Consider the following 68,285-nt stretch of genomic DNA (forward strand, 5'->3'; position numbering starts at 1 on the left):
AACTTGGCACTTGTCAAGTCTGGTAGATCAGATTTGACGAGTTCGATGATAGAGTATTGACTCTGGAGGACGCAGGACTGTCACGGTGGAGGTGGAACAGCAGCATACTTGATGACACCCACAAAATGCATTTCGGGATGTCTGGTTGTACCAAGTCCACACAAGTTACCTGCCGATGCATCCTCGATTACTTGGACTGCGTACTTTGAATTAGGGCAGTACTCGGACAGTGATTAATGACGAGAACGCGTATTGATAAACGCCCCTCATCACACACTCAGAAACAAAGACATGCTTGCACAGTAACAGAATTAACAGAAAAGTCTCAGAACTCCTGGATTAAAACCTGATGCAAGATACCTGCCACTCGGGAGAGGATTTCTTTTCCCGACTTACAATGAGCGCACACAGGTCGGCAAAGCTTCTCCAGAACCTCTTAAAAGCAGTAATATTCATTTTAGCCGGAGTGGCAGAATCCCAGACCAGGTCTCAATCCAGTTTGTGGCCGAACTTGAAAAAGGCTGTTCACTTATGATTCCCATACATCCTCAAAGAGCACGAGCAGTTTGGTAAAGAGGAATGGAAAAAAAAAACAAAAAAAAAACAAAAAAAGGTAACCCAAAGGTGCATTTACTGAACTTGTCTACTACTTAGATGTCATTGGTAAAATCTGATTTACTTATTCAATTAAATATTTTTATTGATCCGTGTCACTCGTTGAAGCCTCATTGAATCTACTTTGATTCAGTATTGTAAACATGAACGCTGAGAGAACACTTTTTAGTAGCATTGAAATAGAGAACATTTACCTTGAGATAAAGGAGGGTGGATAAGCTCATACATAAAGTTTTTAATATAGTGCATAAAACATATGGCCGAAGTGCAAAAGAACCCCAATATTAAATCTATATTAAAAAATAAATTTAAAATCTGCTGTAAATGATCAGATATTTTAAAATGGGAATATGTGCGTTCTTCATTTCACGTTGGAAATCACATTAAACATTATTTTAGCAGCAAAAGTAGGCACAAACACAGATGAAGCATATACACTGCCAACTTAATATGTCGCCTCAAATCATCTTGCTGCCTAGTTGATGTGGATCATCCCCACAGGTTTTGACCTTCATCCCAGTCTCTATGAACTGGTGATTCAAACGTTGGCCTGATTTCAAAAGTTAAGTGAAAGAAGTTTCTCTGCAATTCTGGAAGACCTTCTTTACAGCTTTAGGGCAGTCGATATTACATATCATCACATGCCTTTTATACTAAAAACTTCTAAACTGAAAAAAAAAGGAAAAAAAAGTCTCCTCTGTACTTGCTTGTCTTTAATTGTTCCTACCGTCTACCGTAGCTCTGTTCCAGCCACTGGCGCACATCCTTTAGATTGTAAAAAAACGGCCCCTTACCACCCAGGTAGGCAATCTTTTTTTGTTGTACTATACACACTCGCTCATTGGACACACCATAAGCCACATTAGCATTGTTGTCCATACAGTCAGCCACCAGTTGACACTGCGGTGGCAGGGAAAAGTGCTCGATGAGTTTTTGCGCCGCTCCCAGCCTCTCCTCCAGATTCTGGTGTTTCCGGAAACTCAAAGTGCAAGGGCCCATTGGAGGGGCCACCCAGCCGTCGGACGGGTGAGCCTCATCAATGTACACTAACAAGAAATCAGCCACATCACTGAAGTCCTCCACTAACTTCCTGAAGGCTGGCAGGTGGCTGATGAAGGGGGGTCAGGTGGCTGAGCCAAAGTTGACCACCAGGGGACGATCTGACGATTCAAAATCCAGAAGGTTGCACTCGCCCCCATTTTGGATCCTTGCACCATGTGGGATATTAGTCATATTACTGATAGTGCTGCTCCAGAGAGTGCCATCAGGCACCTTCACCACTTTAGAGTTGGGCGCCTCGCAGCCAAGTTTCACCTAAGGAGTTAAAAATATGGATTAACATTTACTTGGGCAGTGAACACAGAGAGGAGCTGTAGACGAAGTAGAAGTGTCCTTAGCCTCTGTGTCTTAAAACTCCCTTTGTGCTTCTTTCTTAGAAACTGAACTGAATTGCACAGCTTTTGAGTTTGCGATAAAGGGTATATTCAGAGATGCCTGTACAGAATAATACTTACTGATCAGTGAATTCCAGTCAGTGGAATGTTTAGCCTATTTTTCCAATTGTACACATATTATTCAGCTAGCCTTGCTATTGCAAGAGAATAAAATATAGTTCCTTCTGCTTCCTACAAGAACCTCATGAGACACCCACTCAAACAAAAAGCTGCAAATATGTTGTAAAAACCTGCTTTTATATAAAAAAAAAAATATATACAATTATGTGAGACAGTTTCTGGACAATGACTGCATTTCCAAAGATTTTGGCAGTGAATAGTGGTTTAGAAATGGTCTGTAATTACTGTAGACAGAGAAGTCAAGGCCGGGTATTTTGATAAGAGATTATATACAGAGAGTCTTGAAATGTACAGGAGCACAGCCAGAGGACAGGAACTATTTTTAATAAATTATCCGAGCTGGACTGTACCATGTATAGTACTGGTATTTATGTTACTGTGAACTTGACTGCCTGCAAATATTTAAATATGGGTATTGGGAGAGACTCAAAGTTAATCCCCAGTGACATATTTCCCAGGATGAATGGTGCCAGTCTGGGTGCGATTTGTGAAGGGGGATGGGTGGGATTTCACTCCTTCTGGTCTATATATCCATGTTTCCTCTCTGCTATTTTTATCCTGAGTGTGGACAAAATATATCCATATATACCTCAAAGTGATTTAGACCATAGACCATAAAAAATATAGAAATGAATGTCAGCGAGCCAAATGGAAATAAATAAATAACAGGGATTCTGAGTTGAAGACGGTTGTGTTTTACAGGGTCAGCAGACGCTGTTATCAGGGAAAACTCCCAATGTGAATCAACATGTGTGACCTGAAGTATGAGCTAACGGCTTCTAAGACCACGGTTGGAAACTGCACTCAACTGATGATTTGTTAAATGGAGAAAGAGGCGAGAATAGTTCACTGACACCACAGAGGGGTCTGTTCAGTTTACACCTTGCTCTGGCATGAGTGGGTTTGGTCCATATAGCCAATTGAGTTTACTTTGTTCCATCACATTTTGTGATTATTTTCAATTACTGTAAATATGGAGTCTATAAACTAGCGTTTTGTCATGTCTGTTCGATGGTCGCTGTCCATGGTACTGAAACAATGATTTAATGCTGGCATTTTAAATTAGCATTTAACCTTGCATCTGCCAGGTAGGCGGATACTAGTAGCTGCATTCTTACATGGACAGCATGTTCTGTAACTGCATGGTGAGGATATTTTCCACTAAATAAGATATATAAAATAAATAAAAATATATAGTTAATGCTTTAATTGGTAAAGTTCAAGTTAAAATTAATCAGCACATATAATCTGCAAGAAATAGTCTAACAGACTTCATGCCCACTGTGACTGATTTGACTTTTGTCCCACAAATTGCATGCTGGTGCTAATGATAGGATAAACCTAACCCATTATCAATAGTGACACACTGACTGGATGTGGATTGTGGTAAAATATTAATCTAACACTGCACTGCAAGCCATTTACACTCTTTGTCCATGCTCTATTGCTGTAGAAATTGTAACTAATTATAATTCCAATCATACACCACACACCGACCAGATGACATATAAATGACCAATTCTTATGTATTATTTGCCTCACAAGAGTATCTTTAATGCTAGCTAGCTACACGGGCAAACTGACAATATTGTATTTGTGTTGGCAGTAGGCTATGCATTTACACAGTCACTGAGAGGCACTATGGCTTCATTCACACAAGGTTAACTTATTAAAAGTATAAAAAGTCAGTCTATTCCTGTTCTGTGGAAGGACAGCACTCAGATCATGATGTTTACATGAAAGAGCAAAGTCTATGAAAGGCATAAAAGCGCTGAGGTGTCAACTTTGAGTCAACTCCGAAAATACTGGTAATAATAAAAAAGTAACAGTAATCCTAGGGTTATAGAGCCCGTGAGTCAAGTGATTCAATAAACACTGATATGGAAATGTGCAGAAATGCTATTATAACTTCTCAAACAGATTGGTAAACCATGCTTGGATTCAACTTCATGGCCTCGGCTTTGTCTAACGCAAAGAGAGAAAAAAAAAAAAAAAAGGCGGAGCACATCATGGCAGAAACACAGAAACAATGTTGTGATGAAAAAAAATAAAGACTAGATCTGCAACCCAGCGCTGCAGTAATGGCTGACGGTCAGCAGAGTATTTGTAGAGCCTTCAGTTCCATGCTGGTTCAGCTGACTGACAGTCTGCCTGAAAACGGAACTGAGAACAGCCGCGTGTGTTCTGCACATAATGTACACATTGTGGATGACAACAGAGAGCAGGTGGGGCCTTGGACTCAAATCACGGGTCTAGGGATCCCATGTCCCATTGGCAGTACACACAAAGTCTTTTAAAGCTGGTGTAACACGCAAGACTTCTTTTTTTATTAGTTTTCATGTGCTAGTGTTCTATCTAATATGAATACCAGTCAATGAGAGTGAATGGGGATTTTGATTTTCTATGAGCTACTGTATATGTTTAGGCTGTTTGTATCCAACAGGTGAGTTAATGTGTGTGTGTGTGTGTGTGGGGGGGGGGGGTTAGGTGCTCCCACACCTAGTATGTCTATATAGCATGTGACATATAGTGTTACGCCACTGCGCACGCCTTCACTCGCTCTCCCTCACACACACTAGTAGCTGTAAACACTAGAGACTTTGTCTAAGGTGTGGCCCCTAACTACATCGCAGGCTAGACAGGTGGGAGCCAACTGTTTGAGCAGCTGAAGTCCAGTGGCTCCAGCTGCCATTAAATGAACACGTGTGTTAACGGCAGAAACTTTACCTGCTTGTATGCGTCAAGGAGGAAGCTATTCCAGATGGAGCGCAGCCCCGCGGAGGTCAACATGCGGCGCCACTCTCCGCAGCCGGCGGACCGCGAGCAGCTGAGCAGCGACACGACGCGCTTCACCAGCACCACGGAGTCGTACAGAGCCAGGAAAAGACAATTTGAGAAGAAACCGGGCAGTATCTGGAGTGTCACGAGCAGATCCTCACTGGCCGTCCTCATGTTTTCTTTGTGCGTCTGCACGACCACGGGCGAATTACTGAAGTCCATTCATTACGCTCAACGCTCTATCAAAGGTCTTATTTGCTCTCCTCATAGTGTTTGACCAGTTCCATGGACTGCTCCAGACTTTGTGCAGAAAATAAGTAAAGTGTATCAAGTGTATCTTGCAGCGCGGCTCCTTTATCTGCTTTGCTGCCCTTCAGCTCAGCATGCGCGCCGACGTGATTCCGCTGGAGCACTATCACTCTTTTTAAAAGGATGAACATTGTAGTTAATATTAAGCCCCACGGCTTATCTCTGCAGCAAGATTCTGACGTCAGATGCATACCCTCTGTCTCCTCCTCTCCTCTCCCTCTCCCTCTCCTCCCTCAGCTGTGCCTGAACAGCGTCTGAACTAAGTTGCAGCCTCCCCCCCTCTTTTCATTATTTTATTTTTTTTGTCTGTACTGAAAATCATCAGCTTAATATAAAACTATAAATTCGTTTTTTGTTTTTTTTGTTGTTTGTTTATTTTTTTTGGCTGAACCCAGTTGTGAAACTACGTGGGATTGATCCGTTTCTTTTTTTTTTCTTTCTTTCTTTTTTCTTGGCATGCTGCCTTTTGAAATGAGCTGTAGAGGCTGTAGACAAAATGTGGGGAAAGAGCAGGGAAATGACATGCACTAGGCTAAAGGTCCGGCCAGCCAGAAATCCAACTCGGTCATAATTTTCATAGGAATACCATTACACAAATGTTAAGGGAAACAAGGATATGACTGACTTCTGCAGCCAAACTTGCAATGTCATGCTTCTTTTGAAGTAGGAAGTTGGTTTCGCTTTGTACTGTTTGCCAAAACATAGAGCAGAATGTTTTGGGGTGCTTGGAATACTCAGAGTTATTCTAGGTGTGTGGACTACCCTAACCCATCTCACAAATTAACCAAGCAGAACCTAACACCAGGTTTAGCCTTGACTTTCAAGTCTGTGATCTCTAATCCTGATTAATGCATTGCAGAATACAGTGGATCAGAAACAGAGATGCAGAAAGACCACAACAGGGATAACACAGGGAAAGAAACAAAGAGCAAGGGAAAAAACACAGCAACTGGAGTGGGGACCGGATGAACTGAGTCACTGAAGAGTGCAGGGAGACGGCGGAGGCAGAGAACACACCCCAGTTAAGGTCCGTGGCCAGGGCCTGGAACTTGCCAAAATCAACTCTGCAGAGGCGAAAGAAGGGAGTTGTAAAATGCTATAATCATATTGCACAGAGAAAGTCTCACATTCCCCAACAAGACCCAGCTAGCAGAGCGGGTCACAGATCTGAGCAAGAGAACGGTCCTTACGAGAAAGCCAGAGTTCTGGCCACCCAATGCGCAGAATAAAAGGCTTTCCCATTAAAAAATAAATAAATCTAAAAAGACCCCACAGTTTTCAAAGGAGAAACCCATGCATCCACATGAGAAAGTCAAAAGCACCCTCCTCTGCCTGGGCAGCCTGCTTTAATGTTGTTTCTGTGAGAACTCACAGCAAATTTCCCAGGACACATCTGGAACTGCAATGGAACAGGCCTTCTGGAAAACGTGTCCATAAAAGTTCTGGATGAATTAGGATCCCCTTGGTGTAAAATCACTGCAAATGAGAGGGAAGAAACAACAAAAACACTGAGTCTCTGCAGGGAGTGTATGGTCTGCTTCCCATCATAGTCAAAAATACATGACTCTGGTCTGACTTTTGTTTTGGGGCACCAAACAGCATCCAGGTCAAAGTGCCTGCCAAAGAATGGATCAACTCTGATGTGCTTTCGGGCTGGAGGAAGCAGTTCATAGACCACCCGTGCACGTGTGCTGCTGTTTGATGGACACGGCAGCGGACTAAAATAATTCATGATGTGCGCTTGTGGTACCATAGGAATCAAGAGGGTGTGGTCTACACAAGATAGACAAGATGCCAAAAAACAAAAACATTATCTTCCCCCAACCTTGAAAACATTCTCCCTCCTTAACATTACTAACACAGCAGCCTAATCTTTCTCCTTCCACGTACGTTACTCCTGTTTGCGGGTGATCCTTCTGCTCGGGGTCCCTGCTCCTTCACTTCCTGTGGACAGGCTAACCTAGAGGGGAAAACTCATTTGCCTTCCTGCCAGATGCCCAGGAGACAGAGTCTAACAGATCTAACACCAGAGCGCAGGGGAATGACATGATGTACTACCAGCTGAATACAGAAGAGGGGACCTGCTGAACAGGGCATTTGTCCACATGTGGTGTGCTCACTAAAGCGGAGTTTATATCTCTGCGGGACACAGACGCTGTAGCCTACGCACGTAGCCTGCACCGGTGCAAGCCATTTATACTGGTGCGCTCGTCAGTCTGGCTCCCTCTGTAAAAACACCACCCAAACTCTAGTTGGTGCTGTGTCTTTTTTGGCAGTTGGGTTAATTTTGCTTCTACTTCCTGCTTCACTTTCCACTTTCTGCTTCACTTTCAACAATGGCGACTGAAACTTTTCACAGTCATACAAACGTTTGTATCTTTGTTAACCTTTCCTCGATGTATTCCATCTTTATTGATGCAAAACAGGAAATTGCGGAGAAGGAGGAGCAGCTGGAAATACTAAGGAAATATGCTACTACCGAGCGGACCAATCACAGCTCTTGCCGTAGTCTAAAGGTCTAAAACGCCTGTAACTCCTCAACAGTCAACAGTTACAAGAGCAAACCAAAGCAGCTGGAGTGCAGAGAGGTAGAGTTAATAGTGTTTCTAAAATCACGACATGATTTTCTTTTCTTGACTGAGTGACTTGACTGAGTGAAAAAGCTGAAAAAAACTCTTGAATGTTGTCAAATCTTGTAATAGCAAATCCAAAATAGATTGAGGTCATCATGAGAGAAGACTTTGGACAGTGGTGCATTGGCAGGGACAACAACTACTGAACTGTTGACTGGAAGACAGGTGAACGTCATGCCAAATATGGATGACTACAGTTTTCCTCAGTCTTAGTATTTTGTTTTTCAAGTTGAAGGAGTCAGTCCCCAAATATGCAAGCTTCATATTAGTTCTGTTGCTGCTTTCCACTGCCTCTATGGCTTTGTCACTGGTGCAGTTGATGGTTGCCACATCATGCGGTGCAGAGGCAACACATAAGAGGAAGAGACTACTGCAACAGAAAGGAATTCTGACTAGATGAGCAAGTATAGATTGCTAGGAGACAGTGGCAACCCTGGACTGGCCTTCCCATATTTTCACTTGTAATTGTTATAATAGGGCTTGAAGCAGAACAGCTGCAGAACTCCAAGATCAGCTGTGGTTGTTGAGCAAACCTTCAGAGGGATGAAGTGCAAGTGGAGGGCACTTAGAGATCTGGAGTGATGCTACAGAAAAAGATTAGACTTATATCACTATAGTGAAACATGAATTAATGTTATATTATACATTTAAGCCAATGCTTCAGGTTTGTGCTGTCTGTACACTTTGTGTGTACCAGTAGTCCAAACTTTTTCCTCAGTGAATGGTTACACTTTTTTTTTTTTCATAGCCTACAGAGAAACCTGTGCTCTAAACCTGTGTTCTAAGTGTTAAATGTGCAGATTAAGATTTCAGTTCATTTTTTATTTTTTTTTTCTGGTGGATGTCTGAAAAAATACATTTGCAGCTGGCCATGTTTGCATCTAGCATAAGCAAACTCCTCCTGATTTAACAGTTCTTTCATTGTTGTATAGTTACCTCGATTGCTCATTAGTGATATAAAGTCATGGATGGGTGCCATGGATAGCGTCCACCTTGAGTTCCACTGTTAAGAAGATTTCTATCTGGAAGTCAATGAAGCCGGCTCATATGATCATTTTCCCAGCGGGTCCTGTATTTAAATCAGCCGTACAGGCATTGTCACTATCCTGGTGACCGTTCAGTCCAACTGACATTAGTGGTGTAATGGAATTTTCCCATAATCTCTCTTCAAGATTCTTTGAGTGGTGTGTCTCTTCCCTACACCATCTCTGATTCAGATGGCTGGCCTACCTGCATGGATTGCAGCTGTGTCCATGGCCCTTGTGGATTGCCAGGTTGCGGCGACAGATGGTTGAAATCGTATGTCCTGGTAGATTGTGTGTAGATTCATCTGGCAACTTGGGCAACCATACGGAAGTCTGTTTAAAATGTTGTAGACATAAATCATGCTCACTTACCAGGTAATGCATCAAAGGTTTATTCACGTGAAGTTAAGTCACATATGTTCTATGTAATTTCATTTCAAGTTGTTCACAAGTTCAAATGTTGGCTGATGTCATTTAAGATTTAAGTTTGAATAAAATATAACAAAAACAAAATATATGACGATGGTTTATTTAGATGTTTTAATGGATAAATGGTAACTATTACCATATTAGGGTGTATCTTTAAGATTGTCACCAAAATACAACAAAATTCAAACTGACAAACTCAGCATATACAAATCATGGATTCATTAAAAACACATACATTTGAAGAAAGTCCATTTCCATGTTCAATGATTCGTTAAGTATAGCCTAATTCCAAATCTGGTTACAAGAATTGAGAATATTCATAATAAGTGGAGATTCATTTCAGGGAGAGATGAGCATCAGTTACCTACTGCCAGGCTCATTTTTTAATAAAAAAGCTAATTTTAAAAAGGATTACAGAAAAATTCACTCCAGTTCCACTGCCTGCAAAGCTTGCAGATAAAGTACTTGAGATAATTATTTCAAGGCAGGGGTTACCCATTTTGCATCCTCCGATTTGGCCCTTGTGTTCACAGATATGGCAACGCCTCTTCTATATGCTGAAAGCATGTGGATATTTTATGTGCCTGGGAAAGTGGAAGCACAAATGCCACAGATTCGTTTTCTATCCCAGGCTGTCTCCTACACACATATGTTACTGTCATTCAAAACCCCCTTTCACACTAAGAAAAAAGGCATTGTGCATGCAGGCTAATCATTGCAGGTGCCCATATTAGAGAGAGGCTTAGTTTTATCAGCCTAAAAGTTCATGTAGTAAAGGATTTCTGCTGGGTGATGACAGCCATACTGAGATGTCTAGACACTAGAACGCAGTATGACTGTCATTACCCATACCCTGGCTTTGAGCCAGAAAAAACGTCTCTTTACTCTAGAGACGATTTTTCTGGCTCAAAGCCATTCAACAGCAGTGGAGATGTGTATGAGTATGGTATAAAGAGCAAAATGTTCAGCTGGGAGAAAGTCTGTATTTGCATCACCTCTTTTTTATCTGATAGTTTTTCTTTTCAAGGTAAAGGGAAAAGGCAAAAACTATCAAGTGAATTACGTAATTTTCCTATAATATGAGAGGATTTGGGCTACAGCATCTGGACTTGCTCACATAGTTGTCAGTCACCTTATAAGTAGTTTTAGCCCCCTAGGGCAGAGTGGCATTTATTCATTCATTCATTCATTCATTCTGTAACTGCTTCTCCTGTTAAGGGTCGCAGGGGCTTGAGCCTATCCCAACTGCCATCGGGCGAGGGTGGGGTACACCCTGGACAGGTCCCAGTCCATCACAGATACAGACAACCATTCACACTCACACCTACGGCCAATTTAGAATCACCAGTGAACCTAATAAGCATGTCTTTGGATGGTGGGAGGAAGCTGGAGTACCCAGAGAGAACCCACACAGACACAGGGAGAACATGCAAACTCCACACAGAAAGGACCAGATGGAATCGGACCAAGAACCTTCTTGCTGTGAGGCATTTCAGTATATTTGATAAGTGAAATAGCTCTATAACAAAAAAGATTTAAAAAAAAAAAGGAGAGTACCCAATGCAGGACACAGTGAGGAGGAGGCAGGGCAAAGAACAAAAGGTCAGTTTAATAAAAACAATTAAACAAGCAATTTAAATCCAAATAGACTCCAACAAATGATAATCACGAGAATATACACTAGGTGTTATGATGTGGAGCAAGGCAAGGGGGTAGGACCTAAATGTAAGACACGTGCACAAAGAACAAGGACCAGATGAAGTAATAATTTTAGTTTAATGATGATTGATGGACGAGGTGGCAAAAAGAGCTGCAGTAGAGAGGCAGGGGAATCCAAAAAAAAAAAAAAATATCAAAGTACATGGAACCAGCAAAAATTATCTGGAACACTAAAAAAAAAAAGATAAGAAAGCTACTCATCAGACGTTACTCGACAAACTATTGGACGAAGCATACATCCTAAGGCAGGACTATATATAGACACACAGCTGAGGGCTAACAAGACCCAGGTGGAACTAACAAGGAGGAACCAATCAAACAATCACACAGGGAAGACACAGGAAGCAAAGCAAGAAACAAAATACCAATGGATGAAACTTTCTAAACACAAACAGGAAACGCAAACAAAACCAAACAAAAATACAGCTGAGGTAATAAAACACAATATCACTACCAAAGGAGAAAACCAGATTAATATAGAAGCGGTAAAACGGTAAAACCGAGGCACAGACGCGAGGAGGGGGGCAGGTAAACTGGTGGGTGAACATGAAGGGGAGCAGACAGAAGCAAAAGCAGAACGAAAGAAGGAACTTCATATACACAAAGCACGGCTGGGGCAGCTAGACACAGGAAATATTCATGAAGGGGAGCACACAGTAAACACACAAATCAGGAGAGGGTGGCAAGACACAATCAAATGATCACAATGGCAGGGAAAACAAAGACCAGAAAGTAAAATGATCTGTTATACAAGCAGGCCACAGATTCTAAAATAAAACAGGGGGGGAATAAAATACAAAAAAAAACACCACAACAGAATATGAAGTCGTGGCACGAATCATTTGACTTGCCGTGCTTGTTTGTTTGACCATGTCAGCATTCCCTTGAATCCCTCGTTAGCACTGTTCCAGCACTGCGGTCTTCTTCCGACTGACCCCAGTGCTCTCTCACACACAAACACACACTGGAGACGTAGAAGGACAGATATACATCATTCTTATAAGTGCACAATACTAGGTGATGGATACAAATATTTTATAAATAAGCCATAATGAATTCAAAGTATTCATTGTATAAAGTTTAGTGGGTATGCAGTTACTAGGAACAAGAGCTCAGGCATGAAACAAGATCAGTGACAATAGCAGTGTAATATATTAGGTTTGAAGCGGGCAGCACATGTAAGAAACCTTCAAATATTTTGCAACTGAAGGTATTTTACATGGAGGAGTAGCCAGGAACCAGCAGTTATTTCTGCTCATGGGAGGAATACTACTCTCTGAATCCAAGGCTGCACTGAGCTGGGTAAACTGAGTGATAACTAAACTAAACTGTGAAGTTCCCTTCCCTTGCTTCATGTAGATGCACTTTATCTGTGTTGTTTCCTTCTTCGTTCTACAGTCTCTGAAAAAAAAACCTGAGCTGGCTTCTGCTAAATGCCACCATTGCCTTAGTAGCCTGGCAGCCAGGCTCAATTCTTAGAAGAACATGTAAACAAATTCAACTCCATGGTGCTCAGAATATGTGTGACTACATCCTAATGGTGTGTCTCCAGACCAACTTTCCACCCCAAACGTTTTGTGGGCGGCGAACGTCAGACTATCGCCTTGATTATATTTTTCAATTCAGTTTTGTTTACATAGCGTCGATAACAATACAAATTGTCTCAAGATGCTTTACAAAACCCGGTCTGAAACCAGGCCTGAAACCCTCAGAACAACCATGAAGGCGACGGTGGTGAGGAAAAACCTTTTAACAGGAAGAAACCTAGAACCCAGATCATATGTAGGGACCCATCTGCCTAAGCCAGCCGATTAGAGACTGGAAAATAGAGAGAAGAGAGAGAAGTAGGAGGAATGAGATAACCATACATCTGTCACAGATATATACATCTGACTACGATTTAGTCAGATGTGCTTAGTGCTTGGTCCAGGCGTTTCAGCCTCTGGGTTCTGTAAAGTGTCTAGAAACTATTTGGATTGTTATTGGTGCTATATAAATAAAGTTGAATTGAACTAAAAATTTAGTTGAATTCAAATCCCCAACAACATTCCAGTAGAATTCAGGTCTGGGCTTTGACTTTGGCCCGTATGCTAAGGGTCATTATCTTGAAAGGTTGAATGATTTATTTCCAATTATTTGAAGGTCTTCTCAAATCTGTTCCCTATTTTCTTACTTTTTTTTTCCTGAAGCTCTGAGAGCCTTCAGAACTTGGCATGATGACCCAACATACTTCATTGGAATAGAAATTTAAATATTTGTTTTAAATAAGATAGATTCCACATTTCCACATCTTTGATTCTGATTTAATGTATTTCAAGTCGTGATACATTTGGAGATATATTTACTTTTCTCATGTGCGTGATCTGTGTTTCTGTTTTCATCATTTTTATCTATGTTGCCTTCAGAAATTGTGTATATTGAAACCAATTTTCTTGTCCTAAAACAAAAAACAAGTCTGACTAATCCGCTATCGAGATATCACAACAATTAACCAGCATTCCTCGGTTCTAGGGGGCCCCAGGCAAAGACATATGTCGCCTTTCAATTTGAAAGTCATATTTTACTCTTAGGAAATCCTGCTGGCAGCACGGCCCTCGATATTTCCCGCATCAAAGATGAAAATCCTTTCTGTGCCAGCCTTCCTTTCCAGGTATGGTGCGGCTTCCCAGTATGCCGTGGATTCTGTGAACGGATGAAGTGGAAAGTTCCACTGCACAAACCTCCACACCAAAGCCAGATGTGTACTCAGTAAACAGGTCATAGGCCGATATTAGTCTAAAAACAGACATTGACTTAGTGTGCTGATATGTCGGGCACTATCACCAAAACTCCTACGGTCGTGTGCCAACATGTTTGCTGGATTTTGCATGAAGCACCTCAAGGTCAGATATTGAGAAAAAGGTCCCGATTATGACAAAAAGTTTATGACAGTGAGTGAACCATTAATGTCAGTCTGTTGAAGTAAGAATAAAACTGTTAAACATTAAACTAAATTCAGCGTATAATAATTTTATTTCTTATCAGGCTGTTTTACTAAATACGGAATCTAGTATGTTTTGTTTGTTTCTATTGTTTTGTCTACTGCTTGTCTGGACACTATTTGTGAGGAAGACCAGACCATGAATCAATGAGACGTGCTTGGAAGAGACGGATCGATAAATGTGACACAGTGCATTGAACTCTATTACGAGCCACATCACTCCAGTCCTCAGCTGGGCAAATATGTAACAATGAGTAAGTCTGTGCAGGTGGCATAACCTTATATAATGTTACGAAAGACCTGTGGATTTAAAGAGTTCATTCACATAACGTTTGCAGCGTGTTTGGCTGTGTTTTGACCTTGTTGGTGGTTTGGATGTCAGAAATTTATAGCATTGTCTTTTAATAGCTTCCAGGAAGGCCTGGATATTGCAGTTGATTTAAAAAGGGTGCTTTTCTGGTTCCACTTTAACCCGCCTACGCTGCTTGACATTTTGATCGCTGTCTCTTTTTTCAACTATTGAGGCTGCATAAGAGAGATATGCGTGCAACCCAATAATGAAACTGCTGTGCATTCCTTTCTCTGTTTTACTTCCCTCTCCTTGATCTTGAACTGTGGCTTGGTATGTGCCTGATTTCTAGTGGTCCTCAAAACAATAGCAAAAATCGTTGTGTTGACACATTTGTTGACTGGATTAACCAACCTTTAACGAAATAGTGCTCATGGTTTTTGCGCTCAAGTGTGGTCTACAGAAGCGTTACATAAGGTACTCCATTCTATAGAGCCTACTTCAGATTTCAGCTCTATAATGGTGTGCTACTTACCGGGTTCAAACACTCTGTTAACATCGGAGTCTACCTTTTTGTTTGCGCTCCATGGGCATCATTGTGTCACACTAACAGATCTCCCAGCCCCTGCCGGGATCTAATTTGTCACACTTAGAGTATATCCACATAAAGGCAGTTAAGTAAAGGCCCTATTTTGTCTTGGTTCCAGAACTGCATCCAGAATGAAACCAACATCTCCCTTAAAAAAAAAAGGAAGATAGACAGAGCTATTATAGCTGCCTAATCAGGGTTGCAAGTGTAAAGTACTACAAATCACATTCAAAATGTGTTATATATATTTTTTTCCACAAAATCGAAGTTAAGACCTTATATTGAAAACTATTTCATTACCTTTCTCTGAGAAAAAGAATTATTATCTCTCTCTGGAGTATTGATTTGGTTTCCCTGGCTGTGGTTCATCAGATCCTGACAGTTTAGCTTACTTAAATAGCAAGAACATCTCCGTATGTGTATTCATCATTCATTTTTTTTTATATTTAGTGAAATTTAAAGGTGTGACAGACTGAACTGAGAGACAAATTGTTCAGATTTGTAATAACTGTGGGCGGCACAGTGGCGTGGCGGTTAGCACTGATGCTGAATCCATGGGCCGACTGGGCCTTTCTGTGTGGAGTTTGCATGTTCTCCCTGTGTCTGCGTGGGTTGTCTGTCTCTCTGTGTTACCCTGTGATAAACTGTCCAGGGTGTTCCCCGCCTCTTGCCCGATGACAGCCGCTACCCAAGCGGTTACAGAAGATGAATGAATGAGTGTAATAATTGCTCATGTGCAGGGACACATTTGGAAACCAGACGGTTTTTAAAATACCTCAAATTGGAAAATAATAGCAATTTAAAACACATGTAATGCAGTTCTGGCTCCATAAAATAAGACAGCTGAACAGAGCCATGTTTTAGGCATATCTACTAAAGAATTTCCTGGTTGCTGTTGCTGCTGTCATAATCTAATGCTGAATGGGGTTACAAAATTCTGACAGAGCCAGCTAGTATTTATATATTTTTATAATTTGATACTGGGTTCCTCTCACCCAGTGCCATCTGGGAAAGGCTTCATCTCCCCACGACACTGTACAGGAAAGGATAATGGTTCAAGAGATGGGTGAACTGGGTGTCTGTGGTGGCCCTAATCCTGTTTAACCGCGATTAATTGCATGATTTCCATAGTTAATGCAAATCCCTGGAAGAGATATATTTGAAGTTTGTATTATCTTATTAACATCTCAGCTCCCTTCACAGTGCATACCTAAGTTGACACTGACAACAAATGCAAATAACTTCTTGTAGTAAGAAGCATCTGGCAAGGCTTTGAACCTCACCTTGCCGGTCTTTGTTCAAACTTTTACTGCATGATCGAGATATGAACAGAGAATGCTAAATTGTCATCAAGTGTAAGACAGTGGATTCAGCTGCAGCTAATGCAGAATGTTTCTACTGCCCGTAGCTTCACATTAAGCATCAAACAGGCAGCACTAGGAAACTTAAGGTCCATCCATGCCTCTACTAAACAAGACAAAGATAATGCTGGCATTAGTGCATGAATTTGAAATGTTTCAGAGAGTAACAGAACAAGAAGGAGCAGCCACAGTGAGCTGTTAGATGAAGCTCTGCAGGTGACCAGAAGCACATGCAGGAAGCAGTTAGTACGTGCCAGAGTATGGCCCATGGACCCACTGTGGCCCATAGTGCATTTTTAATTGGCCTGCAGAAAATTCTAAACATATAATGGAATATGCCCCACACATGGAACTTTCACATGACTGCATTGTATTGTACTTCATACAACACAATACAATAATCATTTTAGCAGTATGTAGCACTCGCATCTTGAAGGCTGCAGACTGAGATAGTGAGTGCAGAAAATTTAGAGACACAGTGGAAAAATAAATACTTCTTCACAGAAAACAAGGGGAAGTGTATCTGTTTGATATGCAGTGAAACTGTTGCTGTGATGAAAGAGTGTAATATACGATGACACTATGAAATCAAATGTCAGACCTACGTTGGTGCCAAACAAGAGCAGAACGTTCCATAGACATCGCACAGCTGTTAATTATTTATTGGGACAATAACACTTTGCTTTACAGAAAAGCAAACTGAGAACCAGAATGACCAGCAGCCATCTCTGTGATGTCCTTCACATCTCAACCACCAAACTTACTCCTGTCCTGCAAACCATCCTTCAGTCCAAATCACAACATGGGTTGAGGGGAGGGGCCTCAGTGGATCATCCCACAGATACTCGATCAGTTTGGGATCTTGTGAATTTGGAGGCCGGGTCAACACCTTGTGCTGTTCTTCATGTTTTTTAAGTAGGGTGCTACATGTCTAAGTGACATCCACATGAATGCCAGGTCCAGAAGTTTGCAGCAGTTGAGCAGTTTTAATGCAGCAGTTTTTTACCTCCACCCATCATCCTGACTAAGCCGATATACCTCTCCTGAGTGGCCCAGCCATTCGTATATTTTTCCATATGTCACCCTCAGTGAAAAAGGTTTGGACAGCTCTGATTTAGTTTGACAGCATAGGCATTTTTGACTGGTTGTTCCAAAGAAGACAAAGTATATTCTATACCAGGAAAAAGAACAAAGAACATCATGCGCTCCTTCCGTCATTGGCAGAGAGTATGAAAAAGGTATTGACTTGTCCGAAGGGACAGACAGACAGCAAACATCCAAATAAATAGAGACATCTACAAAGCAGACAGGAAATCAGTAGGACAGATCTAGTTATTTATTCTGTTCGTAAGAGATTTATTTGATTTTATGTCTGGTCAACCTGCCCTTCAAGGTTAACTTTTGCAACGGCCTGCTGTGATTGGTTGCTGACTGGCTAAAAGATAAAATAACGATGAATACGCACGAACAAATTGTCGGTGAAAGTTCCCATGTGTATTTAGTTTAATACATGAAAGACCTAACATGTGAAGAAGAGCATTGTGCATTTCATTAAAGATGATGAAAGTAAACTTTCGAGTGCTAAAAGCTGTTATGTAGCTCACTGGTGTCAAACATACAGCCAAAGAGTCCAATCTGTCCCGCATGATGAATTTGCCAAGTGCAAAAATTTTATTATTCAATAAAAGTACCTGCTATTAATTTGTCCACTAGGGGTCCGCACTGTAAGAGTTGCGGACATAACACAACACTAAGACTCAGAACTAAACAGCAGATAGCAGTAATGTGCTGAAATTACACTTACTCAGGTTCTTGTGTAAAAGGATAGTTCATAAATGTAAAAATTTTCATAATGTACTCATACTTCTTTGCACTAAAGCAAAGGGAAACGTTTGGCGTTGTTTATTATTTATAGGGATTACGTTACTGGTCCAGCCCGACTGAAGTCAAATTGGGGTGTATGTGGTCCCTGAAATCAACTTAGTTTGACACCCATGATTTAGCTGAATCCTTGGCTAAGTGTTGTTCCATTTTATGGAAGTGGTGACTTCCTCATTAAACAAGCACTATAAAGTCATTAAACACACTCCTGACCACAACATATACACTCTTCCTTTAATCAGGCCAGCTGTGTGCATTTGGTGGAATGGCACATTTATTTGTGCTCAGTGCCTGTAAACATGAGCTGACGTGTTTCAGTCACCACCTTCCACATCTTTTCTACTTCCTCATTCAGCTCTCGGTATTTCTCGAGCTTCTCATGTTTCTTCTTCCTGATGTTGCTATCACTCAGGGTTGCTGCATCTGTCGCTTCAGCCCTCTTTGGCTGTTTGTCCAGCGCTAAAATGTCTGATTGGTTAGCCATAACCAGTTCGTCAGTCTGTATCTGGGAGTTCCACATGATCTTGGCTCAGTTATTTTCCACTAGCACTTGAGCTGTCCATTTTGACCTTGGGACTTCCAGTCCATAATCTGCACAGATGTTCCTATACTCAGCATCTTACACCCTGCTTACAGTATGCTGGATTGTCAGGTGCGTCCTTGCACAGCCTGAAGCCAGGATCAGCCCTGGTGTGGTAGATCCCAGGATCAGTTGATCTTGTGCTTAGACCATGTATGTTCTGTCTTCCTGTCTTTCAGTCCAGCCTTTTTCCAGCCACTGGTAGGATTTTTGAAAATTGGCTACCTCTGTTATCTGCTGGTGGTACATGAAGATGAAAAACTCAGGCCCCCCCTTTTAGAAAACTGCACAGGGGTTTGTATATACAACAGGAGGACAAACCCCTGTGCAGTTTTCTGAAAGGGGGGCCTGAGTTTTTCATCAATCCAAACGCCAGTATGTCTCTGATGTTGCACTGTTACACTGAAACTCAGCTAAAAGAATTCCAGCTCTAGATCCTTCATATGAACATTGTGGGCTTGCACCAGCATTCATAGGTCATATATCCTGGTGCTGTTAGAGTCAAATATTACTTCTCTCAGATGACGGGTTCAGACCAGGCATCCTGCTTCCTTCCTTCCTGTGTTCAAACATTAACAAAATAATACCATCATTAAATCAACCACACTTACCGAGTAATTTAAGTGTTTGCACACATGAGCTGACATGTCTAGGCCATAAACAAAAGGACGGTGATTGTGGCATCTTTTCTTTGTACGCGTTCTTTTCACATTGAAAGGATGATGCTGCCATCTAGAGGCTTTTAAACAGACCAGAGTTGTTGGATGTGATGAATAACACCCAGGAAGAGTTACTGAATGCTGTTCACTGAGACTCACGTTACTGGTTTGGTTTCCCTTTTTATAATGACAAAATCAAAATTAATTTAGTTAATCTACTCACCGGCGGCACAGTTGCGAGGTGGTTAGCACTGATGCCTCACTGACGCCTCACAGCGAGAAGGTCCCGGGTTCAAATCCAATAGGAGCAGACATAATTAGGGACTGTGACCAGTTGAGTTAGTCCACACATATGGACATACTGTAAGCACAGCTGCCATGTCATTTCAGCCCAAAGGTCCATACATCAGGCTTTGTTCGCCGAGAGATTGAAAAGTAACTCCATCAAACATAAAGTATTTCTTTAATTACAAATGCATGATTCCAATAAGGAAAAGTAATGTAAAAAAAAAAGATGTACAGAAAAGAATGCATGTACCCTCTAAAACCAATTCTGAGCAGGGGAAACATGGCCAACATCTCAAGGTGGGCTAAGACATACAGCGCAGTCATATATCATTTATTTCCATCATCACTGTACATGTTGATAAAAAAACAGGTCACACTGCTCTAATCCATTCAGACAAGAATACGGTTTCCTTGAGAAGCATCTTTTATTTGTTGGACCGGTGCTGTTGCATATCAGTGATTCATTCCACCTTTCAGATCAGTGACACCAGTTTTGGAGTGAATATGATGAACATCATGTCTTCCATATTATCTTTGAGCCAGCAATTTTGCCCTTTGCAACACTGCACCTAAAACAAAAACAGAACTTCTGCTTGAAGATGCCTACATAGTCCAGACCCCCAAGACCTGCCACTTTATATTTGTTGTTGCAAGTGCAAAATCGTGTTCTGTTCAATTTGTTGTGCACAAGAAATAAAAAAAAATAATTGACTAAAAAAAATAAAGGAAGACAGTTCCTTTGTGTAACTCTGCTGAGTCATGTAAAATGTACATGGACTTTTCTGTCTGCTGATGAGAAGGTCAATGCTTCAAGGGTTTCTGAGGTTTGAGAAGAGTGGAAATGTTCCTTGTAAGGTGATAATATTCAGTGCATCTAACTCGTATTCATGGTGCTCATCTCATCCACGTAGCCCGATTCACCCCACTGACTGGGGGCATCCCGGGAGGCAGCAGAGTGGGTAGCTGATTGTGTCCAGAAGTTGAGGGTGGTGCGTATCCGCTATTCAAACTAGGTGCCATTCCCATGATTGCGGGGGGTGGCGCTGCAAGCAAGTAGCTGTAAGCCGAGAGTGGCGGATTGTGGTAGGACATGGTGCCCGGGGCGTAGTGGTGGTAGCCCAGTGGTGGGGCACAGACTTGGGGTACATTAGAGTAACAGGAGCCCTCTGTCTTTATCATGGACTGAAGCTTCTGGTAGCCTTCACTGGACACCAGTGAGCTAGAGGCAGGGAGGTCCATGGGCAGAAGAGGTGGCGGAGGGGGGCACTGTGGCAAAGGTGGTGGGGCTGGTGTGGCTGGGAGATCTGGTGCTGGTGGACAGGGGGAAGGGGGGGTGTTATCTGTTGAAGAAAATAAATATACAGTGAATGCTACTTCAAAAAAATAAAAGCTTGAGCTGTGTGTGGAGGATTGTTTTCTGAATGCTCTCCCCTTAGACCACTGAGCTGAACACAGCACTAGTTGATCAAATACCAGTCTGTCTAAAATGGATAAGCTGCTACAAGACATGACCTGCTAGTATTCCAGCACACATATTCAGTGTATCCAACTGATATAATATTAATAGTAAGTTATCAATTTTCCTGATCCCTCATTGGGCACCTTGGCCATGGATATGGAGGGGATATGAACCAGTGACCCTACAGTTCCAAACCCACTTCTCTAACCTAGCCCAGTGCGAATGATCACATATGATGTGAGGAAATCATTACTTGGCCTAAGGTCATCAGAGCAGAGGCTTTGAGCTGACTTAAAACTCAAAAAAAAAACTTCTCTGATCTGGATGTCTACTCGCAGGGTTATGAATGCCTAGATGTATTAAAGGCTGACACAAAAATAATGCTGAATTAAATATCTCAGTAACAAGCACTGCTTTATTGTAAAGCAGAGAAGGAGCAGATCACATAAAATGTACTCAGTGTGATTCTAGACATAAAAATGTCATCTATGAAACCATCGGATCCAGTACAATTAAGGTTAAAGAGAGAAAAAGTCATCAGTATTGTTCTGAATATATGTCATTTTCGCATTAGTTGGACATGACCCACCTGATATATCACAAGTGCAACATACAATGAATTTCAGCAAATCTACTACCTATTTAGCAAGAATTTGAACCTGCATTAAGTAATACTTATTTCCAGCAGAAACCAAAGTATGAAGCCAGGGGGCACAGTGGATATAGCTGAAGCCAGAGCCTGAAATCCCCAGAGCAACCACTAAGGTGACAGTGAACACACTCTTTAAATAAGATCCTTTTAGGCCTTGATTTATTTAGATAATATAATTTGATACACGAGAGTGAGAGAGTCTGCAACGCACTGCATGCTGCATGCAGACGTGGCAGTCAGTCCACACTGACCTGGGTTTATGGATACTGTGGGAGGAGGGGGGGGTGGAGGAGGAGGTGGCGGTGGTTCTGGATTTGGCATCTCTGGAAAGCAAAAAGACAAGACAGAGAACACAATGAAAGAGAAAAGTAAAGCAGCATACTATGTTTTAATAAGCTTAAATCCTTAGTGTGTGTGGTGTATATTAGCTAGGCTACTTACTACTGGCCTTGCTGTCCTCTTTGGGAGAGGGCTAAATAAAATAAAACAAGTATCAATGCCAGTCAGAAAATACACAATTTAAGACAATTTAAAAATCTCACACGTTTTATGCACCAGACGATTACATACCTTAGCTGCTCTGGGAGGTCTGGGGCTGCTCTGAGGCGAGGCTTTCATGGACAGTGGTGGAGGGGCTGATGGGGCGAAGACAGAAGATGATATGGGGTTGTCCCCGGTCCCAAGACCTCGATCAGATATCTGCTGCCTAGTCTGAGAATACAGGTCCAGGATCTGGTGGCAGATGTCTTTAAGGTGGTAGAGAACAGGAGAAAGATTAGAAAAAATATATATATATACAGTGAATGTATTGTACTGTTGTGGTAGTGCCCCCATTACCTTCCAAAACGTCCACAGGCACATCATGGACAAACTGCTCCCACCAAAGTCGGGATGAGTGCTTGGAAGTCCACTCCTGGATGTCAAACTTACAGAGACGCCCAGCCAGATACATGACAGCCACCGCTATGATCTGCGGCTCCCACTGCAGGGCCACTACAGTGCAAAGGCTTGGAAGGAACAAAATGGGCAGTATTATTATATTTTAATATTTAATAATATCTGTCATAGCAAATGACAGCAGAAGAGCAAAATGTATACTTAAACCCTTTACATTTGGTAACTCTTCGTGGTTAATTGTAGAGCCAGTTCATTTTTTTACAGTTTCACTGAACTACCTCTGCTTCAACCTCCCCACTCTTGTTCCCTTCAGCCTCTCTCCCTCTCTCTTTTGTGATACAATGCCACACTGTCCACACTGTCTGACATTTTCAATCTGAAGGAGATCAGACGGCAACAGATTTAGTTAAAGATTAGATTAGATTAGATTCAACTTTATTGTCATTACACATGTACAGGTACAGAGCAACTAAATGCAGTTTAGCATCTAACCAGAAGTGCAGAATAGGCAGTAAGTGCATGTGGCATAAATAGTATGGTATATAAGCAGTATGGTACAGGTTGTTTTTTACAGCATATGGACACTATTTACAGATCAAAACCTATGTACAGGCGAGACTATATATACAGGTGAAGGTTGAATTGGTGTGACTATAAAGTAAACGCGTGGTTTCAAAAACCAGCCATGGTCGTGGTCGTAATTGTACTTTAGAAATGAACCTGTCATAGCCACTCTTTCACTATTAATACTATAATTATGTAATACTGTTCTATTATAATGATTGTAATAATAAAAATAAAATAAAACATAATCCGTGTGTTGCTGTCATCACAAATACTAATATCTGGTGCTGAAGATTTCTTGGATGCAAAATTTATGGTTTTCCAGCTCACCTGTCATTCACAAAGGTCCAAGCCATCTGAACCAGCTTCTGCACCTTGTTCTTGTCACCTGAAAAGCAGTGAGGTAGTGCAAAGCTTTAATAGCTGACAGACAGCAGTCAGTAACAAACAGTGGATGAATATGTCCAGCTGGAACACATCTGGGGCTATGGAGTACCTCAAGGCTCTGTTGTTGGCTCTCTGGTATTTTCTCTTTATATTCCATCTTTCACCAACTGAATTCATTTCCACTGATACACTGATGATACTCATATGTACGTGTCTGTAAAGATGTTTATCCCAAATTATTGAGGCAGATACCAGATACACCAGACAGAAATGCTCAATATCTGTCTGCTCCAGAACTTTTTTTTTTTTTTGGAAACACATACCAGGGCAATAATGGTTTATCAGCAGCTTGTCGTTGTTCTGGAGCAGAATATCTGATGCGAATTTAGTAAAAGGCATCTCATCTGTAGCGATGTGACAGTTCATTTTTCTCTGCCTCCAGGTTAGTGCTGGGTTGATGCTGAAAGCTGGTCCTGTTAAGCTAAAGAAGGAGTTCACATTGAGTAAAGGTCCTGCACACTGTCACTGTGCAGTTTGAAAGTCTTTTTGTAGCTGTAATTCCTGTCTCCATACTAAATCTCATCACTGGCCAAGATGCTTTTTCCCTTAATCCTAAATCTATGTTCAGGTGGTGTTGTATGCTGTATCAATTGTGGCACCTGAGCCAAATTTGTGACACTACAATATAATTTCAACAAATAGAAGTTAACTGTCTTGACTTACACAGTATTTGTGCTAAATATCTACCTTTGAGTTGCTTGGCATAGCGGAGTAAGAACTGGTAGGGATGGTCCACCTGCAGGTCAAACTTGATGGTCTGTAGCAGGATGCGCTCCAAAACCATCACCTCCTCCTGCAAAGAAAGTGTTCTGCAGTGTTCTAGTATGGAACAATATACCTTAAATGAGGCAGTAATAAGAACAACTGACTATAGTTTTTTACTATTTACAAGGCCTACAATGACCCTGTACACTACACATTTACATGAATGCCTGATGGCTGCAGATGAATGCTGTCAATGAAAATGCATTTAAAAAGGAGTGCAAAACTCACTCATGTAACCTCAACAGCTGAAATTGAATGCTATAGAGAAACAAGCCCAGAAACAAACAAAAGGCTGATGACGAATGTCTGCATTCTTCTGAGACTTTTAGCTTCTGTCAAGCATTTTTAACAAGACATTTCTGAACATGTCCTAATTGTGACCGACCTTAGGATCGTCTCCAAACTGTGCAAACTGGATGTCGTTGAGCAGGCTGCGAGCCGTCCCGATGATGTCCTTGCACTTCTTTGGAGTTTCCTCCACTTTTCCTGCGAGGAAAAGGCAGCATCCTGCTGTCACCTACAGGTACATGCACCAAGTTAGGAAACACATTGTACAACAAATTGTGCTTGCAGAAAGCAGTTTGAGAAATGTATACAGCACGTGCTGCTATGGACTGACTAACATGGCTCCAGGACCCATAACAAGGGTTGTGTCCTCTGCTTCCAAAACAGCGATGTTTGAATAAATGGAGTTGTGTTTTCTCCTCGAATAAAACACAAATTATTTACGTTTATTGGTGCTCAAATGCACCTCAGTTATATTTCCGCTTTATTGAGTTGTCAGTGGATAGCTCTCATTTTAGTATACACCCTCCAAGCAGAAGTAAACATATTTCCAGGGAGGATAAGGACAAATATACAGTACATACTTACATATCTTGAAAACTGTTTGAAAGAGTGGAACATGTAGAAGCGATGGAAGTATACTATTCCAGTAGCCAGTGTTCCATAGTGCCTGGACCCAGTGAGGTTAAGAAGAATGAATTTTTAAGCCCCATTATAGGGGATGCTTAGTAGTCTCAGGAAGGACTGTTTGCTTGTTAAAATGTAAACTATTCAAAATCACATTATTATGCTATATGAGCAGCAGTAACCTCTAAGCGTCTCAACTCAGCTGTCTTGTTGTGATTGCATGTCACTGTCTTTGGGCAAGAGGTTAGATCAGGATCCACGTGAGTCATTCAAACAAATGAATGCTTCACACATGGCCCCCGCTCATTTGACTTTAAGTGTAGAAGGGCAAGCTCTGTTTACTAAGTGGCTTTCTATAAAAAGCGAGCAACCTGTATGCGTGTACTATAGGTAGTAGGTGTGTACTATAGGTAGTAGGTGTGTACTATAGGTAGTAGGTTTCCCGTATACGGTGAATGTATACGTATGTGAATGTAGGTGAATGATGGGTTGCACATTACGTGTCCAACAGAAGGATACAGTCCAAGCTGTGTGCCCGCGTCAAAGATGAACCGCGCACCTTCTCTACGGTACCGGGCCTCGGTGGCAGGGTCCAGCCCCTCTGACTGCGAAGGAGTATGGGCCAGGTCCTTTTTGTCCCAGTACCAGCACGGTTTGATGTGGTCCACGGTGGCCGGGTCTCTCCTCTCAGAATGTGACAGGGGTTTGAAGAGGTCCATGATGGACAGGTCCGAACTGCCCCCAACTTGAGGGTAGTGGTAAATACTACTGAAGAAAAGACGATTTATCCTGCTAGCAAGTGTCCCAGTCTAGGGATGCTACCAGCTGCTGTTACATCTATAATATAGCTGTTCAAACTAACAAGTCATTCTGTTACACATGAATGACAGTCATTATTAATACATGTTAAATGCCTACGAAATAACTTCCATTGAGGCGCAAAAGTTTCGGTACAGTTAATAGCCACAATTTACTCTAGAAATGGCTGGACAGACTGACTTTACTGCAAGCCCACTGCTTCACACACAAAGACCAACACGGACTGCGCTGAAAGCGTATCCGTGATTGACATGTCTTCAAACCAATCATTGCAGCGCAAACATTACCATTCATGGTCAATTTACGCTTTCTAAAAGTAAGTGTCCTATTGCAAAGTGCGATCGGCCTGAACCTGATACATCACGGCATATCCACCAGTCGCCGTCAAGCTCCTCGAGCGTGCTATTCAACGACCAATTAGAAAGCCGGAAGCAAGCGTTTTGTTTATGGGCGTACTTCGTGCCTACTCCAATCACAAGCGCGGCTCAGTCAAGGTTGGTTTCAGTGTAGTAACTGAGGAACTGCTGCTGTCACTTCAAAAGGTATGACTGGATTCGGAGATAATGCTAACTTATTAAACGTCTTAGCTTGTGCCGACTGTTGTTCTGCATGAAAGCATATATGCGGCGTGGTGGTTGCTGCATTTTAGCAGGCAAAGCTAGTTAGCCAGTCAGTACTGCAGATTAGCCCATTCTAAAACTCAGGCTGATCCTTCATCACTTGACAGTTTAGCAGCTAACTGCTAGCTCGCTAACGTTCAGTCAGTGCAGCCAGTGTAGACGAAAGAGCTGTGTGCTTTACCCTGCCCCTCTTCAGCTACGCCTCGGCTCGGATGGGCGTGATTCCTTTCTGATTGTGAGCTAGCTGCTGGCCTAGTGCGAAAGGCAAAAATAACCCGCGGGTTTAAGTAGTCGTGGGATGCTAGTTTGAGACGTAGTTGGGTTCGAGGATGAAACCTTGCAAATACTTAACTTGCGCCATGTTCAAAATGAAGTGCGCACACCACCTGGCTATTTATAGCAAAGACAGAGAAAGTATTTTCTGTTTAGATTGCTGACATGTTGCTACATGTGTTACTGTCCAGAACAGACCTAGAATTAGCAGTAGAGGGGCATTCGTGACCGTTAGCATATAGATAAATGAAGCTAGTTTTCAAAATGTTGCCATTCTCATTGACTTCATTTAGCTCAACTGTGCTGTTAGTTTTAGACATGCGCACAAAGTTTTGTCTGCAGAACTTCACTCATGGATGGGTGCATTTTGATACAAAAACAGTTAGCATATTACCTACAGTTTTAGGGAAATAGCCTCTAGTTTTGCAATCTATTCTTGGTCTTTAAAACCTCATTTCCACCCCACTAACATATACATGTGGGGGAAATGAGAGGAACACCGTTCAGTATACATCACCATATACTACAACCTCACTAATAAACAAAATGTACCTGTCTGACAATGCCAACAGAAGTTGAAAATATATGAACTTTGCAAAAGATAAGATTGAAATGATTTAATACGAGATTGTTTTTTGTTTTTTTTACACTAGGTTAGATACAGATTCCCCTTATCAAGTGCTCAGTGAGTGTCAGAGATTCACTTTAAGCATATGTTTGGGTGCTTGAAACAAACAAGTTAATAAGCATTTGGAAAAAGGCCAGTGCAGTGGATGCCTGATGCCATGTTCTTCTGGCTTTGGACTACAGTGACAGCTGCTGCTGCTGAATGCCACCGAGCAGCTGTGTGGTGTGTGTTTGTAAGGGGGAGTGTGAGACACGGACACACTGGGGCTGTGGTAATGCCGAACACTTTTTCTTAAAAAGGGAGAAAAGAAAAAAAAATGCCCAAAATGGCCACTTGGTAAACTTTTCTGGATTGTGAAATGGTGTGTGTGAGGGAAGGAGAGCATGTGGGCTGACTATCTGCTTGTAGAGAAGGAAATGTATTAGTTGAGCTAAGGCCTGTTCAAAAATACAGCGACTTTCCTTCATAGTGCAATATCAGACTGACACTAGAGATGTGATGTTATTGGTGAGACATTCTACTGAGACCGATGGAAAGAAATCTGTAAAATCATCTGCATCATTTGCTGCGTGAGCTGTTTCGAAATATAGGAAACGTGTTTTTGTAGGAAGTCGTTCATAGGTAGTTCAGTGCACAGTAATCAGAGAACCAGGCCATGTGTTGGCAGGATCTGTCATGACCAGATTGAGCAGTTCATGTGTCTCAGATGTGTGCTGCCCACAGTACTACTCTTACTACTGTGGGCACAGTAACAGTTACAGTTAAAATACATGTAAAATAATCATACTGAAGCTGATGAGTTGCTACTTTCAGCTATTGTAAGCACTGACTTTGTGATGTTAAATATATATCTGTGGAGTGGGCATCAAGTGCTGTAAACAAACTGAGGCATCAGTTTGGTTTGTCACTTGTTTATCTTTTACTCTGAATAAGCAAAACTGAGAAACAAACACTGCCTGATGTGTCAGATTAGTTTTGACTTATAGTTCTAGATAAGCCAATAAACTGACTTTTTAGCCTAAATGCAAAGGGACACTGATAACAAAACTGACTTATTAGAAATACTTAAAGAACTTGTCTTTGTTGTGTGGAGTACAGTGGAGTAGGGAACACTACAGACATCAGGGAATCTTTCATTTTTGCAACACAATCATTGGCAATTTGAAATAAATGTCCTGTCTACCTCTACATGGTGAGAGAGATTTCTTCAAGCAGGAGGTGTTTGTGATAGGAAGACCCTAGAATGAAATGCTAACAGAATGAATGTTGTGTTTTCTCAGCCCGGTTGTCCATCCAGCACCATGGGAAAGAAGAGTCGAGTGAAGACTCAGAAGTCAGGCTCAGGAGCCAGCGCTGTGGTTTCCCCCAAGGAGATGATGAACCTTATCGCTGAGCTGTTGCAGAGTATGTTCCACAACCAACATATGCTCTTAACAAAACACCTGAACTACCCACCAGGGATTTGGAACGTAGGGAGCTGCTTGGATAATTGGTGAAACGTCTTCAAGACAATTCAAACAAGCCCAGTTTCCACTTTATTTTTAGATATGCAGTGACCTCGGTAACACACAGTATGTCCACCTACACAGTCTTTTCCAGACAGTAGATCTCTTCAGTGTTCACATTCCAGCCCAACAGAGCTGACTCTGTTGTATAAAAGCATATGAAGTATTCGCTCCAAAGGCTTGTTGGAACCTAGAAAGTTTGGAGCATGTATGGAGTTTTGAGACAGTTTCAATCCATTTGTTTTATCAGAATGAATTTGCTTTACAAAGCTAAGCTGGCAATATTTTTCATTTAAGAGTTGCTTTTACTGCACACGATGCAGTGCGCTCGCTTTGTGTATGCTATGTGCCACAGTGCAGGAAGTCTGGACACATCACCTTACAGTATCAGAGCGCCATTATGGTGTATTTTGCACAATATCTTATCTTAATGCTGATATAGCTGGAACAAAGCCACTATTCACAAGCTGATGTATAGCATGCTCATGTGCCAAAAATAATGAAATGAAATGAAAAGGCTTTTTCACATTCCATCTAGGATACAGTGAAATCATGAGTATTCATTTCGCCAGTACAAACACACATACAATGTACAACAACAAATTATCTTGTGGTTCAGTTACAATTAGGGTTGCAAAGGGGTGGAAAATTTCCGGTAAATTTCCAGTAAATTTCCAGAAACTTTCCATGGGAAGTTAAACTGGGGAATTTTGGAAATATTCCAAATTAGAAACTTTCCATGGGAATTATGGGAATTATGGGAATTTATGGGAATTATGGGATGACAATTGATGTATAAATTCTTGTATGGTTACAGAAAACCTACCACCATAATTAGCTAGCCTCTTAAATGGTCAATGAAATGAAAAATAGCTTTCATTTAGCACCTAACTTACCAGATAGTTAGCTACTGTATTAATACATTTTTATTTAATATTTGCAAGTTAAACTTTAATAACGTTATAGATCAAATATATTTACCCCATGATATTATCAAAACTTACTTGACTTTATATAGTCCGCAGGCTCAAATGTGTGGCTTCAATAGTATTGTGCTTTGAGCTCAAAAGTGTGGCCTCCAGCCTTCAAGAAATCACCTGTGCATGTGATGGAGGAATGCACAGTGCATGTAGGGGGCGTGGCCTCAATAGCCCTGCAGTAAGCAGTGTGCTGTGTGCATGTGATTGAGGAGTGTACTTGCATTAAATCTGGTTGTTTTAGCCAAGACTATGCTACAATATATTCCCCCCAACTATAATTAAGTTCCCTGTTAAGGGCCAACCTTCAATTTTGTAAATTTCTTATTTATTCCTGTTTATTCCCATATATTCCCGTTAATTCCCGTTAATTCCCGTTAATTCCCATATATTCCCGTTAATTCCCATGGAAAGTTTCCAACTTTGAAAATTCCCGGAATTTTGCAGCCCTAGTTACAATCATCAAAACAACAAACTGTTCAATGTAGGGAATCTGCAGTGCTCGAAATGTCTTGACAAGCATAACCTCTTCTCAAAAATAAATAAAGGCCTTTGGGATACACTAAAATAAATGTGATAATATGATGTATGTGAATTCCTAGTGTCCCATACTTTGGAAATGTATGGAACAGAAGCAATTTTAAATAAGGCAGGGTATTGATTCTCAAGGTAGATATTTCAGTTTCAAAATATTTTTTTTGGTTAAATATGAAAGAGATTTTAACAAAACTGAATGTTTCCATTTGTTGTTTTTGTTTTTCCTCCATATTTGTTTTTGCACTATATTCCACCTCTAGTTGGCACTTTATGCCTTCTCTGTCATCATAGTTATTAAATCAAAAAGTGCTGCCACACATCCTCTCAGTCCCGATGGTCCTGACAGAGTTGTAGCTTCTGTCATGTTTCGGATCTGCCTCACTAGTGGACCAATTACTAATTTATGGCTCTGTGTGTGCAGCTGTATGTTAAACTTGGAGCTGAGGTGTTTACAATCAACATGTTTTCCCAGAATGCAGCAGTGCAGCACCCTCTGCTGGTAAGGAGTGGGAGGAGTACATCCAAATCAGAGGCTTGGTGGAGAAGATACGCAAGAAACAAAAGGGTGAATGAATACCTTTTCACATTACGATTTTTATTTATCCCACACAATGCAAACTGAGGAGCAATATTAAATTTGACATTATTGTTCAATTAGCCATCAATATAGAGGTTAAAAGAACACCAGCCATGTGTTTTTCTTTTTTCATTTTTGCTCTGTGTGTTTCTTCAGGTATGTCCATAGTGTTTGAGGGCAACAGGGAGGACTACTTCCCAGATCTGATGTCCTGGGCTCAGGAAAACGGGGCGTCCTGTGATGGCTTCACTGTGGCCAACTTTGGGACAGAGGGCTACGGCCTGCGGGCTACCAAAGACATCAAGGTGGTTCTCATAAATGTTGATTTGCAAGAATTTCCATGTTTCTCTGCCATGTAAAATACTTTATTAATCCTGTAAAAGGAAATTGTAGTGTTACAGCAGCAGTACTTTACATCATACTCTCTTACTGTGCGAGCTCTTCCCAAAATCCTCTTAGGCATATAGTGGGTGACTTTCATTACCTGTGATGGCCTTCATTTTCCTTAGCATCCTTACTCCTGCCACCTGCTCCACTCCTTCCTGGGTGACACCAATTGATGCTGCCAGCTTTTTGTAATCAGCTTATTCAGTCTGTTCCTGTTGGTTACCCGAGCACCCTCCTCCGAACACGCCACACCAAAAATCACTGCACTGGCCACAACAGAGTTAAAAAAGCAGCACAGTAGTTGTTTAATAGAATGTAGCCGTCTTAAAAAGTACAGTCTGCTCTGGCCCTTTTTGTAAACAGCCTCCATATGTTTACTCCAATTCAGTTTGTTGTCCAACTGCAGCACTTTGTTGCAGGGGACCTGCTCAACGTCAGTCCCCTGTATGAGGATTGGGTCCATTTGGGCAGGGACGTGCACAGGGGGGTTGCTCAGGTTGCTCGGGCAACTGCCCATATGTCCTTCTCGACTCACGTTGCCCTTCTGAGGTCGAAAAAAAAAAAGCCTCATTCACTTCCATTCGGGCACCGAAAGTGAAAGTCAGTAGGGGCAAACTCTGTTTACGTGGCCGCATTTGGGGCCTCTTCTTTCTGAAGTCCAAGACCATTTCCTTGGTCTTGGTAACATTCAGCAGGAGATGGTTATGTTGACTCCAGTCCATAAATTCGCTGATTGTGTGCACGTATTCCTCCTCATCTCCACCTCTAATACATCCTACAACAGCCGAGTCATCCGAAGATTTCTGAAGGAAGCAGGAGTCTGAGTTGTGTTGGAAGTCTGATGTGTAGAGGGTGAACAAAAATGGTGATAGGACAGTACCTTGAGGGGCTCCAGTCTGCTAAAAACAGTCTTAGAGACACATACTGTGGTCTGGCAGTTAAGTAGTCTGTGATCCATGAAACAAGCTCAGACTCCACCTGCATCCTTCCCAACTTCTCTCCCAACAATTCTGGCTGAATTGTGGTAAATCCACTAGAAAAGTCAAACAAATATAATCCTTATAGCTGCATCAGAGGTGTCAAGATGGGAATAGAGTCTTTGTTGCGTGTAGATGATAGCATCATCTACACCAATTTTAGGCTGATATGCAAACTGAAGGGGGTCTGTGAACGTGCCCACTTTGGGGCGAATGTGGAAAAAAATATAGAATCGACTTTAAAGCTTGACTCGTGTCAAAACCTTTTGAAGTTCTACAGCAATGACTACTTTAAGCCCTTTGTGTTGAGCCTAGGCAGACCACATTAGATGCTGTGATAAATATTACTTACCCTGTGCTTGTTTGTGTAGGCAGAAGAACTTTTTCTCTGGATTCCCAGGAAGATGCTGATGACAGTGGAATCGGCGCAGAACTCTGTGCTGGGTAAGAAGTTTAGGTGATCAGTATGTAACATGGAGCCGAATCATGTACACCTGAGGGGAAAATGAAGAGAAAACCTTGATGAAGAGAAATGTAGAATACTTAAACTTTACCTGATAGCATATTATACCACTCTGTAGACTGAAGGTCATATACAACCATTGTTTCAATATGAGAACTTTCCTAACAGCACAGGGGTGTCAGTTTAGAATATACTTCACCAACTCAGAACCTTGAGGGGAAGTTGCATATCTATTTTCTTCCATCACAGATATTCTGTCTGATTAGTGCAACATTTCTTCACCTTGAGGGGTGTGAAACCTGTGCAACAGCAGAAACACCAATATTTCAAATCAGCTATACTGTAACCTTGACAAATGATCCTGTTAATTATTTCTAAAAAAATAAATAAAGCATATAATAAATAAAAGAGCCTGTAGGTCTGCTGCAGCAGGCCAAAACTGAGTAAAATGAGCAGCAGATACGAGAAGTCACAGAGAAGTCACACAACATGTTAGATTTGGAAACGAGTCAATTTTTAAAGCTGAGTAAATAGCAGCTGCTGTGTGATTCTCTGTGATTTGAATTAGTCTAACCATTTGGTTCAGTTTTACGCAGCAAAACACAGACATAAAAAGTAAAAGTATTTATTGTGATAATAATCAGTGATGATCAATATGAAAAAACTAAAAATAAATAATAATTGTGATAATAATACAGACTATATCGCTAAGCCCCGGTAACTTCTTCATCTTAGGTCCCTTGTACAGCCAGGACCGGATCCTCCAGGCCATGGGCAACGTAACGCTGGCTCTCCACCTCCTGTGTGAACGGGCCAACCCAGCTTCATTCTGGCTGCCATACATCCACACTCTTCCTCAAGAATATGACACGCCGCTGTACTACCAGCAGGAAGATGTGCAGCTGCTGCTGGGCACACAGGCAGTTCAGGATGTCCTGAGCCAGTATAAAAACACAGCACGGCAATATGCTTACTTCTACAAACTGGTACAGGTAGGCAGACATACCACGCGACACACAGACACATACTACTGTATATCCTGTGTACATACTGCTAACAGCCGAGTTTGCGACGCAACCTTTGACTTTTTAGATTGACATCTTTTAAGAGTCCCTTATACAACTGTTTATCAGAGTTCCTGTTATGTGATCTTTAATCTGGCTTTTAGTTTTTCTATTCAGCTGTGGTTGGGAAGTGGTTTTATGAGTAAAGTGGTTTTATGAGCAAACTTTAAACAAGCACAACAGATAATTATGAACCTAGCTTAGGATATTGTTGCCTCTGGCCAGGCAAAGCAAATCTAAGCTTTGAGTGCCTTTGGCAACTAAGATTGATACTGAAGTGCACTGGAAACGAATCCACAAAACACTAGCTAGCACATTAATGGAAAAATATGCCTGTTTGAAACTAAAGTTAGTGAAATAAAGTTATTCTGTAAGACTGCACTTGTGATGTTTCCTCTAAAACAGTGGTAACTACAGTACAAACCAACCAGCCTCCTATCTGTACACAATGTTTACACAAACTAGCTGATCAGTAATATATTAAACTGAAACCTTAATCTGTTACTGAACAAATCATACTGCAGTATGTGTTAACGATGAGAAGCCGTATGCTGTATGTATAGATGTATTTTTAAAATTCAAGCAAGCAGGTCTTTTAATCTATTCCCCAACATGTTATTTTATTACAGTGGCTAATAGTTTACATAAACGGGGCTAAGGAATTGGTATGAATAACAACCCAGATAGATTTGTCTTTCTCAAGAGTACGCTACTAGGTTCCCAAGTATCATTTTGTATAGGCATTAAAGTTAGACATATTAGAGACCAGGAAAATTATATTGGGAACCGATCAGGACCAGAAGATGTTCTTTTCTTTCCTAACAGATTCAAGTGTAGAATAGTGAATGACATACAAATCTTTGAAAGTATGATTTTTCATAGGGAGTTTATGAAAAATAATGCCTCAAATTGTCCTTGTTGTCAAAGTTGAATCGACTGTTGGCCTTAGCTGGATATGTTTTATAAACCACTAATAAAGTTCAGTCTTCTCCACCATGACCAGGAGGGGGAGGCATTGGGCCAGAATATAGACTGAAAAGAATCCAGAACAAGAGTCAGAGACAGGGCTGAACCACAGATACACTGATCCATTGTCGTAGCTGAACTAAGGATTACGGTCACTGACTGTGGTTGCCATATAAACTTCTAATCACAATGTGATTGCAAAGTGATTTCCATATCAAGATCAGCAATGCCCCCCCTTTTAAACTATGGAAAAAGATTCAGTTTGTGAACTTTTAAAAATGATCACACAAAGACTTTTTCTGTCCAGCGTTATGCGGCAACAAAATTGACTTAAGATACAGAGACAGCGATTATATGATGAAATACTGGTTAACGGGCCCAGACAACAGATAGTGGGATGGTAATCTCAAAATATGCTAATGTCCCATTATTAATCGGAAGCATAGTGGAATGCTAGCTCAGCTTTGATCAGAACTCCTCACAGTACTTCTGTCAGAAGTCTGCCTCTTCTTCTTATGTGAACGAAGTAACAAAAGAATATTTTCTCAGATAATTCATTCTTTCTGTCGCCAGCTCTGTATTTGTTTTAATTAGCTGATGTACAGGCAGGAAAAACTAATAAATATATCTTTGGCAGAATGGTTTATTTCAGACTCTGTACTGTAGCCTACTGCCTTTTTGTAATTGTTTAGTTATTTAATCTAACTGTTGAATACACATATTTTTAAAAATTAGGGGGCAATTGAAGAATTGTTCCTGCACTCGAATGTAGATCTAGTTGTTGCCTTGCTAAACATGGCCTCTGAACTATGGTTCTCTGAGGTTACTTCGGGCTGCTCAGTAGCGCTTCCATTATGTCTTTAAAGGCTGATCATACCTGCTAAGACCTCGTCTCGGGGTCTGCCATGTCTTTGCGGTGGCAGGGATCGGAATAAAAGCACACTCTTTAAAAGCCTTTTGAGAGAAGTTAAAGCTCTGTCTCTCACACTACCATCACCACCACCTCCACACACCTCTTCGTTTGGTGTGTGATCGTCATACTGTCAGTTAGAAAAGTTGTGAGATGCAGTGCCCCAAAATTCTGACATTAGAGAGGCTGGGAGGCCTAAGCAGTACATACTTTTATAATCCTTCAGCAGTTTGCATTTGTGATTGGCCTTTTGTTTTAGTCTTTAGTCAACAAATATTAAAATAACTATTGTGGCTCATGTAGTTTGAGGGTATCATATCATCATCAGGAATGGCTTTGTCTGCGTTATCAGGAGAGGAGATGTTTTTTCAGACACACAAGCCCACACTCCTCAGGGTGAAATAGCGTGGTCACATCATATTTCACCTCTGCATAGCTGCTGTGAGTGGTGACACTGATTCATCCGTACAGGTGAGCGCAGAGGATCATGCTTGTCAAGTAGAACAAAGTGACAAACTGATGTATCGACATCAGCCCATATGACTAGTAGCCATTAAATGACAAGAAATTAGGAGTAGGGAAACGGCAAAGACATGATTTAAACACTGTCACCATTCTACACCTCCAGCAGAGAGTTACGACAAGTTTACTTCAAATGCTCTGCCCATGACACGTCCTGGTAGCAGTCATGCAGCGAAAATATAATCATTGTCAGATTTTTGAAAGTCTGATAATATTATAATGTCTTGTATTGGTCAGACTCCAACTAAAACAAATTCAGAAGACTTTGTCCCTGCAACTAAAAAAAAAAAAAAAAAACCCACACCCCTCGGCAGCAATTCATTAAAATGGATCGGGTTCATTTGTATCAGTTCTCATACTTGGCATCAACACAAGGTTAGAACGTTGTGTGCAAACACTTAACTTAGATTCTGTTCATCAAATTTAATGGTTGCTGATCAGTAGAGGAATGCATCTCCAGGTGTGTGTTGATAAATGAAATGTTAAGGCCGTTTCTTATGGCTATGGCTTTTAGGAGTTATGATTAAATGAACTCCTTACACTTTTATGAGCAATGGTTGCAGCTTAAAAAGTTAATAAATTAGTGTAATTTGGGCAGAACTGTGGTTTCCCCAACTGGAAAGTATGTAAGTGGAGAGAGAGTTTAACTCAATTATCAGAGAATGTACTTTTTACGTATGTTTTTGTGTTCATGTCAAACAAACAAGTCAACACGCTGAGCTTTAAAGGCACTCCACGGTCTTACTAAAAATACTGTACTATATTCCTGTTCCATGCAGGAGGTTGATCTCTGTACTTTTTGGGGGACGGGTGGGGGAGATGTCAGTGGTGGTTTTGTCTGACTGTATATATCGAGATGTCAGATATATCAGTCTGTGTGAATGGTCAGACATACATCCAACGCACAGAGAGAAGGAAAGTAGGGAGAAAGAGAACAGGGGACGTGGGGGGTGGGGAGAGAGAGAGAGGTTTTTGAGGAAGGTACATTCAGGTCAATTCAATTCAAAGCCAATGTGACAAGCTAATTTTCCAGCCCGGTCATCTGAGGAGGGGGGAGAGGAGGGAGGAGCAGGGGACAAAACAAGGAGGTGTGTGTGTCTGTTCATGTGCGTGTGTGCTTGTGTTAAGAAAGGAGATGCATCAAAGATGAGAGGATGGGACACACACCTCCATGAGCCCTCCTCGCTCTGTCTCCATGTCAAGCCAAGTGCAGCACAGAGCTGTGTGTGTGTCTGCTTGTATAACTCACGTTGTGGGGACAGAAGTCTGTTTACGCACTCACGCTGTGCGCATTTAGTTCCAAAAGGATGTTCATTTTCTGTAAGGACAATGGCTACATTTAGACTTTGTGTGAGTTTGTAAGCCAGAGCAGAACGATCATTCATTTGGGGTGGCGTGTGCATCCACCTGGAGAGTGTACCTCTAATATATAGCATGGTGTTTGCAGGCTGTAAACCAAAACAAATCTCATCCATTTTCAATGTAGAATATTAATAAACTTTAAAGGCATTTTTTTCTTGCTTATCAGAAGTAAGGTGTTCAGATGGAAATCCGTCCTGAGTGATCTGCATACACACGGGCAGCTTTAAGTATAGGTGTGAACATGTATTGAGGAAGCACTGAGATGTGATCGCTCTGATAACACTTGGAGGTGGGCTGGCCAGCGTGTGGCCACATTCTTTTAGCAGCGTGATCACACCATGCACCCTGGCCACATGGAGGGACCACCTACTCCACTGACGTCCCTCTGCTTTACCAAAGATTTTCCTCATTGGTTTTGAGCTACTGTTTCACATCTTGCTTTAAAGGTATGGTAGTACTTAGAATTGTCACAAAGGAAAAAGGTCACCTGTAGCCTGAGCATGATATATGCAGCAATGTGGACATCAGTTACCGTTCTCTCTCTCTCTCTCTCTCTCACCTCTCTGTGTGTGAATAATCTGTGATTTTGAGGCAGTAGCTGTTTGCCGAAATATTCTGTTCGAATATTTACTTGCATACCTAGCCTGGAACTGATATCCTATCACAAATGATCACTTGAGACGCGTGTGGAGATGCATTCTAATGTCATGTGTGAACACATGTACTCGGAGCTGCCAACTTGTGATCCGAGCATCCAGGAGGAGTGTTAGTACCAAGTGTGAGCAGACTATCCCCTGTCACTCTGGCCTTTAACTAAGTAAAGCAGGGACATGGTCTGAGTAGATGCGTTTTTTTAATGCATTAGTAGTAAACTCTGAACAAATCAGCGATCTTTTGATGATGATTTAGTATTCTCTATTCATATCTTTTCGTATCTGTTAATAGAGATTGCATTAGCTGTAGCAGATATAACGTGCAGCATTTTTCCCACGAATGTTACCAGTTTTCAGTAGCGAATCTTTGTAAATCTGTGTGTCATACACTCAGTCATCATTGTGTTACCTGGTTTGGCTATCGACAGTGACCAGTTAGAGTACTGATAAATCAGAAGAAGACTGCACACAGATTCACGTGCTCTGTTCCACATGTAAATGCGTTTATTAAAGTGACTGTGAGATAGCCGGAGCCGCCAACTACCAGGAGCAGACTGTGGTTGCAAGGCATGACAACATTTTACTGAAATTTGAAATAAGCAGCCCAGCTCTACATGTGATCCTAAGCAAGAAAACAAATGTGCGTATGTCTCAAAATCTCAAAACTGTTCCTTTCTTTTACAATGAGTTGTAGACTCATTCACCGAACAGTGGTTCTACTCTTTCACACTTGTGCCTTTCTTTGTCTTTACTGTGTTCCTTCCTTCTGTCTCCTCCTTCTCTTCATTATGCATTCCACTGAACTCCCCTCTCTCACCCTCTCCCACTCCCCCTTTCTCTTCTGCTTAAGCTCGGGACAGTTTGCAAATAGCTCTGGTAGGTGGCGGCCGTGGCTTTAAACCGAGAAACTAGTGGCACCCATGGACACACACACACACACACACACACACACACACACACACACACTCGCTCACACTCACACTCACGCACTATGATTCAGGCCCAAATTGATGAGGCAGATTTATGACGGCTGCTGGCCACAACAAATTAAGTTGACAGTGATGTATGTGGGGGGTCGAGTGTCACGCTGCACTAACAGACCACACACTCACACACACACGGCCCAGTGGTGGCCCCCTACTCCCAGTCCTTCTTGTTAGGCGTCCCTGTCAGGCAGCCCCCCTCCAGCATACCTGCATAATGAAATCCCTCATACTGATTTGTGTTTTTTCCTTCTCCTTCCCTTTTTCCTCTCGTCCACCCCTCTCTCCATCCCCAGACTCATCCTGCCGCCAGCAAGCTGCCCCTGAAGGACAGCTTCACATTTGATGACTACAGGTCAGTGTGTGTGTGTGTGTGTATACAGGCATCTTCTGTGCCTTACTCTACATATTTGTGCGTGGTGATGTAAACTGGAGCAAAATAATAGTTTAGCCTTATTACAGCTTGGTTTTTATTTTTCACAGATTAAACCCGCTTTCCTCTTTGTAATATTAACATGGTGCATCCCTGAGACCTGGAAACACAGTGACATCTCCTAAAGGAGGAATGTAGTAGTCTGATGATTTTTCCATCATGTTAGTTAAAATAAGATAAAGATGAAATTCTCCTAACTCAAAGCTGAGAACATTCACCCCCTGTGTTAGTCAGGCACAATAGATCAAGTGTGAATGATTCTTTTGTTTAGCCAGAATTCACACCTGCAGGTTCAGAGTATAACTACACATCAGATCCACTGTGGCTACAGGTGATAGGGAGAGATGTGAGCAACAGTAAACACAGGCTTAGAACGCTGACGGCACGATAACACGCATCTAGCAGAGACATCAGTCTTCTGCTCACATTAAGCACTCTCAGCAGCTGAAATGTAGACACGGTCCGGGGTACTGAATGCTCTGCACTGATGACACAAGGGGAAAATGTACGCATGTGGGAGACTTTAGAGCCCAAAACAAATGAAAGGGTATAGATGCAGTTACAGTTGGGAAGTGTAATTAAAAGAATCATGGACAATATGTGCATTTATTGTGGCTGTGGTACCAGCTGGAGAAATCTGGCACTGAAATGCCTATGTTCCCTGATCAGTTCAGACACCGATCAGTGTGAATGAGTAGCAGGGATCTATGAATAGGTAAGGGAGTAACAGGGACAAAACTTTTATCTCAGTGTAGTGTAGTTAATGAATGATGAATCTACGTTTTCTTTTGTTGATGTAACCCATTAAATGCACTCGCCCTCTCATTTGGTCAGAGTTGTATTGGTGGCACACATAGGGGAATACTGCATACCGAGCAGGGGGTCATAATATTTAGCCTCATTGTATTGCTGTGGGTCTCCACTCTTCCTTCCCTCTCTCCTTATTGTCTCTTTTCACCTTCTCTCTGCCTTCATATACTTTCCATCTTCTCTCTCTCTTGTCCGATACAAACCCTCTCTCCTCATGGTGAAGCCAGTGTTATATCCGTTGTACTGCCTGTTCTTCTGTTGCCCAGAGTCTTTTGATCCATGACTATGGAATAACAAGCGGTGGTTGGTTGATTGTGTGTGACAGGTGGGCAGTGTCTTCGGTGATGACCCGTCAAAATCAAATCCCTACTGAGGACGGCAGCCGGGTCACTCTGGCCCTCATCCCCCTCTGGGACATGTGTAACCACACAAATGGACTGGTAAAGTATACATCGCATGCACACGTACATACAGTAATGGAAACTGAGTTGAAAAGCTATGGGTACTGACTCTTGATGAAATTACATACGCTGTTGACATGTGGTTTCAGTGTGAACAGGTGAGTAAAAGTAGCTGTCAACTTTCAGATCACTACCGGCTACAACCTGGAGGATGATCGCTGTGAGTGTGTGGCGCTGCAGGACTACAAGGAGAATGAACAGGTGAAGAGACAGTCGCACTCTATTGCCTCCCGTATTTCGGTCTTTGTCTCTCAGAGTCATTCCCATTAGAAGTTTCATTTTGTAATTACTGTCTGTTCACACTGACTGTTGTCGGGCTTATAAGGACAGATCAAACCATGCCCCTCTATAATTGAAAAGGTTAAACATTGTGTATAATCTGGATCATGCCACAAAGGCAGATGATGAAGATAATGTGTTGATGCTTAACTCTTCCTGCAGATCTACATCTTCTATGGTACCAGGTCCAATGCTGAGTTTGTCATTCACAACGGCTTCTTCTTCCAAGACAATGCCCACGACCGAGTGAAGATCAAGCTGGGCGTCAGTAAGAGTGAGCGCCTTTACGCCATGAAGGCCGAAGTACTGGCACGAGCCGGCATCCCAGCGTACGTCCAACCCTTCTCTGTGTCACTGCTTTTAAGCTACAGACATTCCTCCGCTCTCTTCACTTCTTTTCATCTGCGCATACAGTGTCTGCTCGCTTCAGCTAGGCCTGAAACAGTTCACACAAGTCTTTTTAATATGGGTCAAGGAGAGCTTAAGGCTCACGACTGAATCTGTGTACCTTTCATGTAGCAGCACTGCTCTTTTCTCTTCCAGCAGTAGATATTTCAACCAATTAGGCCCCCCTTTGGCATAATTGAAGCACGTAACATAAATGTTGCAGCAGAAGTCTTTTCTTTTTTTACCCTCCCACCCCACCAAGTATCAATTTACCATCCGCTTCAACACTTTCATCACCAAGAAGCTTAATCATTTTATCATTAGCCCCTTAATTTTATGCAGCATTCTGTGCTCTGCATTTTTAATCAGGCGCCTTTAATCTCTTATTGATGACAGTCTAAATCTCAACAGTGGAAATTAAGTGAAACAATCCCCGTTGTTGCCAGGATGCTCTATTAAACTGACAGATATGCTCGTAGATCATTTTCAAAGGAAAGAGCAACAGATTCTGTGTCGAGCCTCGCTGACACGTTGAGTGGCTGCTATCATCAGACTGTTTTTACCACATGCAAATCACTCCTTTTGGATATTATACATGGAAATAACAACAACCTTTAAGTCCACTGTGACATTTTTTTTTCAACAAACAGTACAATTTGCTGAGCTGGATGCTCTATTGCTGCTGTAGTACTGGACAAAGGGATAATTTAATATGAGCAGCAGGGAGGTAGCTGTAATGCATTTGTGCGGTGTAATAACGCCGACCCGGTGTTACTGATCACCACATCGATCACTTTGCTGAAACAGGAAAATATTGTCACTTACTGTCTAATATATACTCTTTTTTTTTTTTATCTCACTGCTGACTTTCACAGTCCAGAGGTGTACTTCAGACTGCAGCATTAACATTATTGTTCAGAGAGACATAAGGAAGACAAGAATTTGATCCGAGAGGATGGGGTAATCTGCTGGTAGATATGATGTTCTCAGAGGTTTGATTTGATTACCGAAAAATGCAACTCTTGAAAATTGCGCTCAACAAACATATTAACAGAGGATTAAATGGTAAATGGTCTTGTATTGATATAGCGCTTTTTTCAAAACACTTTACAGTCACACACACATTCATACACCAGTGCCAAACGCCTTTCTGTGAGTGCCTCCAACCTGGAAGGGCATGTTTCTGGTCCGCAGAGATTCGTGTTTCTCATCTGTCTTCCTTGCCCCACCAGCATACTCAGTGTTCATTGTGTACATTTGCCATCCGTGCCTACGGATAATCCTCTACTCTGCCGATGATACTTCATCTGTTTACACACTGTGCCAGCCTATACACATGTAATAGCTTGATCTGGGTTCTGCTCATGATTTCTTCCTGTTAAAAGGGAGTTTATTTCTTGCCACCGTCATCTTGGTGCTTTTCTCTTGGGGTTTCAGGCTCTGAGTTCTCTGAAGTCATCCTCAGACCATTTGAATTGTTATTGACTTTATACTATATACTGTAAATATATGTATCGATTTGGCAACCTCACTGTGATGGCAGGGCTTCTGGAAGCTGCACATGCTGCAATTTGCTGTTCACCAAAATTTTTGTCACTCTCACAATCGATTCTCAATTAAAAAAAACACTGTTATTGATCCAATAAAGAGAAAAGAGGGTCTTGTACTCCACTTCTCTGCTTTTGAGTTGTTTTGTAAAATGCTGCCGTGTGTGTTTGTGGGCTGGTCAGCTGTTAGAGCTAGAGTTGATTCTCCGCTAATACTACTCTGCCAGTGAAAGAGTATGAATTATTCACTTAATATTTCACCTTTGCTTTGTAAAGCTAATTATTAAGTCATACGCACAACTCTGCCCGTTTGAAGATGAACTACAAGATAGATTTAGTGTGTGTACAGTTGGAACCTTCTGGATACACCACTGTGCACCTTGTGTTGAATTTTCATTCCGTCAACATAAAATTCTAACTTAATTACAGGCTTATTTCTTGCTTATTGACGTATTGCTAACATGACGTCTGTATGCCGTTGTGTTTTCAGGTCCTGTATCTTCGCTGTGCACTGTAACGAACCCCCGATCTCAGCCCAGCTCCTAGCCTTCCTGAGAGTCTTCTGCATGACAGAGGGTAAGACACTGACAGATAACGGCAACATAAACAAACACACACGCACACAACTGTGAAATACCAGCAGCAGGACATTCCCTGTGGAACCTCCGAGCCAAAAACCCGGTAGCAACAATGCATGCCACGTTTTTCGACTCCCCTTGGAGACCGTTGTCAAGCGACTGCTTCCTCCACAAGAGACGGAGAGGAGGTGGAGGTAGAGGAAAAAGACAGGGGAAGAGCAAGGCCTGTCCAATCCCGAGCTGGTTAATTGATCAAGGCAGGCCACCAGATGTGTGGAAGGAGCAATCCACTGTGGGGTTTGCAATATTCATCGGCATGTATGCAGAAAGGCACCGGTGTCATAAATCCCCAGTCACACAAGGCCACATCCTCCTCTGTCACAAGACTCATCTTCAGGACCTTGCTTGATATATTATTCACATTTTTGCTGCATGTTAATTTTTAACAGCCCCGATGCCTTTGAATATGTGTGTGCGTGGGTATCATCTCTTGCACGCATGTGTATATGTATGTCAACATTTCTTAACAGATGTGACATGATGGAATAGTGTGCACACACAACTGGGGCGCTGCAGTTCTCTTCTTTCATCTTCCAGTGTAACCTAGCCAAGTTCAAGTGCTCAGATCAAAGGCAGCGGGATAAAGGAACCAGCGCTGGTCCAGAACTCCTGCACTTTATGACAGAATTGTAAATGCTGAACTGTACTAAAATTATGTTCAGACTTCACCGTTTTAGAAGCTCAAGGCTAATTTGAAAGAATTTGATTACAGATTAAGGGATAGTAAAGGGATAAGGCTGTGCTTTGTCTACATTTATCACATGAAACAGTACTTCCTGCTAAGTGAATGCAGGTAGAATCCTTACAGGAGGAATCCTTACGCAATGTTTCTGTTTCACTGAGATGACACTAATGGCTTATTCACATTGATACTTATTTTTATGATTTAGTTGATCCAAATAGCCTACGGGTGATCCCAAGTCAGACCAATTGAGCTGCTAGCTTCATCATCCTAATATTAATTCTTACTTTTCTGAATTTCCTGTTGTCAGTGAATGCAGAGTTATTATATTGGGACATCTACCGCAACTTGTTACCGGATCATCCATTCTTTACATAAATACTCTGGTCATGCACACCTTCTATGAAAAAATAATAATATTTAGTATTTTAGACACTGCAGTGTTAATGTTATTAGCCATAAACAAACTAATATGTTTCTAACAATGCTGAATTTATTTCCAGTGAAAACTTAATACAGCTTTTTTAACAAGTTTTACCTGGAACCATGATCTTCGCTTTTTCTATGTTGTTTACTAACAAAAAAGAGCTGATCACTCTTTTGGTGGGTTTAAGAGTAGAGCAGTTCTGTTTTTCTACAGTGTCTTGCCTTGCAGCGTGTCCTTTACTACTCAGAACCTCTCAAGTTGTTTACTTCAGAGTAGTTTTGGATTCATTAGAACGTTGGCTCATTCACATTTGACACTGCCAAAGTAGGAGTTTCCTCCTACTGCACTAAGCTAGGCTTAACATGTTCCAGACCTCTGAGTCAGCCTTTGACACACAGATGGGACATGACCTCATCTGTCGCTGGGTCACAAATACTCAAGCCCCTTGGCTTCTAAAAACCAAGGCTCAGGGACCCAAATAAGGAAGTCTGATTGGGATCGGTTCTGGCTGATTACATTTTGGATTAGGTCCTGGTTCTGGTTATTTTGTTGAGTGCGCCTGTTCATTTAGGATTCATGTTTGGTTGTTGCCCTCTACTATGAAAGCATGTTTCAAATGCCTGTGTAGATTCTCAGTCATTCGGGTTGTATATCTGTGCTAACACAAAGACAACTGAACTTGCTTATGTTTCTTGAAGATCTCAAGAGTACATTGTCAGTGGCTGATTATGTCTGTCGTTGATCAGCTTTTCTCTGTATGGCTTAATGTTAAATGGCTGCTTTCACTATTCAGAAGTGAAGATGATGAAGGGTTTTCAAGAAATTTAAGCATGCTCATTGTCTTTAGTTTAGCACTTTCATGGATGTTTCATATAATTTGGGGTTGTTTTGTCAGTGGAAAAACGTGTCTTTTTTCCTTTCTGTAGTTTCACATGCCTCAAGAAACCCATTCATTTTACCATCAACTCAAATATTCTGTTTTTCCTTAATGGTCCTGGTGATACTGACGTCTGGCTTCATTACAGAGGAACTGAAGGACTACCTTCTTGGAGAGCGTGCCATCAACAAGATCTTCACCCTGGGCAACAGCGAGTTCCCCGTCAGCTGGGAAAACGAGATCAAGATGTGGACTTTTCTCGAGACTCGAGCTGCTCTGCTGCTCAAGACCTACAAGACCACGACAGAGGTCAGACTAAGTTTTAGTTATGTTGAAAGTTACAATTTGGGTCATGTGACCTCAGATCAGTTTAACAGTTCTGTACACTTCATAGTAAGGAAAGGCAGGAGCATGCATACCTGTTATTCTGAATGTGCTCCATTAGAGACACCATTGACAGCTTGTTAAACATTACAAACCCTCACTCTGCCACTTGTCTACTTCTGGCCTGGTCTCTTCCAGGAGGACCGCTCCATGTTGGAGAAACCAGATTTATCTCTTCACTCTCGCTTGGCCATCCAGCTTCGCCTGGCCGAGAAGCAGATCCTGGAGAAGGCGTCAGCCAGTGGTCGGGACAAACGCATATACTTTGAGAAGAAGCTGGAGGAGGGTGCTTTACTGCCACACTATGAGGAAAGCGATATTGCTTTGCTGGAAAACACTGACGCAGACGCAAAGCTTCCTATTATTCTGCGCAAGCTGGAGGAGGTGGAGGAAGGGCAGGAGATCCAGGTGGAAGAGCACAGTCACCTTTTGAATGGGGAGAAAGCAGCCTATCAGATGGGTATGGCTGCTAATGGGGAGAAAATGCTGGAGGAGACTCAGAAGGTCAGCAAAGATGTTGATCCAGCTTTGGCCCCAGTTGGAAGTTCAAACCAGAAAGGCCAAAGGGAAGTGGCTAACCTAAGTGCCAGTCGAACTGAAGATAATCCCAAAGAGAACAGTGAATAAATATTCCACTTAGTGCCACAGCCCATGCTATTTATTTATTTTTGTGTCTCTTAAAGGACTCAGAAATATAGAAGATGAAAACAATTGAAAGTCATTGAACTTTTCCGACTGTATGTTCATCCAGCGTGGCTTTTCTTAGTTGTACGCTGCTGAACTGTCTCTCAGCCTTTTGAACAGAGGTGGTTTTGATTGACATTAACTTTTGGTTAAGTTTTAAACGTTAGGTTTACACTGAAACTGTTTGACGCCTACAGCATGGGAAAAAAAGCAAGGGGGGTCAGTACAGAACAGTTTCAGACAAGTAGTTAGTTGAAGAGAAGGAAAAAAACAATTAGATGAATCTCATTTCCACCAAGCCAAAATTTCTCTTAATTTTGTGATTTGGTTAGTTTATTATGGCAGTTTGACTCCTTGTGTGTCCGCTGTCTGTTAAGCTGACAGTCTTTTCAGATGGTGCGTTGTGGGGGGTGCCTCCCATTTTCCAGTTGAAGTCACATAAGACACGTGAGACTAGCTGATGTCAGCTGTTGTGGTTTAATAAGGCAGGCTAATGTGGAAATGGTTTTGCTTTCTCAATTAAAAAAAAAAAAAAGAAAAAAGTTTTAAAAAGTCATAAATCTTTATGAATGTACTCTGTAGAAAAAGGGTGTGATCACTGTTGTTGCCCCTGACAAAGCCATAAACAGCACTGAGGAGGCAGTGAGACAGAGGAAAATGTTATGTGAGTGTTAAGTCGCAAGCTTTTTTGTTCGACTGCCTTAAAATTAGGCAATCTCAACATGAAAAACAGGGAAGCATCATTCCTAGGTTCTTACTCTCTGGTTACGGTAGGGGTGACCCTGATGACTCTGTGTGCTCTGATACTGACTGGAAAAAAGCATGGATCTTAGAGGAAATAATGTGTAATTTCCATCATAATCGCAATAAGTTCTGTCATTTTACCTCATAGTGGAGGCTGTGGACATAAGGGCTTGGTGTATTTAACATTCTACTGGTGCTTTTCCGCTAGTTTTTAAACTCCAAAATAGTAGTTTAAATGTAAAATGAGAAAATGTAGTTGTGTAGTAGATTGTACGCAACCTCGGTACAGGTTTAAATGAGTCCAGTTCAGATAAATCTATATGAACAGGTATTGGCGTATACTATATGTTTGCCAATATGTCACAAGAAATTGCAGTACAGCATCTGTTGTGTAACCTTGGTGGCATCACCAGGGTTGTTCAGTCAGTTCAGCTCCATGTAATTATCAGTGGAGCTCCCCGTCTTGGTTTAATTGGACTCATTTTAACCTTCCCTTCTTTTCCACAGTCTAAACAGTGATCCTAGATGTCCCGTTTATCTTAGTGAATATCAACACACAGCTGTTAAAATCTCACACATCCTCTGCTGTGATGTGATACATGATATTAACTTAATACTGGTGTCTGTATTAACGGTGCCACTGTGAGCTTTCTGGTTTCACTCGGCCCCACCCTTTCGCGGCAACTGAGGGACATCAATACAATCAAGGAACGGATGGATAAAAGCACTGCTGAATCCTTCCTGCTGAGCTGACATGAACGCGGCTTTCATCCAGCAAATTCAGACAGCGCTTCTCTGTGATGCTGAAACGTAGAACCAGCTGCATGTAGACAGGCGACAGACTAGATGGAGCTCGGCGGCTGTGTGGACTGGTGCACTGCTCATGTCTTGCCTTGAACGTGAATTCTAGTTTGCAGTTTAAAATGAAGAGAATGAAGTGTGCCTCGCTGATGTTCACTAACACCAGATACACCAGATGGATTTAAACCGAGATTTCTGCCTCACCAGTGAAATTTCAGTGGAGAAAAAAAATACACTTCTGAACCTTTTCAATATCAAGGGGATTGTTCTCCAATTAGAAGTGAGACATGACAGTCTGCTGGTGTCCGTATTCTTGCTTTTCAAAAATAAGGCTTCAGAAATGGCTTTGTTGCAAGCTAATAGCAGTTTTCCTGTATACTGTTGGTGCACATCTGGCAGCTTCTTGTTCTTAAGGATCTCTTTTATCAGCTCAAATAGTAATTTAGTGTGCCGTTTTGGAGAACCTATTGACATACAGTAAAATGATCACTTAAGGTGTTGACATTTCATGTTAAAACATTGGTTTGGTTAGCTATTATCATTTAGATTTGCTTGTTATACATCTTGTATGGCAATGAAGTTTCTAACCAGTCCCTGACCACTTAAAATATTTACCTATGATAAAATAAAAAATACACAAATTCACCTAATTCAAGCGTTGATTGATATCCATGTTAGCATTTGCACCAGTTTCCCAAAGTTCAAGGATTCGTCTTCAACCCTCAGTCCAAAGCCAGAAGTTGTTCTCTATAACACCATACAATCTAAAAAAGCAGTAAAGATCTGCACTGAAACAGCAGAATCAGGGGGATGTTTGGACACTTTTGCTTCAAAAACTGCTTTTCAGTTCTCGGTATTATTGACATATTTCTGTCTATTGACTACTCATTGAATTGACCGATGGTCTGAGCTCAGCAGAAGTCTTAATACAGAAATGTGATTCATATCGCTCCTCTGATCTAATGAAATCTACATATTTACCAAAAAAATAATGCCCGACTAATTGACACAAAGCATTTCAGCTATTCCTGCTGAGACTAGCTTTTCAGCTAAGATGTATGATCAGTAACGGCGCTGATGGACAGTTTTCTGTGAGCATATTTAACCTCTCTAGAATCAGAAACAAATGCCTTGGCTTTTTAGGATCAGCCAGCTAAATGAGAGTTGGGGTCACTCCTTGTTAACATGCAGAGTCATGTTGTTAGCCAACAGAGGCTTGGCGGTGGTGTGAAGATTACCGCTACCATCACGGTCCTCTCCTTTTCCCTTCATTTGGTAAGCCGACCCAGTCAGTCGGGAGTTTTCCCTTGAGGTCGGAGCACTTTGTACCACACCATGTTCATGTTCTGGATCTTGTTTGTGTCACTTGTCTTTTTTGTGGCTCCAGCACTTTTCCATCACAAATGTGTATTTTTATGCAATCGTGTATCTTTAACGACCTTATTGGTAACATTCTGTCTATGTGCTGCTTTTCTAAAGACATCTGTCCTGTGTGTGTGTGTGTGTGTGTGTGTGTGTGTGGAGTGGAGTGGGGGTGTATGCGTGCTTGTGTGTTTGAGAAACATCTCGTAGCTTTAACCACAGACTCGACAAGTCCTGGAAGAGTATGGGGTTTGTTTGTTTTCTCCAGCTGAACCAGACTCCTCACCATCTCCCATTATGCAGCGGAAAGGAAACGTGTCCTGATGCTGTCATCATCCAAGCAAAACAGAGATTAAACGTCATCCATTTCTCAGCTCTTGCGTGTAGTGTTGTTTTTAAACCTTGAAACCAACTCCTCTTACAAAGACACAAGGTCCTCATCTGTCTATTGTTCCTCCCCTTTCTCCTTTTGTTGGGGAGTAAAAGGTTCATTGAGGGTATTTCCCTTTCTTTGCCCCCTGGCCCTATTAGGAATTTATAAAAGAAACATTATCTTGAATCATTTAATTCGAAGCAATTAAATTTTGAAGTGCTGTATTTATAATTCATGGCGGTCTAAGATAAAACCTCTTTAATCCTTGAATATATTATTATAATGGGCACTGGGATGGGCAGTAGAGAGCGAGGCATGTCCAGTATTGTTAGTACTCGCTGTGTCAGTGCTGGGAACAGACCTGGGACCTACGCTCGCAACTAATCCTGTCCTATGAATTATAAACCGCCATCCATATTAATATAGGATGGCAGCAGCCACGGCCGTGAGCCCGGCTCAGTGTGGGACAACACCATTGTCATGGAAGTGTTTACAGGTGTCAAGAATGATGGACTGACAAACTCTGCCATCTGCTAGTTCTCTGTAAAAAGACTGCTGCCTGTTTTCTACACGCTAGCCTTTTCAGAAAGTAGCAATCAGGTTTTGTTCAGGTTGCTATTCCTGAAGCAAGAAATCCTTTTTCAAATGAATCATTCATTGTGGAATTATCTGTTACCAAATGTGGCAAAAAAAAGACAGATCTAATTCTTAACCTATTATTAATCAGTGTTGGGGACACAGGGAGAGATTAATGGCAGTATTTCGAAAAAATAAGTCATGCTAAAAGGGTAAAAGCAAAAAAAAAAACATAATAAATACAGGAACTTACACTGATCTGGCGTAACATTATGACCACTGTGGTTGAAGAGAATTAACACTGACCGTCTTGTGTCAATGCAATGACTCTCCTTGATGGCAGCAGCCATCCCCAGCAGGATGCAGCCTGACACAGGCACACACACAAAAACACTTTAGGAACAACTAAAAAAAAAAACATGAAAAACAGCACAAGGTGTTGACCTGGCCTCCAAATTCACTAGATTCACCACAGGACACACTCAGAAGGCCCATGTCCATTCTCTAATGAGTCACAACTTTTTTGGAAGAACAAGAGAGACCAACACATTAGGATAATAATGATATGGTTGATCAGTTTATAGTAATGTAATACGAAACCAGGAAAGTATTAAGATTAAAAAAGGTTTTGGGAGTAAAGCTGCAATGTAAGATACAAATGTAATTTAAAGTAACTAATAGGAATAAAGGGTTGTTTTGAGAACACAATGCCACCTGTTATAATTACACAATGAAAAGGGTGAATCTGCAAGCCTCTGCTCCGTAACATATATATATATGCTGGCTTGCTCGTTTTCTACAGGAGAAACATGTCCCTACTCTCTTCTAAATACAGTCAGCATTCTTCAAGAGGAAACGATATAATTTTAGCAAATCATCTTGGATGTTTTGCTGATAAAGACCGCGTTTTAGTCCTCTTGACCTTTTGAGCCATTGAACCAGACACAGAATCACTTTCAAACCTTAACGGCAACAGGTGTTATCAAATTAACAACCACATATGCAGTTATATGTGATCTCTACTACAGCCTCCCAAAAAAACAAGCAGCGTGCTGCTAACTTTAACTGAACCACTGTAGTAACAGTGTGTTCATGTTTGTGGTTCAGCATCTGTGAAACAGGCCCAGCTGTCCACAAATAGGAAGTTATAGCATGAGGGTTCAAGACATCGTATGTGGTTGAGCGTATCTGTTGTTTTATAAATTTTGAGCAACTGTCCATGTCTTTGCATGGCGGCGTGTGCAGGCCTATTTGGGTTTTCAGTTGACACACTTGCCCGGCTTTTTCTTAGACATCCCAATTCACTCACTAGTGTTTTCACAGCTTACAGAACTTACAAAAGCTTTCAATCAAAGGAGTCTAAACATGCAAAAAAACAAAAAATATAATAAATGGGTATTGGTGCGAGGCTCACTAGAGTGACCCAAGAAAGTTCAGTGTTACATGATAACTACATAAATAAGCATGTCAGCTTGATGTCTCTACAGAAAAGTCCCAGGTCGTCCCCTTTCTCCTCAGAACATGAATCAGTATGAAGCAACGCTGCAGGCAGCTCATAATGGAAGCATTTATTATTGAACAGGTGAGTGGATGGGAGAGGGGGAGAGGAGTCTCTGGCCTGGCATGAGAGGTGGAGGAAAAGAAAAATGAAAGCACAAAAGACAATTGGCGTAAAGAGACACAGTGAATCGAGACACAGGGTGTGAGGTGCAAGCGGGGGAGGAGGACCATCACCTCCCCATTGTCTCTGTAAAAAAATTCCTCATGTGTGAGCGATCGGTATGAGGTGAGCAGCTTGTATTGAAATGATGTTTACTGAGGAAGGCAAGTGCTGGAAAAGACAAAGAGCTTCACCAGTAATGTTCACTAACTATGATGATGACCAGCAGCTGTGAACTACATTTAATACACCTACATGCCCTGTCAACAAACCTTGTTTTTACTTTTCACAAGAAACCTGTGTCTTATGCTCATGTGGGGCAGAGCTGTGAGGCAGCTGTGTGTCACTAGGTAGAGTGACTTGTCTACAGACCAGAGGGTTAGGTTTTACCCCTGATATCACATACCAGTATGTCCTTGAGCAATACATTGAATCCAAACTTGATCCCAGTGCTTGGAAATGTGTGAATGAATGGGTAGATGTGTCATTCACTGTGACTCTACGAGTACTTTGAGTACCAATAGGCAGAAAACATAGACTGTATATAAATATGGACAATGCGTCCCCACTTGCATTAGCCAAACCGACGCTATTGTGCCGGGAATATGGGTGGTGCCATCTTGCCAGTTTCGAGCCAGAGTCTGCACAATGCACTCCGAGATTGGAGCCATGCAGAGCCGTATTATCAATGACCCGCTCACACTTCTGCCAGGCTCACTGTTGTTTTCATTTAATTAATACTGCTGTGAGGCTCTACCTCCACTAGTTACAAAGAAATGTTTGATTATGCACTGCACTTATTTATTTTTTCCTACTCACACGGTCCTGTGGGACCGCTTTATGGTGCAGTTGGCATGGCAACTTGTCATCATCTTGATGTCACATCTGGTTTTTATAGCGTCAAATAACTAAAACGAAACTTAGCAGAAAAATGGACACTCAAGTATGCCTCAGCATTATTTTAACTACCTAAAATGGCAGAAACCATTCCTGAAAAAATAAAATAAAATTGACTTGTATTTTAGTGTTTTAGTTTGGGCCAAGTCCCATCCACTAACATGGACGAGGTGGAGCTTATGACCTATACTGCAGCCAGACACCAGGAGAAGCTCTACTTGCTTTGGTGTCACTTTTGAGTAGCTGTTTCGTAGTCCATCTTTATACTCTATGTTAGAAAAATATTATATAAATATATATAGTGAAATTTTTTTTTGAATGGAAACAACCAATAATGTACATTCCCATATACATAGAATCTAATGGCAAGTGCAAGGTGGGCTGGGTCATGTGGTATCAGGCTAACCAATCACATACATCCACATATATACATACCAGCTGTGGCTCCTCACATTGTCAGCTGTTGGTCAGATTAATAGAGAAGTGTTCAAAATTCCCTTTGATGAGGATGTTCAAGTTTGTAATTGAGCAGAAGATGATGTTTCCATGCTGTTCTTGATAAACATTTGTCAGTGGCAACCAAGAAGGAAGTTTAGCATCCAGAGGCATGAAGGTGTGTCATTTGTCTCGATGTTTGGGGAAATATTTAACAAATCTACATTTAAAGTGTTTTATAAGGAAGACATGCCGTAGAGTTTTGTCTTAAAGGATTGAGTTAATCTTAGTTCTGAACTCCTTTTTTCTTGAACCTTACCGCGATTCTAATGCCTGATGGCAGCAGGATGAGCAAACACTTGAACACACGCCAAAGCACTGCATACTGGTCACACGACCCAAGTTAAATCCGCAGCATTTAATTTTTAATCAAACTTTAGCTGACTGGAAACAGTATTTTGCAACACTGAAAGTGCTGCATGTATAATCAATGCCGTGTCCTTGCGAATGACTAGCGAGTGTGACAGCAAAGTGGCTGGACAAGGCAGAAGGTCAAAGGAGCAGAATGAAAAAGGTTTGTTGCAGAAAATGGACAATGGACAAAGGTAAATGTTTATTTTTTTTTTTGTTGAGATCAAGATTGATGTTTTATTTTCTCAGTTTATCAGATTACATTCATTTCAGTATGGTTAACATGCTGGAGTGAAGCCCTGTTAAGCGCTGTCACTCTGGGAATGTAATCACACCTAAAGGCAGGATAAGGAGAAGCAAAGTTGTAATGGAGAGAAACTGAGGAAGGAACGCATATTTGTGTGTACATGTACAGTACAGGTGACCCAGCACCACCACATACACACCCGCATGCCTGTATTTTAAATGTACTATAATGGAATGGCAGTCGTGGCCTGGATTCACTGTCTTTCCAACTCTCCTGTCCCTGTTTCTTTTCCTTTTCCCTTCCTTTCTTTTCTTTCACCTCATAATCTGACCTAGAAACACACACAACATGACTGGAAAAAAGAGACACTGACCAACATCATTGCTATATCTTCTTTCTTTCTTTCCTTCCTTCTTTCTTTCTTTCTTTCTTTCTTTCTTTCTTTCTTCACCCCTCCTCTCAGAGAGAAGGAACATCATTCTCTATTCTCCAGGTCAGAGAGGGAACAATTAAGTGTGGAGGGCGCTGGGAGTCGCTGACAGGTGATGAATGGCCAGGCCGGCTGCAACTGACAATATGCAGACAAGCCAGATCATTTGCAAATGGATACGAGGAGATGGAGGATGGGTGGGGTGGGGGGAGGGCGTTTGGTGCCTGATGGAGGCGAGTAAAGTCAGGGGCAGGAGAAGGAGAGTCGGTGGCGGTGGCGGTGGGGTTAACCCTTCCAGGATCATTTCTCACCAGCGATAGGAGGGAGGAGGTGGAGGAGATGCAGCCACCTGCCCAGCAGAGAGGCTCATTTGTTAGAGCTGATGGAGGCTTCCAGACAGCTCTCTGCCCTGGGGAATACGCTGCAGGCCGCCTAGCGTGGTAGCATCACCGCATCACTGTGTTGACCAACAGCTCTGTGCACAATTTACTGTGACGAGGTCAAAGTCAGGGCTGATACCCACTGTGTTTCAGCTCAGCTTATTACAGCGAGAACATTGCTGTTATGGTTTTTGGATGGAGTTTGAAGACATGATCAGGAGAAGGTGTAATTTCACTGTGTATGCAGAACAGGACGCAGAGCGGAGGGAAACTTCCTGAGATGTTTTACATATATCATAGCAGGATTGGGTGGTTGAGTAAACCCCCCTCAAAGAACGGCCCTGTGATTGTGGTTTATTAGAACAGTGAAACCATCTTCTACTAGGAGCTTTAATACTTACTCTGACGTCACTCTACTGTCACACTCTAGCCTGTGTGAGAACTGCCAATGCTCAAAGACTTAGTGTTAGATACAGCAACTGAACTGGAGCTAAGGAGGTTAGCCGACTGTGCCCACAATGGAAACACTGTTAGTTACACTACCAACTTGAGGTTTGCAAATAACAAACTTCAAGATTGATGTTTGCGGTACTTGAAAAAGTAACCTTATTTGGTTCCATGACACAGTTGAAAATCAAACAGACATGTCTTACCAGCCTCATCACGCTACACAAAATACTCACTGCTATCCTCCTGGGAACACACATTTGTGCTAGATGCTATCTGTAGGAACTTTACCTATAAACATGTCCTCCAGTTGAAACAATGTTACAAAACCGACTAACTGCTTACTGATTTTGCAGTGAGGTCTACTGAAAAGACACCAACACTATACGCTAATCAACCACAACATTAAAACCACTGACAGGTGAAGTAAATAACATCGACCATTTTGTGACAATCCAATGTTCTGCTGGGAAACTTTTGGACCTGGCATTCATGTGGATGTTACTTAGACATGTAGCACCCACCTAGACCAGACCAGGCACCCCCACCCCATAGCAATAACACTCCTTGATGGCAGCAGCCATCCCCAGAAGGATGCAGCCTGACACAGGCACACACACAAAAACGCTTTAGCAACAACTCAAAAAACATGAAAAACAGCGTTGACCTGGCCTCCAAATTCACTGTGGGATGATCCACTGCAATGTTTTGAGGAGAATGGAGGCTGTATAGGGCGGCACAGTGGCGAGGTTCGAATCCATGGGCCTACTGGGCCTTTCTGTGTGGAGTTTGCATGTTCTCCCTGTGTCTGCGTGGGTTCTTTCTGGGTACTCCGGCTTCCTCCCACCGTCCAAAGACATGCTCATTAGGTTAACTGGTGATTCTAAATTGGCTGTAGGTGTGAATGTGAGTGTGAATGGTTGTCTGTCTCTCTGTGTTAGCCCTGCGATAGACTGGAGACCTGTCCAGGGTGTACCCCGCCTCTCACCCGATGACAGCTGGGATAGGCTCCAGCAGACCCCCGCAACCCTTAATAGGAACAAGCGGTTACAGAAGATGAATGAATGAATGAATGGAGGCTGTATACTGACTCTAACTGTACTAAAGCTAGCTAATGTTAGTTCATCCATATCTCTCAACTTGCATTTTGGCTTTGCTTAAGCAGATGATATGACCCTAACCCTAAGCATTAAGGATATTTGTAGAAACTGTTTTGGCTTTCCCTCTGCATCTAGTTACTTTGGATAACATGCGATTGAGCCGCTGACTGTTGGATTGGACAGTGGGTGTTCGACGGATGAGCAGAGCAAGTGGTAAAATTGCAACCTTTCAGTTGGCTAAATGTGGCTAAGCAGTCAAGTGGAGAAATAAAAGATGTCTACTACTTTCTCCTCCCACCTACTGCTATTTAAAGGGAACTATACATAGTCCTCTGGTTTCTCGTGTTAAAGGGTTGTTATAGCAGAAAGAAGCCTTGCCTTCCAAAAATCCTTGCCTTCCAAGAAAGCTTCTTTTTTTTTTTTTTTTTTTCACTGAGCAAAAACTGCATGCACACTGAACTCGCCCTGCAACACTGTGGTATTCCTGTCAACCAGATGTTTGCAGCTTGAATATCATGTCAGTATGTGTGCCATTAACCGCTCACTGAAAGTATATCTGTCAAGTTCAATGTAAGACTGTGTAGATAAGTAGTACTGATCGGTGTCAAGGACATAAAACAACAATAAAACCGTTGGGGCAAACATGATTGCCTTTTAAAGCTGTGTTTGATTAGTTCATCTAATTCTGAGAGGCCTTGGATGTAGGATTTGCTTTTTACTCTACCTGCTGTCTCTTTGTACCTACAATTTTCTTCTCTCCTCATCTTTGGAGCTAAGATTTGTTTGAATTATGACTCACTGCTGAGTCGTTGGTCCTCACAGTAGTCATGCCGATAGTATAGTCAGGGTTTAGGCCTATTTTCCCGTCCTTGGAGATTCCTGGAAACTCAAAGATTTAGTCAGATGTTATAGCAACCATGAGCTGTCCCGGAAAATAAGTTTGGTATTGTTATATTTTGCTGAGAATACACAGTGCGGTCTCTATACCAGCTAGCAGCTGAAATGATTTACAGGAACCAAATGAGTAGGTGTTCCTTTTTCACCCAATCTGTCGGAGAAGAAGTGTTTGTTGTTGCCACTTCTGTGTACACGCCCTAACATGGAAGTTTCCTCTGTAACTTGTTAAAAAAGTGTCAAAAACATTTTTCCATGGGTTTTTGTGGCCAGTGTGCCTAAAGCTATTAACTACTTGTTGGAAGATGAGTTTCTCAAGTAACCAAGAGAGCACTAGAGATGGCCTTTTTCACAATAAATAAATAAATTAATAAATTACCTGTGCATTTTTACACATCTGGAGCAACTTTGAAACATCAGTTCTTCCACAGATCCCTACCCCCACTGTCATTTCAGCTATGGTGGGTGCCTCAGTCTTTCTACTCCTGTTAGACCCTTATTTACCTCTCTCCTTCTCTCCTGGACCTCTCTCTCTCTCTCTTTGTCTCACTCACTCACACACACACATTAATTAATTGACCTGAGGTGTGGAGGAACTACTTAGTCGTCTGACATGTAGATCAATCACTTACTTGATCCCTAATACCCTTAACAAGGTATGTGGAAACTGGAGGACATCACAGTCATTCACACACACATGCGCTCATATGTGGTGTCCTTGCTTTGCATGTGCCTGGTGCTGACCGAATTCCCGATGGATCTTTTCCAGCGTGCTGCTGCCGCTGTCCACCATGTCTTGTGCTCCGTACGTACATGTTAAGGTAAAGTTAGAAAATGAAATGTCTTGATATTTGGTTGGTTTCTAGTCTATGTAGAAATAGAACCTAAACGTGGATATGCAGAAATAATCAGTATTTTATTGGCATTTTATTTTAAATAATTCAAAATAGTTCTCTAAAACAAATGTTGTGATGTTACTTGTGTTCCAAATATTATCATAAAATACAGTAATCAGGCATAACATTATGACCACCTTCCTAATATTGTGTAGGTCTCCCTTGTGCCTCCAAAACAGTTGTGACTCATCAGAGAATGGACATGGACCTTCTGAGGGTGTCCTGTGGAGTCTGGCTACAGAATGTTGTTAGTGGGGGCCTTTGTGTCCTATGGCTAGAGGGGAGGGGCCTCTCCGGATCATCCCACAGATGATGCTTTTTTTTAGTTGTTCCTGAACCCTAAGTATCAAACACCTTCCTGGTTGCTGTGTGTATCTCATACAAAACTGTGTCAGATCTTCAAACAACATCTAATGTAAAACAAAGGGTCCCACTAGAAGAGCACAACCAAAATCAAAAGAGATTCGAGATGAGATGAGATGAGGAATAAGGTGACTGGAATACATCTATCCGGAGTAAGTTACAAAGCAATACTCTGGAATCCACACACACTATCTACAAATGGAGAAGACTTGGAACAATTGCGGACCTTCCCAAAAGGAGCCGACCTTTCAAAATCGCTATGACCAGGCTAATGCAAATGACGACTTGTCCTGGAAGTCACAAAAGTACTGAGGAGAAAATCACAAAAAAAAAAAAATACTGCAGTCCAATCTCTTTCCACTCTCTCTTCATTTAAATTCAGTATTCATGACTCCACGATCTGGACAAAAGTGAAATCCATGGGTGAGTGGCAGGGTGGAAGCTTCTGTTAACCCTAGGGCACTCATTGAAATACTTGGAAATTCAATTGGAAATTCAAATTTAAAATTTTTCATGGAGAAAATCAAGATTAATGAAGTTACCATATATGGTTCCTTGCCCTTAAGTGGTAAACAAATGTAGCACATGTATTCAGACCATTAGAACATAAGTGCTGATTCAGGCACTTGTCAACATCACATTAGGCAACATTAGGACACTTCTTCCTGGTACCTAATAAAGCAGTTACGCTCAGTGTTCATGCAGAGGTGAACCTTGCAGACCACATTTGACCCAGATTTGACTTGAGAATGTTGCCGTGATCTTTACTGATTGGCTGGGTGACAACCACATGCCTCTAAACCTCACTGAGAGGCACAGGGACGCAATTTAAAATGTGTGCCGAAGTTAACAAACACTCGCCCCACAAAGGGTTAAGACAGAAGAACATTAAGGGATCTGAATCTTACCACAACACACCTGGATGACCCCCACACCTTATGAATGTAATATATTATTTTATTCTGTGGATTCATGAGTTGAATTTTGAAATCGTTAGATCTGGCGTAACCAAACACTGAATCTCACCAAAAGAATATTCCACCTCTGGATGGCATGGGGTTAGTAGTAATGTTGTGACGGTGCTAGGGGGACTTGCCATAAGTGAAGGTTGTATTCTGCTCTTTGACAGAAAGTCTTGGTGACACTGCACCTCCGTTCCAGTCCCACAACTCTGTCTTCTTCTTTTTTTTTTATTAACAAGTTTTCCATTTCAGAAATGGTAACTATTGTTTAGAGACGCGAAACAGTGTTCACACTGTGGATCGAGAATCCAGTGTTTCGCTGACCCATCTACAATGACCTCCTCCTTTTTGCTTTTTGGTTTTTCCTATTACATAATTTTATGTTATTGTCTTCTCCTCCTTTCTTGTGACCCCTCTTGTCCTTAGTGACTTGTCTTTATTCTGTGCGTGTGTTGTATGCACAATAGACTGATCATGTTCCATCGTACGATCATGTAAATAAAACAGTTTGGATTCCAGGGCCTAAAATAAGTGGCCGTGGTGTTGGTTGAGGCAGAAGTTGGTATGGAAAGAATTCACTGATTTCCTTTTGGTTGAAGCCTCATCTATGTTGAGTACTCTTCACAGAGTTTAGAACCAGGCAATCGAGATGCACAGAGCGTCTTCCACTTCCTTTATTCTGCTACTTTCTACCCCCCTCTCTGGTCTTTGTCCTGGTTATGGTGTGATGGCCTGTCAGGAGATGCCGCAGAGAGGACAGAGAGTCGAAAAAATCAGCTCAGATCAGACCTGATCCCCTCACACACACACACACACACACCCACACACACACACACACACACACACACACACGGCCAGGCACAGCGGTGTGCTGACCAGTGAGCGGTGAAGAGGCCCAGTGTCGATGTCCCACCTTATCTTCATCAGACCTCCCAGCCCTGACCCAGAATCCTCCAGACCTGCCACCGCGGCTCCCTCTGTCTCTCTGTGTGCGCTTCCTCTGACCACATAAGTGATTACTGCGGTTGTGGCCCCGGTTGCTCAGGTGGACGGAGTGTGTGTGACATGATGGCTTTTGGCACGGTGGGCTCTTCTGCCCAGTAGCCTGACTGTCAGGCCAAATATCTGGAGAGTGGAACAGAGTGGAGGGATGAGGAGGAAGACGGAGGGAAGGGGAGAAGACAAATGGAGATGAAAATTAATGAGTTTAGTACGCTCAGCAGCGTAGTTATATCACAATTAAGTTGTGTATCAAGCAATCAAGGGCCAAAAAAGTATAATCTATTTCCAGTGTTTGGGAATCCAAACCATCAGACAGATGCTGGGACAGAACTGGAGTTTGTGAAGGATAGAAATTACATTGAGGAGGGAGAACATGTCCAATCTGAGGACAGAGTGACCAGGAGAGGGCAGCGGAGGACAGTAAACGAAGCAGAGCAGTTTAATTAAGCAGACAGTGAGAGAAAGAGCAAGACGCACAGGATCACTGACTAGTTCGACATCTAGTCTCTGTTTAAGAAAAGTTCAAACAGATCAAATATTAGACTTTGATTTGAGTAAGGTATTTTACCAGCACCTTTTAAATAACTTCTGTGGGTTAGAACACATTTTGCTGCACAGCATTCATTTTCTATTTTTAACCAACCACACGATCCTCAAAAAAAGGTCGGTTCTGCCCAAATAAAATATGAAGCGGACCTCAGCCGCGCTGCCTGTCAGCTAGTGCGAGGATCATATTTTGAAATGATTATAATGAAGCACACAGTGGATGTGGAACATTATCCGAAGCATTTAGTCGCACAGTCCGCACTCGCCTTCCCACAAGTTTTATTATTCAGTACATGAGGTGAACAAATGGGTACTTAGCCCGGGAGGTGAACACAGAGTCAAAAACATGTGATAAAGAATACACAGGATATGAAATTTTCCATTACATCCTTCCATTTGAGCATGCTCACAAAAAAATAAAAACTGTGGAAGAATTAGAGATGAGTGAGCTGCTGGGATACATGGTTTACATGCAGAGCTTTGAGTCTGCCACTGGCACAATGCAAAGACTGACGAAAAGGGGATGGGCGAGTGTTAGCATGCAGTGATTTTCTCTAGGATCACCTGCACCAAGAAGGAAAAATGTTTCGGGAAATAACCAGTCCCTTCACAAATAGTCGGACCCCTATGGTATTTTAAAGGGATACATTCAGTCTGTTCACTATTTCAGATTAAGTAACACACTTTTTTTTTTTTAATCAATTTATGACATTACAATAAATGTGCAAATAATGAAGGGGGCAGAAAGCTAAAGTCCCTTTATTCAGAGCTGACACAGAAGACATGGACCAACCTCCTTCCCCTTTTTATTTTGTGAGGCATGAGAAACATGCAGTGGATCTCTTGGGGCCGGTGGACGGCTAGGGCCCTGCAAATTCCCTTTGACTTGGAGCTGACTTTGGTTGGACAGGTGACCACACACAGTCCCCTGGCATAGTCTGAGGCTGAGTTTAGACTTTTAACATGGGACTGAACTGGAAGGTCTAACCGAGCTCCTTCAGAGTGGGACTTTAGCTGCCTCCTGTCTGCGGCCGCCCTGTCTCTTCTGCCAAAGAAGGGAGATTTAGCTTTACTTAAAAACTGGAGACCAGTTGACAAGTCATAGTGCTTTATGGACAGTTCTATTACGGACTGTCTGTTTTTTTCTCCAAGAAACTGCAAAAGTATCTATTTTGTCAGATCAGAGCAGGACAGGTGGACAGATGTGATGCGAGGGGTTCGTTGTTCACCGTTGCTTTGGGTGGGGTGTGAGTGGAAGGCTGTGTTACTAACTTTATTAAATAATCATAAAACATAAAACTGTAAGTTTCATGTAAATTGAGATGTTCTCTCTCTCTCTATCTCTGTCTCCCACTCTTTCTCTCTCATACATCACAGTGATGGATAGGCTGGGCTTGGTCTCTCACTGCCCTGACACAGGAGTCAGCCACAGCACAGCCTGATAAGAACTGAACCCCAGCTACATGTGAATGAAATAACAGGGAGCTCTGGCTTTATGCGTGCGAGGTGTAACTGCTGTCCAGCATTTTGAATACGTCTCTAGTATTGATATTTTCTGCTCCCATTCATGACAGAGCTGCGCGTCACACCTTGAACTTGATCTGCATGTTTTCCTAAACTTATGGCATTACATTTATTACATTTTTTTCTGAAATCAAACCCCAAGATCTTGCGGCTCAGGTACACCGATTGAAGCGGCTCTGCTTTCCTCCCATAAATGGAATCTGTGGCTATTTCATTTCAGAATATGTGTCACCGGTATGTTTCACCATCATCTAGTGACCCAATTAAATGCGCGTTTGTGAGATTACACACTGAACTTGTGTCTGCTCACAGCCTGGACTAACACTGTCACCGCCTGCTGTCAACTTCTTTTGTTAATCAACCTCATTAAGGCTCCTCTCAACAGAAAATGGGAGTAGACCCGTGTGATTTGGCTCTGGATTCTCGGTGTATTGTTGCATTTTGGTTCACGACAGGCCAAAGTGCGGGGCTGCGCAGCCAAAAGTCACGTTAGCACTGGAAAAAGAAAAGGGGACACAAGAGGTTCTTTAACACAAAAGAAAAGACTTGGAGCGCCACTGCTGGGTTTAGGATGGGTGTCTGAGGGCGGAGCTAACTGTGGTGAATACAAAGCTTTGGCAGCTCCAGGTTCCTATCAGATGCCAGTGCGTGTGTGTATGTGTTTGTGCGCTGGGTCGTGCATTCCCTCACTCTTTTGTTTACTCTCTCTCCCTGCTTCCTCCAGGGACCCTTGTGGAAGTGCGTCTGCCATCCTCCTGCCAACCAGACCTGATTTAACCATTTTTCTTCGACAAAACAATCGTGTTTGGCTCAAGGGCCAGTGGCCGATGGCTGTTGGCCGATGGCCGGTGCCTGGCGGATGGCTGTCTTCAGATCCTGGGAACCTAAACTGGTCCGGGCGGACAGCCTCCTTAAGATCTCATTTAGCTTGCAGGTGACAATGTGCTGTCCATCACAGGACTCCTCTGTGATTTGGCTACTTGTTTGGTGGGCGGGACTTTAGTGTGTTTCTGAGCTTCTTCTATAACTAATTTTAGCTTAGATGAGATTTATACCTGAGTGCCTCTTCACCGGTCCAAGCTTTCAGAAGACAAGGCTGAATATGGTTATAAATGCAACAAATTCAGTATTTCTTTCTGTATCAGGAAACTCTTGTGTTTCATTTTTAAATTATACTTGACATTGCGAGTGTGTACTTTGGATAACTGGATGGACAAAGGAGCAGTTTAGAGTTTGGACATCTTCTAATGTGCACTTGTCATTTTTCCTTTCGAATTTCTGGATTTCACGATCAAGGGCATCGCTGAAAAATGACTTCATTTGGTGAACGATTGAATAGCTACACAGTCAACTAATCTTGTTTTCCCCTTCCAGCTTCATACTGAGAACGAAAATGAGACCCTTAATGAAATGTCTTAACGTTCTTGTGCGTAAATTATTTTACGTTTTTACTGCAACACATTAAAACACACTGGGGAATGGAACCTGGATTAGAAAGACGGGGAAATACTCAGTGTACATATTTTTAAAGTCTTTTATTTGGCTTTAACAAACAACAACAAATAAAACCGCGCATGTCAAAAACAGTAATACCATTTTGTGAATGTGGCTTTAGGATTCACTTATAAAAACTAAGAGAGAGCCATTGGAGGCTGGCCCATGTATAGTCGCTAATTGAAGGCAAAGCTAATTAGGACACTACACATAGAGCTGAGAACACATCCTTTTTTCTTGTTTTCTCTCTCTGCCTCATTATATGAGAATGAATAATGACCAACATATACATTAAGCACTGCTATAATTGTGGTGGAATTAATGATTCTGAAAATAAATCTCTTTGAAAAGAGAAGAGGAAAAATAAAAGAGGGAGAGGGTGAAAAAGGTCCTGAAGTGTGAGCGCACACGTGTTTGTGTGAAAGCGCGAAAGTGTGCGCGCATGTGTGTGTGTGTGTCGGTAATGAGACTTCAGAGGTGGTGCTAACTTACTCTAAATAAATCTATGATTAGCATTTTTCCCTTTAAACGGAATAATTTCAACTTTGATATCTGTAATTGTGCTTAAGGGCTTCTGCGCTCCTCCGCTAGCCCTCAAACACTCACTCTTCAGCCCAAGCAGAGACTATCACAGCAGCGTTTTATTCACTTAACACTTCATTCACAACCTGGAATAATGAGAGCCGCTGAATACTGTTTTAATAAACCCATGCGCCACGCAAAGAGAGGCTTAAAGGGAGTAGGTGCAGCGTCGAAATCAGCTACTCTGCAGCATGTAGCAGGGTATGCAGATACAAAGAACACACAGCAGAGCACACACTCAGAGTGATCAATCATCTGTAACACACACTTTCAAGCAGGCTCGGACACCAAGAATAGAAGAGTCTGCAATCCACTGGAGGCTCACACCTTCCTCTGCACACACACACACACACTCACACACACATACATACATACATTACATACACAAAATTATGCAAAAAGGTGCACACACACACACACACGCGGGAGCACATTCCCAATGTCACAGAGGGCCTTGTTATTTGCATGTGGCAGTGGATAACCAATAGAGGGTGGTGTTGCATTGCTGGTCTAAGCACAGAGGGTCATCATTTTCAGCTGCGAGCGCGGAGCTCATCACTTCAGCACCTGCCTTTTCTAATCTGCTTTTCATTGCTGATGACTGGATAAAAAAAAAGAAAAAAAGAAAATCAAGCCCTTTAATGGATGAAGCTGACATTAAGACTTGATGGCTGCTGTTAAAGAAGACCTGTCAGCTGCTCATTGATAAACTGAGTGTTTATCTTTCTTTAACTTTCGTCTGTCTTGAGTCTACGATACATTACTGCAAAATGGAACCAATTCTCCATGATTCTTCTTTTACCATATATTTAAACTAAATAATATATATATTTTTAGTTTTATTTTTTTTTTTAAGATGCGTATCACATTGTCTCCCTTGGCCGCTAAAGGCTGTTTCCAAGGTTAAGAATTCAACTCTTAAAGCCACATTGACAAGATGAAGTCCTTAAAGTCGGCTGAAAAAATAAAAATAAAAAAATTTAAACAAAAGGGTATTCTTCAGATGCACCTGTCCAGAGCGTGTAACCATTTGATTGGCTTAAAAAACAGAAAAAAAGATTTCCTCTCATAGCTCACTTTTAAAGCTCACAGTGCCCATTTGCCTCCTTCCTCATTCTGCTTTATCTGCCAGCCTGCATCCGAACACATAAACATCAATATTAGCAGTTTAGTGGTGAACAGTTGTTGGCAAAGTGATCTTAAAACTCTAAAGGACACCTCCACGTCCCTCTAATTAAAATTTAACCGCCCAGCCGAGGCGATGGGTGATGGGAGGGGGGGAAGGGAGAAAAGGCTTATTTAGCATTAACATAAAAACAAACAGCCGCATATATATATGCAAATGAAGGAAGGGCAAAAGCAGGATGCCGTGAGCCATCCGCCATAACTCACGCTGATGGCCTTTAAGTGAGAAATCGCCTTCGAAAAACGTCCAATAAGAAGGCGGAATGATGCACCTGTCGCCCATCTGACTAATGAGCCAATCAGGTTGCAAGGACAAGGAGCACATCTAGATAGTGATGTTGGCCTGGAGTGTCACTTCACACTGAAGGCACTCAAGATTCTACAATAGTGGAGATTTCAAAGCTTTGGATGATACAAAAAAATGCTTCAAGAAGTCAAAATTGCATCTTAGAAACAACAAACCTGCAATAAGAAATGATTCCTTGCTTGTTGTAACCTCAGCAAAATGATAACAGCGAGAAAATGGTTCCAAGGCAGCCCTGGTGTATCCGTGTACGCGTGTGTGCATTGAATATGAGCGACAATGAAGACAGCTTCTCCCTCTTTCCCTCCGTCCATCCACGGGCTGCTCAAAGCAGCTTTAATCGCATATCTTCATTAAAAAAAAGGCTCTGAGTTGTGCCTTAAAACTGACAATGATTTACATTTCAACATAATGCTCTCTGTCGCCTGTTATTGTGACAAAGTGCTGCACGGATCCCTCCTAAAATGAAAGTGGGTGTTCTGTTGTGTGTGCGACAAAGACATTTGGACAAACCTGCCATCCTCTCCTTTTTCTTGTAAATGAGCATGGGAAATCTATTTACGTCCTCCTACAGTATACTGGTGAAATAAGGAGAGGCTCTTGGCTTGTTGGGAGACAGCCCGAAAACAGACGAGATGAGCCCCGTGAAGATATATTGAAAGAAAGAAGAAGAGGGACAGAGGAGGGAAGCGCCAGCACTCGAGGCAACGCAGGGAAAGTAGCGAGAAGTCCAAACACAAAGCAAGGCAGATGAAGGATGAGAAAGGCGTTCTCGCTGGATGATCTGCTGCTCTGACAACACCTGGCCCAGGAACAAACTACAGGCTTGTCTAGATGCAAGGTGGGAGGGAAAAAAGAACCCCGAGGCCCGCATTCCCCTCTTTTCTACCGCGAGCGGCAGGATAGAGGATAGAGATGGAGCGACCAAGAAGAGACGAAGACATGCAGATGAAGAGAGAGAGAAAAAAAAAAAGAAAGAAGTGTTTCTGGAATGTGATAGCAGCTAATCCAGCTCAGAAGCGTGATGTACGGATGAAGCGGTTGGCAGCTGCAGTTTCTAGTCAATGCTGACTGGCCACTACTTCAAACCTCTGCTTAAAAAAACACTGATGTTCCTCTAATCTAAATCTAAGGGGTTTCATCATATAGAGACGCCAGTGCTCAGCTCCTGCCACTGAGACATTCACCCTCACTTTTCCCAAACACACTCACCTACGTGTTTTCCAAGTCACCAAATTTTACTTTTACTTTGGAGTCTCCTTCTCCTCTCCCACAGAGATGTGTGGGGATGGAAATCAGAGGCTCCCTACTGTACCTGCCTCTCTGTTAAACAATGGGTGCTGCTGGGGGAGGCAGTCAGCAGGAAGCAGGCAGAGATGCTCCTTTCTGCCACCAAACCACTTATCCATCATCAGCCTGAATCTTCAAACTAA

The 68,285-nt window shown here is 42.0% G+C and overlaps 3 protein-coding genes across 4 annotated transcripts; 1 reads left to right on the forward strand and 2 right to left on the reverse strand.

The window, feature by feature from the left end:
* Positions 1 to 1,065: 1,065 nt before the first annotated feature.
* On the reverse strand, positions 1,066 to 5,557 carry dio2 (iodothyronine deiodinase 2). Its single transcript, XM_084568693.1, has 2 exons — positions 4,917 to 5,557; positions 1,066 to 1,929 (listed from the first exon to the last, which is right to left on the reverse strand). Exons 1-2 carry the CDS (start codon positions 5,187 to 5,189, stop codon positions 1,339 to 1,341), a joined length of 864 nt encoding a protein of 287 aa, XP_084424819.1. The 5' UTR covers positions 5,190 to 5,557; the 3' UTR covers positions 1,066 to 1,338.
* Positions 5,558 to 20,402: 14,845 nt separating this feature from the next.
* Positions 20,403 to 26,441, reverse strand: LOC311505417 (cyclin-K-like). The gene is made up of 10 exons (XM_084568978.1): positions 25,925 to 26,441; positions 25,367 to 25,448; positions 24,879 to 25,010; positions 24,416 to 24,521; positions 23,612 to 23,669; positions 22,658 to 22,827; positions 22,391 to 22,566; positions 22,262 to 22,292; positions 22,072 to 22,143; positions 20,403 to 21,049 (listed from the first exon to the last, which is right to left on the reverse strand). The coding sequence occupies exons 1-10, from the start codon at positions 26,122 to 26,124 to the stop codon at positions 20,604 to 20,606; spliced, it is 1,473 nt and encodes a 490-aa protein (XP_084425104.1). The 5' UTR covers positions 26,125 to 26,441; the 3' UTR covers positions 20,403 to 20,603.
* A 296-nt stretch (positions 26,442 to 26,737) lies between these two features.
* On the forward strand, positions 26,738 to 50,572 carry setd3 (SET domain containing 3, actin histidine methyltransferase). Of its 2 annotated transcripts, XM_084568977.1 has the most exons (13): positions 26,738 to 26,766; positions 29,026 to 29,149; positions 31,237 to 31,329; positions 31,498 to 31,646; positions 33,077 to 33,149; positions 33,904 to 34,160; positions 39,925 to 39,983; positions 41,197 to 41,311; positions 41,459 to 41,533; positions 41,774 to 41,940; positions 44,036 to 44,121; positions 46,318 to 46,478; positions 46,692 to 50,572. In XM_084568977.1, exons 2-13 carry the CDS (start codon positions 29,047 to 29,049, stop codon positions 47,178 to 47,180), a joined length of 1,827 nt encoding a protein of 608 aa, XP_084425103.1. In that variant the 5' UTR covers positions 26,738 to 26,766; positions 29,026 to 29,046; the 3' UTR covers positions 47,181 to 50,572. The 2 variants fall into 2 exon arrangements, with proteins under 2 accessions (XP_084425103.1, XP_084425102.1); XM_084568976.1 differs by lacking the exon at positions 26,738 to 26,766 and having other exon boundaries at positions 28,934 to 29,149.
* The last annotated feature ends 17,713 nt before the right edge of the window (positions 50,573 to 68,285 follow it).

This window comes from Chelon labrosus, assembly GCF_963514085.1.
Source record: "Chelon labrosus genome assembly, chromosome: 20".
NCBI lineage: Eukaryota > Metazoa > Chordata > Actinopteri > Mugiliformes > Mugilidae > Chelon > Chelon labrosus.

Coding starts and splice junctions, on each gene's coding strand:
- LOC311505417 (XM_084568978.1), bottom strand. CDS start 26,124: ATGGACCTCTTCAAACCCCTGTCACATTCTGAGAGGAGAGACCCGGCC. Junction 25,011..25,366: donor TCAAACAGTTTTCAAGATAT/GTAAGTATGTAC, acceptor ATGTACCTGTAG/GTGACAGCAGGATGCTGCCT. Junction 22,293..22,390: donor GACCTCCCAGAGCAGCTAAG/GTATGTAATCGT, acceptor TATTTTATTTAG/CCCTCTCCCAAAGAGGACAG.
- setd3 (XM_084568976.1), top strand. CDS start 29,005: ATGAATGTTGTGTTTTCTCAGCCCGGTTGTCCATCCAGCACCATGGGA. Junction 34,161..39,924: donor ACTTCTACAAACTGGTACAG/GTAGGCAGACAT, acceptor CTCCATCCCCAG/ACTCATCCTGCCGCCAGCAA. Junction 41,534..41,773: donor ACTACAAGGAGAATGAACAG/GTGAAGAGACAG, acceptor CTCTTCCTGCAG/ATCTACATCTTCTATGGTAC.